At 27.8% G+C, this 52795-nt stretch overlaps 12 protein-coding genes across 12 annotated transcripts; 5 read left to right on the top strand and 7 right to left on the bottom strand.

Annotated features, from left to right (window-relative positions):
- Positions 1-3439: 3439 nt before the first annotated feature.
- OCT59_011768 (uncharacterized protein) lies at positions 3440-4892 on the top strand (the record flags this gene model as incomplete). The annotated part of the gene is made up of 3 exons (XM_066134000.1): positions 3440-3904; positions 3984-4259; positions 4488-4892. The coding sequence occupies 3 exons, from the start codon at positions 3440-3442 to the stop codon at positions 4890-4892; spliced, it is 1146 nt and encodes a 381-aa protein (XP_065989308.1).
- A 2619-nt stretch (positions 4893-7511) lies between these two features.
- On the bottom strand, positions 7512-9452 carry OCT59_011767 (uncharacterized protein; the record flags this gene model as incomplete). Its single annotated transcript, XM_025310756.2, has 2 exons — positions 7512-8813; positions 8880-9452. 2 exons carry the CDS (start codon positions 9450-9452, stop codon positions 7512-7514), a joined length of 1875 nt encoding a protein of 624 aa, XP_025179115.2.
- A 2560-nt stretch (positions 9453-12012) lies between these two features.
- On the top strand, positions 12013-14687 carry OCT59_011766 (uncharacterized protein). The gene is made up of 5 exons (XM_066133999.1): positions 12013-12308; positions 12428-12500; positions 12602-12786; positions 12868-13207; positions 13289-14687. Exons 1-5 carry the CDS (start codon positions 12069-12071, stop codon positions 14602-14604), a joined length of 2154 nt encoding a protein of 717 aa, XP_065989307.1. The 5' UTR covers positions 12013-12068; the 3' UTR covers positions 14605-14687.
- Positions 14688-15576: 889 nt separating this feature from the next.
- Positions 15577-15798, bottom strand: OCT59_011765 (uncharacterized protein; the record flags this gene model as incomplete). Its single annotated transcript, XM_066133998.1, has 1 exon — positions 15577-15798. One exon carries the CDS (start codon positions 15796-15798, stop codon positions 15577-15579), a length of 222 nt encoding a protein of 73 aa, XP_065989306.1.
- Positions 15799-17937: 2139 nt separating this feature from the next.
- Positions 17938-20025, top strand: OCT59_011764 (uncharacterized protein; the record flags this gene model as incomplete). The annotated part of the gene is made up of 2 exons (XM_066133997.1): positions 17938-18826; positions 18887-20025. 2 exons carry the CDS (start codon positions 17938-17940, stop codon positions 20023-20025), a joined length of 2028 nt encoding a protein of 675 aa, XP_065989305.1.
- A 1713-nt stretch (positions 20026-21738) lies between these two features.
- Positions 21739-22947, bottom strand: OCT59_011763 (uncharacterized protein; the record flags this gene model as incomplete). The annotated part of the gene is made up of 1 exon (XM_066133996.1): positions 21739-22947. The coding sequence occupies one exon, from the start codon at positions 22945-22947 to the stop codon at positions 21739-21741; it is 1209 nt and encodes a 402-aa protein (XP_065989304.1).
- Positions 22948-29171: 6224 nt separating this feature from the next.
- Positions 29172-30299, bottom strand: OCT59_011762 (uncharacterized protein; the record flags this gene model as incomplete). Its single annotated transcript, XM_025317056.2, has 1 exon — positions 29172-30299. The coding sequence occupies one exon, from the start codon at positions 30297-30299 to the stop codon at positions 29172-29174; it is 1128 nt and encodes a 375-aa protein (XP_025179108.2).
- Positions 30300-31149: 850 nt separating this feature from the next.
- On the bottom strand, positions 31150-33388 carry OCT59_011761 (uncharacterized protein; the record flags this gene model as incomplete). Its single annotated transcript, XM_066133995.1, has 3 exons — positions 31150-32407; positions 32473-32924; positions 33101-33388. The coding sequence occupies 3 exons, from the start codon at positions 33386-33388 to the stop codon at positions 31150-31152; spliced, it is 1998 nt and encodes a 665-aa protein (XP_065989303.1).
- Positions 33389-33480: 92 nt separating this feature from the next.
- OCT59_011760 (uncharacterized protein) lies at positions 33481-33897 on the bottom strand (the record flags this gene model as incomplete). Its single annotated transcript, XM_066133994.1, has 1 exon — positions 33481-33897. The coding sequence occupies one exon, from the start codon at positions 33895-33897 to the stop codon at positions 33481-33483; it is 417 nt and encodes a 138-aa protein (XP_065989302.1).
- Positions 33898-36630: 2733 nt separating this feature from the next.
- On the top strand, positions 36631-37473 carry OCT59_011759 (uncharacterized protein; the record flags this gene model as incomplete). The annotated part of the gene is made up of 1 exon (XM_066133992.1): positions 36631-37473. The coding sequence occupies one exon, from the start codon at positions 36631-36633 to the stop codon at positions 37471-37473; it is 843 nt and encodes a 280-aa protein (XP_065989301.1).
- Positions 37474-38089: 616 nt separating this feature from the next.
- On the top strand, positions 38090-38326 carry OCT59_011758 (uncharacterized protein; the record flags this gene model as incomplete). The annotated part of the gene is made up of 1 exon (XM_066133991.1): positions 38090-38326. The coding sequence occupies one exon, from the start codon at positions 38090-38092 to the stop codon at positions 38324-38326; it is 237 nt and encodes a 78-aa protein (XP_065989300.1).
- A 3981-nt stretch (positions 38327-42307) lies between these two features.
- On the bottom strand, positions 42308-45735 carry OCT59_011757 (uncharacterized protein; the record flags this gene model as incomplete). The annotated part of the gene is made up of 8 exons (XM_066133990.1): positions 42308-43333; positions 43410-43595; positions 43758-44153; positions 44219-44346; positions 44581-44695; positions 44780-44916; positions 45106-45256; positions 45340-45735. 8 exons carry the CDS (start codon positions 45733-45735, stop codon positions 42308-42310), a joined length of 2535 nt encoding a protein of 844 aa, XP_065989299.1.
- Between the last annotated feature and the right edge of the window lie 7060 nt (positions 45736-52795).

The following is a 52795-nucleotide window of genomic DNA, read 5'->3' as shown; positions in this document are numbered from 1 at the left end:
AGATGCTTCAGTCATGTGAATATAAGATCCAGGATTGTACAACACTGAATTATTACATTGAGCCGGCTACCGGCTACGTTTCCTTTTTTCCGAATCACGTGAGTGCGTGTGCTTATGTAAATCTCTACCGCAGTATAAGCTATGCGCAGTAAACGTCATTAGTATTATTTATTTATATCCCGAAATAAAATGAATAGATTTTTTATAATATTTGTTTATTTCTCAATTTACAATAAAAAAGTCTCAACAACATTGAATTATCATAAAATATATTATACATTATCATTATAGTTAAATAAAACTATTACTCAAAGTCAAATTTTTTCTTTAAAAATTGATCTGATCCTAATAAATTTTTTATTCGTCACTAAGATATCACTTTATTCATCAACAAATAAAGTTTTTGAAGAACGTGAGGGAAACTCAATGGGAGCATCTGAGCATGTCACGTGTAGAATGAAATCTTCTTGCTTTTGTCATTTTTTTTAGTGTCTGTAGCTGTCTCGGCTAAGTTATTTTACAAAAGGTATGTAATTTTTTGGGGGAGATATCAAATACTATTTATATGTCCGCGAGGCCACCGACCGAGCGAGTGCAATCCATACGGCCATACCTCTGAGTAGTATGAAAATGTATATTCTGGAACAAAGTACCCTTCTACGGTATCGGTAAGGTTAATAGATACTCATGATTTTTTTGAAAAATTTGTTTTTCACAAGGGGATATCACTGCAGACTGGAGGAAATTGATCCCAAAACTCCAAGATTTTGACGCGCTTTTCGTCCGATTACTCTTCTGGAATCGATTAGGAGGTGTGTCATTAAAGTCGTAACAAACCGTTTGTCAACAATTTTATCGAATCATCATGAGTTGACCAATATTGGCGTTGATTCATAATATGCCAAATTTCATAATATAAATATTTTGTGAGCGGAAGTTATTATCAGATTTATTTTATTTATTTATTTTATGTCAAGCAGGCAATAGATTTAAGTATTGCTATTATTCAATCAAAATGAAAGTTATTAGCGCTACACAAATACAATTGTCATCCAGCATAAGCCAGACCCTCGCTTCTAAATTATCAGATTGCTGAAGTGGATTTTTAATAATTTTAATATTGCACAAATCACGTGTTCTTTTCTTACTAAATTTACATTTCTTTACTTGACTACCTGAAAATACGTCACGTGATTTTTCATGACATTTTTTCAGGTTACGCTAGGAAAATCGGTTGACTTACAATTATTTTCATAATTATTTTCCTCTCCCTCAAAAATATTCCATAAATATTAATAAATTTTTTTGTTATACATGAAAATCGATTTTTGACATTTTCAAAAGAAAAAGTTTCCAATACTATTCATCACGCTTGTGACACCTTCTGCCTTTTCTGAAACAGAAAATTTTTTGTAAAATTCCAATGTCGCACACTCGCAGGTGGAATTAGGAATTAGGATGAGTACGAATCAAAAATTTTAATAAATAATGATTTTTTGACCGCCCGGCGCATAAAAATTCTTATTTAATTGGTGTCAAATAAGGATGTTCGAGTTGACAAATAGATCTTTGATCACCTCACGTTTTGTTTTTTTTTTGTGAATGAATGGATGGATATATTGCACCATATACATACTGTATATATATATAGTTAATGAAAGTATGAGGATGCAGTTTAAAGAGGTAACTTATTTCTGTTGATACAGAAATTCGCATCTAGTCAACCTGCAGAATAAATTTTATAAAGCAACCAACAAACATGAAAATTCTTGGGTTTACTGAATGAATCCTTTAGTTTACTAGAAAGAAATAACTTTTTTTATCATTGTTTTCACGAAAATTTACTGAAATTCAAAAAAGTATTTGGAAATATGGATGTTTGGCTTCAAAATCTATGAAATATTTACATTTGTGTGTGATATAAAGCGAGATGTGTAAAATTTTGTGTCCATGTTTGAAAAACACTATTAATTATAACTCACAAAGAAAAACAACAGAAATATGTAAACAACAAATATTTGTGTCTTTGTAATTAAATTGAGGCACACGTATAATTTATGGTTGGTTACGCAAGCGAAGTCCTTATTAGTCCTCAGTGTAACAAAGGACTATATATTATTACAAAAGAGTTACGTTATTGATGCATTATTAAGTAAAATATCAACTCATGTATTCATATGCGATATCTGCTTGTCCTGCATATTTTTACTAAAGTTTACGCTATACTTCAGGAATCAGGAACGGCACTTCAGACTGTATAACGGTTCCCGTTTCCTAGTATTAATTAAATTTCGCGAGATTATAATTTTTCATAGAAAAGCAACCGATCTCAAAAATTAGGACCGTTTATGGTTCTATCACTTTTATGCTATTCAAATTAGACCACTGGTTACTTTCTTCTTAATTTTGTTTTTTTTTTTGCTACCTTGGCAGCAGAAAGTTAGAGTTACACTTTTATTTTTATAAAGTTATAGATATTTTATTTAAAACATTTAAAAATAGTATTTTCTCATTTCTAGCTTAATCATCCATTACATAAGGATTGTGTATTTGTTTTAAGTGTGTAATAAATTTTAAATAGAGCTGGTCCTGTTTTTCAAAAAATTAGACAATGATTAGATTTTGTACGGTGTTGTATTTATGTTGGTTAACATCACGAGGTGGCGTTAACCAATATAAATATCACTGTACAATATTATCTTACCAATGCGATTACTTTATAGTTGGCACAAAGAATTATCAATATGCGTGATTTTAATATGACTGATATTATTATGAGACAAGGATCATGCTCGACATTATCAATATTGTACTATTGTTATCAATATTATATGCAAATAAAATCAGCATAATTCTACAGGGCTGTGCGATAAGGGTAATGTTGCGTTTAATTCTTGTAAAAATATAATTTGTACAATTTTTTATTTACATAATTTTTTACAAAGACATAATAATTCTGTCAAGCAAGACCTTACACCCGAAACCAGTCTTTAAATTTCTTCTTCGTTAGGAATTTCCCGAAAGCAATTTCCATTACTTGAGGTTATAATTCCGTAAATAACATTTACGGATGGAACGTAAAACACGGATTATCGTTTTTACAAGGGTCCCAAAGGTAAACAAAAATATTTATGGTACACATAGGCCAGAATTGATAATTACGATTGTGATTTTCGATTGATTAACCTTTTACAGAAGTCCCGATTCTGGAATTTAAAAATAATTTTGAAGGATATTTAATGGCCGCAATTTTGCTAGCCACGTCCACCGGTTCTAGGATTATAAACTAGAAATTTTTTAAGAAGTAAAAACATACCCTTTTCCCGTTGATATTAAGATATTTATACAAGATTATAACTGCGCAGACTTACCGGTAAATCCTTCAATTGAGATATAATCTCATATCATCTCATATCCATATATTATAACAATATATAGGATGGATAGCCACATATCAAAGGTCAAGGCTCTATACAAAGGACATTCTGCCTCTGAAACGTCAAATAAAGAATCGGAAAATGGAATTTGTCAAGAATGCGGCAATCTAAATGGTTTTGGTGATGATTGGAGTTCGTGGTGTACACCTTGTAATAGTAAGCACTTTATTGACGAATTTCCTTTATGGACTAGTGGTAACAACAATGTTGATGAACTTATAAGAAAAACCCAGATTAACACATCCCATTATGAGAGTACATTTGAGTGGATACCTTACGAACAATTCACTGACATCAAATTTATTAGTAAGGGTGGATTTGGGCAAGTTTTTAAGGCAACCTGGTCGAATGGACCTATTCTGTATTGGGATCGCGAGAAGAAACGGTGGTTTAGGTGGCCACGTGTACCTGTTGCATTGAAGGTGTTGTTTAATTCTCAAAACATTTCATCAGACTTTCTAAGCGAGGTAATATCGATATACATTATAATACAAATACTTTGATTGCTTACAAATTACAATTTTAACACCAATTTTATATTTGTAGATTACTTCACACTTGAAATTATACAGAAGTTCTAATACTTGCTCGGAAATTGTTCGTTGTCACGGTATTTCACAAAACCCGGAATCCAAAGAATATATAATGGTTTTAGAATACTGTGCACGTGGAGACTTGGGAAAATATCTTGCTGAAAACTTTGACGACTTGACTTGGTCTAAATGTCTTGATCATCTTTTGGATATTGCCCGTGGTCTCAATACCATTCACTCAGAAGGATTGATGCACAGAGATATTCATAGTGGGAATCTTCTCATAGATGTGAGTTATGCGGCTATTGGGGATCTGGGATTGTGCCGTCCCGCAAACTCATCAGTATCCAAAAAGGATGTTTACGGTGTTATGCCATATATGGCTCCCGAGTTGTTAAGGGGCAAACCGTTCACCCAGGCGTCTGATATTTATAGTTTTGGAATAATCATGTGGGAGTTATCCTCAGGTCATAGACCTTTTCCTAACATTCCACATAATTTCAACCTTGCGCTTAAGATCTGTGATGGGTTTCGTCCAGAAATTGTCGAAGGAACTCCTGAATGTTATAAAGAACTAATGCAAAAATGCTGGCATGAAAATCCAATTGAAAGGCCAAATATTGCAAATATTGTAAGAGAAATAGAGAAATGGTTGAATGATATTTTGGAAGGTGATGATGTGTGGAGCAAGGCTGATAGTAGTCGTAATACGATCAAAAAGCTACCAAAGATCAAAATACATTCAGAAGCCGTATACAAGAGCAGATTACTTCCTACGGTAAATAATGAATTATTTGTTAAACGAAGTATAGTAACTCATGAAGTAATTATTAAACGAAGTCGAGAGTCATGCAATGAATTAAGTTGTAACCATAGTCAAGCTTCTTGTGATGAATTTAGAATCAGTAATAATAATTATTAGGTGATCATTTTGTTGTTAGCGTCTAGTATATTTTATTATTAATTCTATTTTAGTTCATAAATTTAAAGTGATAATTAATTTATGTGTTAAAACCGTGTGACCACACCTTTATTTTATTATTGCTTGTTTCATTCGAAAATTTTCTGCACTTTGATTTTTAAATTTTTTTTATTTACATGCTTGGCTTTGTTTATTTTTTTTTTTATATTGAGCTTGCAATTTCTTTTCTTGTCTTTATTGTACTTAAGTTTTTTTTAATTTACTTCAGATTTTATCATTGTACTTAGGATATTTATTATACTTTAACTGGAATTTTTTGATTTCATTTATGCTTAGATTTTAGTCTCGTTTTTTTATTTTGCTTTTATTGTATTCAGTTTTTTGTTGTGCTTGGGTTGTGATTTTTATTTTTTGATTGATTTCTTATTTATATTTGAGCTTCGTAATTTTATTTCTTGGTGCATTCCGTCACTAATATTAATAAATTAAATAATTGGATTTATTAATATTAAACATTTTACTTCTATAAATTCTTTGGCTTTTTCGGTTATAATTATATATCTAATAAAATGGAAAAATTAGCCAATCAAAAAATTCGAGAAATCGCGTGATCACGCCTATGTGATGTAAATTTTCTCTTAATGTAAAATCTAAAAACATTCAAATTTTAGGAATCTATAAATAAATCAAGAATAAATTCTTTTGCAGAATAAGTTTTTGTATTAAATTTTATTATATCATTAATTGAGTCTAGAGTTCTATCGTATCGTTATCCGTTAAAAAAACGGATATTTGGATATCTGGCTTGACGGATACAAAATTATGTAATTAGGGTCATTTTATAATGCTGGCCCAGAATAATGTAATTACTGTTACCAGATTTATTAAAAAGGAAATTTTTAGTTCTTTAAAAAAATATTTTTTGTGGAACCGAGTAATAATTCTGGTCGGAATTATAAATTTAGCCTGAATTAATCTGCAAAAATATTTGGATATTTGGATAATTTTAGGATATCCGGATTGAACGGATCTAAACACTGATTGAATCCCATCTTTTGTATCAATGAAATTATTAAATTTACCATCAATATTATGAATTACTGAATTAGCAACTTGTTCTTCAAAATGCAATAATAAGTTTTAAAGAAAATTCTTCAAAAATATATATAGATGTTACATTGTATCTAGCTAATTTTAACCATTGATTAACTAAATCTAAAATAAGTATGTTAATGTTGTAGAGAATATTTTAAATAATAAAAGTAATTCAGATAAGTTTAAAATTATATGTTGCTGATGAAGTGATATAATCAAACGTTTGTAGGTTTTTTATTTTAATATTAAAATGAATTTTTTGAAGAGTTATAAAATAATTCATATTTAAATGAAAAATTTTAAATAGAATTGGTTATGGTTATCTCCCAACCTAAAATTACAATTTAACTTCCTAGATAATGTCATTTCAATCTTTTGTAAATCAAATGTAAAGTTTGCATTTTTATTCGTATTCAGATCTCTTTGACTATATTTTAAAATTTTATCATCCCATTCATAATCAATAAATTATTATCTCATGCTTGCGTCACTGTCAATATATTAAAATATAATATATTTTTTGAGTAGTAGTTACATTTTCAATTGGAAAAATTATAATATTATTCAAAAATTTATTTTGTAGTTTAATTAAAAAATCTAAAATTGTTCTAAGTTATTGATGCAAAAAGCATAAAATTACTTTTTAATTGATTTCCAAAATTTAAAAAGATAATTTGTTTCCTTACTGGTAAAATTTTCGAGAATTGGAAATTCTTTATTTAATCTATCAAGTCGTTTTGTATCAAAAGAAAAAACTTTGTACTTTGTTGATATAAACAAGATTTTATAGATTGGATAAATTAATAATTATTATTCTTTTTAATATAATTAATTTTTTTAATTAATGATTTAGCTAATGAATTATTTCTTGAAAATAATTATTCCATAAATTCTTTTAAAAATGCGGTTGAAGTTAATTGTTGCAGGATGAATATTTGTTGAAAAAGCAAATCATCTTGTTCAATCAAATATTTAAAGCTAGCAATTGGTTCAATTCTAACTTATTGATTATTTAACAGCAAAAGTTCTGCCATATCTGAGTCAATATTTTTAAATATTATCATTAATTTCTTCAATCTAATTGAAAGTTGTAAAGCTTTTTTTAGGATTTGAAATTAACACGAAAAATCTGTGTCCCGTTAAATTCTAAAAAATTTTTAGAAAAAACTCTATAATGGTCATTTTCACGTCTTTGTTGTATTATCAATTTTTGTTTCATGTAATAAATATATGGATTTTATTTTCTAAACACAAATACAAAGATGCTAATAAGCGGTAAATGAAATTTGGAAGAGTGTAAATCAACACTACTATTCTAACCTAGTCCTAAGCATCAAAGGTGTGGTTATATAGAATACAAATTTCCTAAATAGATTCTGTGAAATTATTAATTATACAGACGTACAGTCATTATTAATATACACTCTTATGAATCTAAACCTTAATATGAATCATTGCTATTTTCAATACTTTTTGAAATACGAACTATTAAATCGAAAAGTAAATAAATAAATACATTAAGTATTATGTGCGGCGAACCTTTTTATATGAAGAAGAACTAAGCGAAACTAAATCAATATGTTGCGTTATACCAGTTTCACTCATTTCCGATTCAAATTTTTCTTCATTATGATCATCCTCCACCTCTTGTATCTCCATGTATAATCTTTTTTTCGATAAATGAAGACTGGGTGAAATGTCATTGGTTTGTCGCGTTATGTCAGTTTCGTTTGAATCCTGCTCATATTTTTCTTGTATCGAACATAATTTTTTTTTTGGTAAATTAGGAATAAGTGAAATATCAATCTGTTGCGTCATACTAATTTCGTTTGCTTCCAGCTCAGATCTTTCTTGTATTGAGTATAATTCTTTCTTTGATGAATTATTAGTGAGTGAAATATCGATAATCTGTTGCGTTATGCCAGTTTCGTTTTCCTTCAACCCGATATTTGAATATAATCTTTTTTTTGAAGAATTCAAGGGAGTATTAATTGATTTTTCGTTGGCTTTTTCATTCAAATCAATTTGACAAGATTGCATAAGACTAATATAATGAGACATAGATCGACTTTTATAAATTGCTTGTGGATGCGTAGAATAATGTTCTTCAATTTTCTCTTTTGACATGCTACGAAATTTATATCGTTCCTCATCACATAAAAGAAATTGTTTTATATCTTCTGACCATATATTGTTTTGAGTATCCTGATACCATTTATCAAGTTTTTGAAACACTTGCATTGCAGTTGGGCGTTTTTCTGGAACAGAATCCCAGCATTGTTGCATAAGATCAATCCAACACTGGGGTGTTGCCTTTGCAATAGTAGGTCGCCGGTGCTTTATACAAACTTCTATTACCAAATTGTGATCATGTACTAGTTTGCCAAACGGTGGTTGTTGTGATGAGAATTCCCACATAATCATGGCAAAACTATATATATCTGCTGCTTGAGTATATGACTTAAGACAAAAAACTTCTGGAGCAATATATGGCATGACACCGATTACATCGTCTGATTCCAAAGTAGTAAGCCCCATATCTGCAATTAGTGGTCTTCTTGCATGATTAATAAGTACGTTTCCAGTATGAAAATCTTTATGAATAAACCCACACTCATGCATTTTGCATAGTGATCCTATGATCCATCGAGAAAGACAAATTATATATTTCCAATTAATTAACGTCTCTGGATCTTGTAAATATCGACGTAAATCACCATGGGCCGCATATTCCATCACAATCATGTATTGTCCATCATCTGGATTTTGCGTAACCCCATAACATTTTGTAATAAAATCGCCATGAAGTTTAGAGTTTACCTCAAGCTAGACATTAAAACTTTTGATTAGAATAAATTCATAGCTTTTAGTGTACAACATAAAATAAAATACCTCTTTGACCAAATTTGTTATAATATTCGAGTTTGATTTCGAAAAAGACTTGAGAACTGCACGCTTATCGCTTTCCCAATCATATCGATGTTTTGCTAAATGTTTAATTTGTTCTAAATACCTGGTTGTGCTCATTCCGATCACCTCTGGTTGTTCCCAAATATTAGAATATCGAGATATTGGCAAATCTCCTAAATAAATGGTTGAGAAACCGCCCCTTCCAATCTTTTCTAGTTGTCCAAATTTAAAAGGAAAAACTTGAAGGAAAACATTATTCGATTTTTTGGCATTAAGTTGAGATTGTCTAATAACCCTGTCAAGTTCTTGATTGCCGCTTGTCCAATTTTTAAAATCTTCTTCAATAATCATCTGAAAGCATTTTTCACAATCGTATGTCGTAGGAGTGGTCTTAAGTTTTTCAGGGTATCTATTATTACATATGAAACATTTATCGCGAGGTCGATTTACATTCCAAATGTCTTCAGGATTTTTTTTATATATATCTCTCCAGAGCCATAAACTACCTTTTAGTGGTGGCATTGATTGAGACAGTTTTCCAGTTTCTTGTGACATCATAAATTAATAATCTGTTATAATAATCTCGTTTAATAATATTTGATGATTTTCTTTGTTACTAATTAATTACAAGATTTCAGATTTCCTTATGAATGTAATGGAATAATTGAAGCGTAAAAACTATATTTAAATAAACACATAAATACGCCAAGTAATGGATAATCCGGAAATTAATATCCGTTAAATATCCATTTTGGCACATCTCATTCATCTCAACGTGAAAATCGAATAATCCCCCATAATTTTGTCCAGTTACATTATTGTATAACAAATATTACGTTACAACATATTTGTTCCACAACCCCCCTAATTTCAATTGCGTTACAACGCCGTTACATGATCATCCGGAACTTTGGAACTTTTACTTCATAAATACAAATATATAACACGTTATTTGTATATCAGATATTAAATATAAAATTTAACTATTTTTATTTGTTTTTAAAAGCTTTAGCATATATTAAAGTTTAAAAAATTGTAAAAGCTTAGCAAAATTTGGTATGATTCTATGTTTATTTATTTTATATCAATCATAATTTAAAGATTTTAAGTAATAACAAATTTTTATCATTATTTATTTTAAAGTTAGGGAAATTTTATTATTCAAAAAATCTGAGAGGATACTGAGAGTATGTTACCTTTTTAACTATCAATAATAATTTTTTATTTTAATATCATCAAAATTACCTTAGTTAAAGCTTTTATTTTGGTATCGTTTCGAATCATAAGTTACAAAAAAAAAGATTTTTTTTTTAAAAAAGTAAATAATATATTAAAAAATTAATAACTAAATTTATTTTTAAAATACTATTCTTAGATTCTACTCAAATGGAGTTTTTAATTGTAAATAATTTTGTTTAGATTAAATAATATGATGCTATTTTTTTTTTTGAAAATTTCGCGTGCGCTTAGTACGCCTTGTACAGATATTTTCACGCGATAGTATTGCATATCCAATCATTTTTCATAATAGGTTTTAAATTTTTTATCGTTTCAATGCGGATATGTTAAATAATTTAGTAAACAATCACATTTTTAAAATACTCTATCAGCAACGCTGAATATCTTTCAACTTGAAACATTAATTATATGACGATCCTTATAATTAATAATTTCTTTTCATCCCAAGTACTTTCATCGGTCATTTTCTTAAAATAATAAAGTTATAAATACTTGAGTAAAACCCGATGAGAACTTTGCTTGAATAGAAAGTATTAGTTACCAATTTACAAATTCATCGGAGAAGTATCGGAGAATATGTTTAATATACAGTATTTTAATTCTTTGTATGGAGGATTAAATCTGAAATATTATTTTAATTGATTTGATCGAATTACTCATTTTTTCATTTATATTTATTGATTATTTTCTTTAATTTATTTAACAATAAGTAAAGTTATGAATGATTATTTAAATAATTATGTATGTTTGTTTGTTAACTAATTATTTTATGGTGACGATTCCCACTAGTCTCTTTTGACGTGCACGTTTCTAGTTGTACTTACCATTTATTAATTCGATCCATTTTCACAAAATAATTTATAATTTTATTGTATATTTAATAGAAAGAATCTTATAGAATACAATTATAGTTTTTAATTTACAGTTTTATTATCTATGTCGCCATCAGTATCCGAAGGAGGTGGTGGACTGGCCAAATTTAAAAACTGCGTTAAATGATCGGCAGTTATGCAGCTTCTGCAGCTTTACGTTCTATTTATTTTTAAAACAATCCAAAGCTTCAAACCGTGGGAGTTCTTTATATCAAAAAGTTACAAAGAAATAGTTAAATTATGCGATTGTAATTTTAATAAAGACGTCGTTATTGTTAAAAATTGTTTAAAGTTCAAAATAATAGAACTTGAGGAATAAAATTTTCACAAAAGTAATTTAAAAATAATAATTTGTATCTATATTTCAAAATTTCAAATTAAATTTAGACTTAATATCTCTTAAAATTCTCATGATAATAAAAAATTTTATTCTAGCACTTTGCTTTTGTTGATTCTACTTTACAAACTTCATTCTACAATTGCTAGTAATCATGTATTAAAAGTGAACATTAAATTTTAGACCTCCAAAAAATGATTGCCAAAATTATTTATAGCCAGGAAAAAAAATTGACATTTTGAGCGAAGTAAATTATTCTCGGTATTGAAATTTGAGTATTTAATAATGTATTTTAAATCATAAACTAATAAGAAATTTGATCGTATCAAATTTCGTTAAGAGTTATTATAATACGAAAAATTCAACGTTAAGGTTTTCTTGCATTAAATAGCTTTTTGGTATATAAATAACTACTGTATCATTCAGATCATACCATCTGATCATCACGTGTTGCACCAGGAATTTTTAGGTAAAATATAGTTACTGTAAATTCCCGGTTCATCAAGATTGGTAAACTTGTTGCTCTTACTTTTTTAGAAATGGCGAGTAAGGTCAGATGATCGATTTGTTGCAATAATAGGCAAAAATGGGTCCGGAATTATTTAATGAAAACTCAAAAACCCCGATTTAAAAAAAAAAAATAATTTTTTTTTTATTTTGTTTTTTTCGAAAAAATACGTAGTCATTTTATCAAAATAAAAATCGTCATATTATTTAATCATCATGTCTGATAATTCTGATATTGATAATTCGACTAGTACTAATAATGAATGGATTGAAGAAGCTATCAAAAAAAATTATTTTAAATATTATGATTTCAAAAATTTTAATAATATACAAGAAATTGGTTCCGGTGGATTCGGAAAAGTTTTTCGGGCAAATTGGAAAAAGACAGAACAATATATGGCTTTAAAATCTTTTTTTAAACTTGATAACGTTACGGTTGAAGAGATTAAACGTGAGGTAAAATAAATAAAATGTTTTTTTTTTATAGGACAAAAACGTATATATATATACAGTATATATATTTCTTAATTCTTTATTTATATTTATTATAATTTCATTATTCTTAAATTGTTTAGTTAATGCTTCAACGTGAAGTTGATTTTCATAATAATGTTATTCGTTTCTTTGGAATTACAAAATATGAACCAGGTATTGTAAAAATAATAATAATCGTATATTTTGTAATTTATTATTTCATAATTCACAAATTTATCGAAAATTTTTTTTTTTTTTATATATTTATATATCAGATAATTCAAATGATATATTGAATAATTATTTATTGGTAATGGAATTTGCTGATAGTGGTACGCTTCAAGATTATTTGAAGAATAATATTAGTGAGCTTACTTGGATAAAAAAATTAGATATCGCTCATCAATTGGCTTGTGCCATCTTATGCTTACATGATGAAGGGATTGTACATCGGGATTTGGTAAATTTTTAATCTTTTCATTTCTTCTATTACGTTTAAAATATTAATAAGATTATCATTTTATACAAAAATTTATAATAGCATTCCAAAAATATTTTGGTTCATCAAGATACCGTCAAATTGGCTGACTTTGGATTATCAAAGAGGATTGAAGAAACATCAAATGATAAACAATATTCAAAAATATTTGGTATTATTCCTTATATTGATCCAAAGAAAATAACCGATCGAAAATATAAGTTAAATGAAATGAGCGATGTTTACAGTATTGGAGTATTGTTATGGGAGATATCCAGTGGTAAACAACCTTTTTATGGTGAAAGTGTAGCATATGATATTGGTTTGATTTGTGGCATTGCGAAAGGTTCTAGAGAAAATCCTATTCCTGGTACACCTAATGCTTATGTTAAGCTCTATACAAGTAAATATATACGGGAAATTTATATACTGTATTTTTATAATTTGTATTATTATTATTCAATCTAATACCTTTTTTTTTTAGGATGTTGGGATGGAGAACCAACTTTGCGTCCAAACATGAATGAAGTAGTTGATCAATTAAAAGAAATTATGTCTTCGATTGACGAAATTAACGAAAATGGTTTATATAATATTGTAAATGAATCACATTCAAATATTGATGAAACTTCTTCTAACGCTTCTAGTATTGGTTTAAGTAAATTAATTACAAATGAAGTAGTGGAATATTTTGAACATGAAAAGAAAGAATTAATAAATAAAGTAGTAGATAAATTAAATGAGATTATTTTTGATGAAAAGAAAGAGTTGAAAGATTCTATTATTTATGATCATTGTAAAAAAAATGATATCGATCCAAAAGAAATTCATAATTGGTTATTAGATAATCAAAATGATTCAAATCATATTTCTTTACTTGGAATCTTTAATTATTTAGGAATTGGAACTAGCGTCAATAAGAAAAAAGCTGTTGAGTTATATAAAAGAGCGGCAAACCTTGATCATAGCGTGGCTCAGTATAATCTTGCTTGTATGTATAAAGAAGGAAAAGATATTTATCGAGATAATCAAGAAATTGTTCAATTACTTAAAAAATCAGCTAAAGGGGGTTATTTAAATGGAATAAATATGTTAGGGGAATGTTATTACGTTGGAATCGGAACTAGCATTGATAAGGAAAAAGCATTTAAATTATTTGAAGAAGCAGCAAATTTAGGACATCATGAAGCTCAATATAGACTTGGTAAAATGTATAGAGTTGATGATAGTGTTGATAAAGATGATGATAAAGTATTTGAATTGGCTAAAAAGTCAGCTGAAGGAAAAAATTTAAATGGAATGAATCTGTTGGGAATATGTTATAAAATTGGAATTGGAACTAATGTTGACAAGAAGAAAGCATTTGAATTACTTAAAGAAGCATCAGATTTAGGTCATAAGGTAGCTAAACGTAATCTTGCTGCATTATATAAAAAAGGAGAAGGTACAATACAAAGTTATGATAAAGCTACTGAATTGTATAAAGAATTATATAGTGAAGGATATTCAAATATGTTAGGGGCTGTGTTAGATTGTTTTGATCTTGATAATGATGAAAAAGGTGAAATTAGAGAAAAGGCTGGAGGAAAATCTACAAGTTTAGTCAATACTTTTATTGATGGAATGAGTGAATTTGAAAAGCTTAGCTTTCATGAGTTTATAGCAGAATTTGGTGAACCTTTAATCAAGCTTAATCCTAACGAAATTGCTGAAAATTATAAAACTGGGGAAGGAATTTTTAAAAATATAAAAAATTTATTTTATAGGAGTGCAGATGAAATTAAAAAATTAAAAAATTAAAAAAAAAACAATAATAAATTATGTTTTTTTTTTGTATTATATTATTAAATAAATAAAATCTATCATACTTATTTTATTGTATTATATAACATTTAATAAATTTGATAAATTTGATAAATTTAAAACGTTTTATTTTGAATGTAAAATTGTAAATTATATTTTCAGAATTCCTTAACATAGATATTAGCGATTATCCCACCTTTAAATAACCTACCATTTCTATGCTTTTGCTTAATAAATTAATTTGTTCAGTTGTTAATACCATACATTTATAAATCAATAAATATATATTCTATAAAATATGCGAGAATGTACAGTAGGATATGGAATTGTATAAAGTCTAGCAATATTTTTCTCTTTCGTGTATCATTAGCGTTATATTAGAACAGAAATGAAAATTGACAGATTTAGTAAAAATGATTATGTGTATTCTATGTACTAATAAATAAATTTAATTGTAATCTTTTTATCAATTATAGCGCATTATACATTAGTTTAATTTATTTCGTTTGATTCAAGTATTATTTAATCTATAGAATACCAATGCGGTCTGTTGTACAAATCTAATACGCTTGGTCGTTTGGCCACTTGAACTGGTTTTACTTTACGAGGTACAGTATTTAAATTTATATGCACTAATATCCATTTAAATTTAATGGAAATTAAATTAATTTATATTTGAAGTACTATATAATTATCTGAAATTTGTTATTAAATTTTCACGTTGGCTGAGATCATCAGAGTTAAATTTTAAGATGGAAAAAATTATTTTTTTTTATTTAAATAACGTCAGTATATAATCAGAAAATCAATATACAATAATATTCTAAGGTTTGTAATCACATATTAATGGATAAGTGCAAAAAATATTGTTTAAAATAAAACCATTTTGACTGAAAAAAATATATATATAGAAATAGTAAGCTTCTGCTGTATTCAGTTATCATCCTTGCCTTTTTTTGACTCATCCATTTATGTTTTATTTTCGTTTATTGTCTTCTGTATTTCATCAATTTTCGTCTGCATTGTTGTCTGCATCTCGTCAATTTTCGTCTGCATTGTCATCTGCATTGATATCTGCATCTCATCAATTTTCGTCTGCATTGTTGTCTGCATTTCGTCAATTTCCACTTGCATTGTTTTCTGTATTTTGTGTATTTCTTCCTGCTTTTCGTGCATTTCTTCTATTGACATTTGTGCCCTCCTAAAGATGTTTTGCATGTCTCCTGTAATACGGATACTGATTAGTATACATTGAGTCATTGTTGTTGAAGTAGCCAGAAAGTCTTTTGGCACCCTATCAGTAAAGTAGGACACATTTCTTGTTAAAGATAGAATCAGTATAAACACGCATGCTTTGATGAAATAAAAATTGATTGGCCAGCTTAATGCAATCAATAATGTTTGTAGAATATTTGGAACATAAAAACTTATAATATACAATATGTAAAATGTTTTGTCCCCTCTTTCATATTTAAAATTGTGCTCAATAAATATTAAAATAAATATTGACATAAAAGAAATTAAGCATATTCCGAATAATGTAATAAATATTATAGAAGTTGAATCGATAGTACTATGACTATGCGCGATGATAATTATCCAAAATATTGGAATAACTAGAACTGGAAAAATATCAAGAAAGCAATGATAAAAAGAAATAAATCCGAACTAAAATAACCATCGTTATCAAAACCTCTTCAACTTTTTTCACTCTAACTATTGCAAGTACTGCGCAAATTACATGTAAACACATGTTTATGATTGAAAATATCTTTATGTTCATCAAGTCATCATAGGCAAAAGAAACTATCAATGGAATCATCCAAGTAATCAAATTATATAATACATCATCTAGTAATGGTAATATTATATTTTTGATAGACCCAGTTTTTCCTGAAACACTGAGAAAAATCACAAAAAGGATTGGAAAAAATGTGTTAAGAATGGCATCATACAAATCTTCTTGTGAATTATAATCTATGTTAACAAATGATGCAATTGATGCTGAAGCAAGTGGAATAAACGAAAAGAACACAATATTCCAAATGATAAAATTCGAAAAGTTTAATATCCCATAAGTTTTCCTTTTAATAATATGTTGTTTAATCCCATTCCTGAAAATAATGGATCCAAAAATGTAATCATGAAATCTTTGCCTTGTTTGATTAATCAGAAAAAATAATTCTTGATAATTGTTCATAGTGATTTTGTAAAGAGAATTTGTTTGGTAAAATGTATTGTACCTATGGTACATGCTACGCCTCGTAAGGCTTAGAGTTTAATTAAATTAATTCCGTTGATTTGGATGATCATTCAGGATAACACAAAGATAGGCGATTTTTTTTCTTTAAAAGGAAATGATTTTAGTCAATCATTTCATTTTGGCCAGATTTTCGCCCATTCCATTTTAAAAATTACCACATGCACAGTTGCCGTAGGACCCTGAACAATACTGATATAGGTAAGGTCCAGAAAAAAAAATTTACTATTAGCTGTACGCAGCACTTTTGACTATGATCAGTACGCATTTATAGCTCCTAACCCTGAAATTTTTACAAAATACGCATTTTAATCCTCTAACAGTTTTTAAAATTTTAATTGGCTCTTTTATTAGTTGTATCAAATTGTTCTCTGTCTTCGTCTGCTTTACATCCTGAACATGCTACATGTCTATTTAAATAATCTTCTTCATACCTGTAGTTTAATTTGATTCCTTTCCCACATATACATACTACTTTTTTTGCATTAATAATATGAGTAACGTATTTATGTTAGCCAATCACTCTTTACCATATTTCCAATGAAACATTATGTATGCAATACAGAAATGATTTTTTTTCGAAAAAAAAAAATTTATTTTAAGATGATCGTTAAATATTTATTTATTTATTTATTATTTTCATAAAGAGGAGTGATCAGAGATCTATACATTGATATGATCGTTAAATCATCTTCTATCTTCTATGGTGCGTCTCACCTATAAACCACAAAAATATCATGTGACTTTAAATTTTTATAAGTCAGGTATTAAGTAATAAAATACAAATTGAAACCGATAAAATAATATAATAGCATAAGCTAAACATTTCTAACGGTTTACTTTTTAAGATTTATTAGAAAAATTTAATTTTATTAAGTTCGAAAGTTCAAGAATAATTTATATGATCTATATGAAAAAAGGAAAATTTCGGACTGAGATCGGGGATATATCATCATGTGAATTTCATAGATCGGAATATATCGTTACAAGATCAGGATATATCCAACCTAATGTTACGCGAATTTCATATGAAAATTACCGATTTCAATTAATTTCTCACACATTAATCAATGACTCGTCCATCAAAGCGAAAATCCAAGGCTAAAGAGCAAGAAAGAAACAACTATGGAACGTTTACAAAAAAATCAAGGATATCTGATGAATTGGATGAATGGGGAGACGAAAATGATAGTGGGTGGGATGATGATGAAGTTAGTTTATTAAACGAAAAAAAAGCTCTTGAGTTGACTTGGTCAGATAACACACACTTGGAACAAAAAAAACGTGGACCATATCTTACCGGAAAAATAAAAAAATCAACATATTTTGACAAGTATGGACCAAGTGGTTCCTTTACAAAAGCTGCAAAAAGAACCATGAAAATTTCAACTTTCATGAATAGAAATCAGACAATTCCGGATGATTTTGTAGAAGTTTTGGATGATTTGGATGAAGAGGAACAGAATCAACTCAATATAGATGAAAGAATCAAAAATCTAAAGACTGAACTTGGAGAACAGCAAAAGATTTTAACAGTAACTGAATATAATAAAAAACGCGCAATATATGAGTATTTAAAGAGATTAGATGAAAATGGAAAGGGGAAGATGAAAGCTAGCAAAGAAGCTGCGCAGTTGATTTTTATAGATTGTGCACCAAACAGAGCAAGATCAATTCAATATTGGGCGAATTTTTGGCTTCAGAATAATCACCTTCCAATGAGTCGTCAAGGGAAACATCAAAAAACAATACGATTAATAGATGATGAGGATATAGCAGTGAAATGTCACACATGGATTCGATCTCAAGGCGGAACAACCACCCCATTGAAGTTTAAGGAATTTGTTGAGCAAAAATTGCTCATTAATTCTGGAATAACGAAAAAGAAAACTATCGCCAAAGCAACTGCAACTCGATGGTTAAATGTACTTGGCTATAGCTTTCAATCACAAAAACAAGGTAAGAATTCGTTAATACAGTATTATACAAAAAAAACAATCACACATTATTTATATTAAGGTACATACTATGATGGTCATGAACGTCCTGATGTTGTTGAATATCGAAAGTTATTTCTGGATAAAATTTATAGTTATGAAAGGTACATGGCGAAGTATGAAGGTGAAACTATGGAACGAATACCACCAATGTTAGAATCTAATAATAAAGAGATAATCCTTGTAACACATGATGAGTGTATATTTTACTCTAATGATGGGAAACGAGGTGTATGGACAAAAACAGGAGAATTGCCATTGCGTAAAAAGGGAAATGGACGTTCGATAATGGTTAGCGAATTTTTGTCAGAAGAATGTGGCCGTCTTAAATTAAATGCACAACAGCATCAAGAAAACTCTTCCATACCTCAAGAAGCGCGCACTTATCTTCAGCCAGGCAAAGATCGAGAAGGATATTGGACAAGTGAACACCTAATCGATCAAGTAAAGACAAAAGCAATCCCTATTTTCGAAACTCTTTTTCCTAATTGTATTGGATTGTTTGCATTTGATAATAGTTCGAACCACGCAGCATTTAGGCATGATGCTCTTGTAGCCAGTAAAATGAACTTAAAACCGGGCGGAAAACAGCCAAAAATGAGGAACACGGTTTTTGGATTAAACAATCAGTACCAATCAATGGTAAACGAAAATGGGGAACCCAAAGGGATGAAACAAGTTTTAATTGAACGTGGCTTATGGAAAAATGGCCTTAATGCCGACTGTCAGTTGTGTAAAGATAAGGTGGATGATATAACACGGATTGATTGTTGTGCACGCCAGATTATTTCATTGCAACCTGATTTTTTGGCACAAAAAAGTGCGTTAGAGGAAGCAATACTAGAAGCTGGGCACTTGTGCATTTTCTACCCAAAGTTCCATTGTGAACTTAACTTTATTGAAAGATATTGGGGGGCAGCGAAAAGATATGCTCGCGAAAACTGTGACTATTCGTGGTCAAGCTTGCAACGTGTTGTTCCTGTAGCTTTAGAGTCTGTCGATACGATTATGATAAGAAAATTTGCAAGGAAGGCGTGGCGTTATATGGATTTATATAGAAATGGAATAACAGGTAAATTGGCTGAATATGCAGCCAAAAAGTATAAATCCCACCGTTGTATTCCAGATTATGTTTTAGTTGAGTTAAATAAAGTTGAATAAACTGCGCGATTGCAATTTGTTTTGAAACTCGATTCGTAATCATATGACGAAGTCACATGATATCACGCTAAGTCACGTGAAATCTACGTTTTTGAAATTTCGGACTTTGTGGTTTATAGGTGAGACGCACCATATATATATTAAAAAACACTGCAATCACGTGGGCGTTATGTTTAGATTAACCATATAAATAAGTCATTTGAATTGTGTAACCCTACTCCTATTCGTCGCCAATGTTACACAAGACCAAAAAAGGAAATTTTATTTCTGGCGAAAAACTGAAATTTTGGGTTATACAGGATTCCATAAAAGGAAATTGTCGGTTACGCAAATTTCCAAAAAAGGAAATTTTGTCTTCTGTTACTTTTCAGAGAAATTAAAAAAATTGTGTTGCTCAAATTTCCAAAAAAAAGGAAATTCTTTGCAGATCTTTTAATTCTGGCCGGAATTACATATTAACTGTTGTCATAGACAACAGGTGAACACTAGTAAAATTAAAAATATTAAATTATTATTACTTATTTCCAAAAATGTACCAAAAATAAGCAAATTCAACATCTTACTATCCTAAAATCCAATCAAAATTACGCAAAATCAAATTCTAACCTTATCAAAATTTTTTGATGATTGTACGCATTCCCAAATTCTAACATATTGAGAGCTATTAAGCATCTTCAGCTCCTACCTATATTAGTATTGTTTGGGGTCCTGTTGCCGTGGATACAAAAAAAATTGCTTTTTTTGTAAAAAAGTCAAGAAATATCACATGACTTTCCAGAACAGTGAAAATTGTTCAAAATTTGAAATAAAGATAATTCCGGCAGAACTTATTTTATTGAAAGAAAAAATATATATTAAGCTTATATAACGCACATAATATAATTTTCTTATTATGATTAAAGTGTATACATGCAAATGGTACTCTTATAAAAAATTGATTCCTCGTTTGTTATTCCATGTTATTTCCGTAAATGTATCATGTTCACGGAATTTTTAGCTTCAAAACATAGAAATTATCCAAGTTGCTTAGATTTTTAGTTATTTTTCCGTAAATACATCATATTCACGGAGTTTTTACTTACAGGGAAGCGGAAATGTAGGATATGGAATTGTATAAATTCTAGCAAAAATATTTCTCTTTCATGTATCATCAACGTTAGAATAGAACGGAAATGAAAGTTAATAATTGAGTTTTCTAGTAATTAGTAGGATATAAAATGATTGCGCGTTTTTCATAATAATAAATTTTAATTAGTATAATCTATTTTAAAATTATAGTGCATTTTACATTTAATTTATTTCGTATTTAACCTATCGACAGTAGCTTCTGTTGCGCAAATCGGTTGCATGATGGTACAGTATTTACTGCTGTAATTTTATATATACGAACACCCATTTAAATTTAATGGAAATTAATTTATATTTGAAGTATATAATTATCTGAAATCTGTTTTTAAATTTTCACGTTAGCTGGGATCATCAGAGTTAAATTTTAAGATAGGAAAAAATTTTTTTTTTTATTATTTAAATAACGTATGAAAATCAGAAAATCAATATACAATAATATTCCAAGGTTTGTAATCACATATTAATGGATAAGTGCAGAAAATACTTTGTTTAAAATAAAACCATTTTGACTGAAAAAAAATATATATATAGGAATAGTAAGTAAGCTTCTGCTGTATTCAGTTATCATCCTTGCCTTTTTTTGTCTCATCCATTTATGTTTTTATTTTCGTTTATTGACTTCTGTATTTCATCAATTTTCGTCTGCATTGTTGTCTGCATCTCATCAATTTTCGTCTGCATCGTTGTCTGCATCTCGTTAATTTTTATCTGCATTGTTGTCTGCATCTCGTCAATTTCCGCTTGCATTGTTTTCTGTATTTTGTGCATTTCTTCCTGCTTTTCGTGCATTTCTTCCATTGACATTTGTATCCCCCTAAAGATGTTTTGCATTTCTCTTGCAATACTGAAACTGAGTATATATTGAGTCATTGTTGTTGAAGTAGCCAGAAAGTCTTTTGGCACCCTATCAGTAAAGTAGGACACATTTCTTGTTAAAGATAGAATCAGTATAAACACGCATGCTTTGACGAAATAAAAATTGATTGGCCAGCTTAATGCAATAAATAATGTTTGAAGAATATTTGGAACATAAAAACATATAATACATAATATGCAAATTATTTTTGTTATTTCCTTTTCAATAATATTGTTACCAAATGACAATAATAATATTAAAGTAAGTAATAACACAAAAGAAATTAAGCATATTCCGAATAACGTAAGAAATATTATAGAAGTTGAATCGATAGTATGACTAGTATGCGTGATGATATTTATCCAAAATATTGGAATAACTAGAACTGGATTAATTATCAAGACTAAAGCGATAGAACGAAAGAAATTCAAAAGATCGTTATTAACAGCCATTTCAACTCTTTTCGCTCTAATTATTGCAAGTACTGCACAAATTACATGTAAAAACATGTTTGCGATTGAAAATAACTTTATTTTCATCAAGTCATCATAGGCAAAAGAAACTATCAATGGAATCATCCAAGTAATCATATTATATAATATATCATCTAGTAATGGTAATACTATATTTTTGATAGACCCAGTATTTCCTGAAACATTGAGAAAAATCACAAAAAGGATTGGAAATAATGTGTTAAGGATTGCATCATACAAATCTTCTTGTGATTTATAATCTATGTCAACAAATGGTGCAATTGATGCTGAAGCAAGTGGAATGAACGAAAAGAACACAATATTCCAAATGATAAAATTCGAAAAGTTTGATATCCCATTAGTTTTCCTTTTAATAATATGGTGTTTAATCCTATTCCTGAAAATGATGAATTCAAAAATGGAGTCATAAAAGTTTTGCTTTTTAATTTCTCGATAATTGTTCATAACGAATTCGTGCGTTTTGCAAATTAGTATAGCAAAATATGTGGAATTAATATGAAATTTGTTTATAGCGTATTTATATACAAAGTGTACTGTCTGTACTATCATTACACACATGCATATAAATACAGTCTCACAATTAAATGCAATAGCATAGAGAGTTTCTCTTGTGACGATCATTTTGCATGTAGTACATGTTACGCCTCGTAGGCTAAATATTTCTTAATGTATCATGTACAATAAACAAAATATGTTTTTGTGTTAGGGTTTTCATTCTATGTATCGTTGCATGCATATACACATAAGTCATTTAAATGCTTAATATCATAACTAAATATAACAAAATAAAGTTTATTATAGCTTTTCATTTCCAAACTTTTATATTTTGCAAGAAATATTACATGATCACATGGCTTTCTAGCAGTAGTGAAAATTGTTCAAATGTGAAATTAAAATAATTCCGGCAGAATGTATCTCCACCTGGTCTGACGCCACAGTACCACCTTTTCTTCCCCAACAGATATACGAAGTCTCCTCAAAAATATATCATGACTAAAGACACCCTCGCTCCTAATACTGACCTGCTAAGCTGTTTTTCGTCTTGCGAAACGTATAATTTTCCTCCGCCACAGAAAACCTGCCCTTACAAAACGGGAGTGGCACGCTGTATCATACCCAAAAAGACAGATATTTCCTACTCTCTTTGTCAAAATATGATTTACCTTGACGATCTACAATAATTTTAAAGTATACACGATAGTCACCTGCATGTCCACACATACCGATCAACAAGTAACAAACCCAATATGAATTTCTTCATAGGGACATATTATCTCACTTACGTATTTTCCCTAAATCGACAATTTTCACCACAAATCGTTTCCAAATATTTTAAACGATTACGGGAGTTACTCAAAGAAAAATTTTTTGCTCTCAAACAAAGATTTTCATCAAATGCGATAAGTAATAGACGCACAAAAATATTCATCCGGTTCAGTTCCGGTCCCACGTGATTTATTTAGATTTTATTTTCGCTGCGGCATAAAATGTGAACTACCCGTCACCTTCGTCATGTCAAACGGCCGTTAAAGATGTGGAGAACATATAAATAATTCCAAAACATTAAAACTCATTGGTTCGAGTATGGCCAGTGATGCACGCTTTTATAAAGATCAAGTAACGACAAGTAACGAAACAACTCAACTCCAATATGCCGAATCAACTGAAAAACTGAATGTATCGACCACTAGACATTTACTTTATAAAGACAAGAAAAAAGACATTTACTCCAATCGCTTAGGAATTAGTTACACTGTGAACATCAAAAAATACGAGCAGACACAACATAAAGACACCAACAACCGTCACATGAACATTTTTAACCACAATGAACACGTACGAACTAGACGCGTTTACTACAAAGAATATTCCCATCTGCGTTTCAACGCCATACGTTTTACCCGATAGACCACCCGATGGAACCGTTTAACAAAAAGTATTATTAAACACGAATCTAATACCAACACCAACAAACCTTTTATTTTACATACACGTACTTCGGAAGTGCCCAACCTATAGTCATCAAACAAATGCACCATGTCCCACGCAAGCTTTTAAAACTCAGAAACTTTTACGTTCAGATTGGAGAAAGCACCTTTGCTAATGACATCAAAGAAAGACGGCGTGAAAAGAATTGGATAAGACGTAATAGAAAGAAAACGTAACAAGAAAAAGTAACTTCTTCCTCCAGTACCACGAGGTACACCTGGCGACCTACGAATCTACCATCGTGACACTTATAACATTAATCTTTTTGAATACAAGGTTAGACGACGTTTCATCCTACGATACAGTTACGGATATAGACGAGCAATCAATATGCGACGACGCTATTTACAACAACAACCGCTACTTATCATATAAGACGTTACAAAAGCAAGCGCTCACACTAAATATGTTATCTCCAAAAAAGATCAAGCGATCATCAACGCCCGGACGTATTTTTAAGACGCACACCTCCTCCGGACAACGATTCTAATACCACCATGAGTGATATATCTGATATCTCTGCCGCTGAATCGGTAGACACAGTCATCTATCCGCCGACTCTGGCGCGTGAATAATTCAAATTCCCACACTACAAAAACAATAACGGACCCTTAATAATATGTATCGTTCTGCATCTGACAGTATTTACGTGTAGTATCATTAGATAAAAGAAAAATGCGGACTATTAGTTTATGTTTGAACTCCTTTTATATAACATTTGTTCGCTTACTAACTAGTTGATTACATCTCATTTTTTCTCTCTTCCTTGGTGTCGGTTCTCTAGATTTATCATAATTGTGATATCATCAATAATAAAAATTATCGATACTCAATGGATAAGATCCAAATTCATTATTGAAAATGCAGCTATTTAGAATAAAATTTAATTTCCATATTGAAAATATACTGTACATACTTTAGCCTCAAAATCATTTATACATAAAATATGTATAAATGAATATATAAAAGCCCTACGCAAATTATCTTTTTTTGATGAGTTCAGAAATAATATGAACATTATTATACAGATAAAATAAAAATCTATCTAATTAAAATATCGTCATATTTAGATTACCCTGTATAAATAATTTGAATTGTGTAATATTGAAAGTGTGATATTCTTACGTTCGATCTATTTCGTATTTATTACTGACTACGATAACCAATCTTTAAACTAATACATTTCCGGTTAATAAAAATTTTAACTGGACTTTTCTTTATTCTGATGAATTAATACTAACAAAAAAAAAGTATAATTTTTCTTATTAATTGCATTTTATTTGTGGTCATTTCCGCTCTCTTAGTTACCACGACTAACCATTTCTATAATAATAATTTTTTTTGTTTTTCAGTAAAAACCGAAACTACCTTTTTAGTCTTTTTTTTTATTGATTTTTTTATCCCTCTTTTTATTATTATTGTTTCTTTTGGTTAACCAAAATTTTTTCTTATTCTTTTTTTGGATTTTTTTTAGGGATTTTTTTTTAATCGGAATTTATCAAAATTTTTGGAATTTTTTTTTAACCCAAAAAAATATTGTTTATTCTTTTTTTTTTTTGGTTTGGGTCAAGACTATAATCAGATCAATCAGATTAGAACTATGTCCTACGGCTTTTTCTATATTTAGAGAGATTTTTTAGTCATTGATATTGTTTCTGACTAATAAATTCGTGTGAAATTTTTTTTTTAGTGAGAATTTTTTGATTTAGTGAGAACTTTTTTTGTTTATTGAGATTGTTTTTTTTCAATATTATTTCTGACTAATAAATTTGAGTGAAATTTTTTTTTTCGATATTAACGAATTTTTTTTAGCGAGATTGTTTTTAATTATTAAACCTATAATAAATTTTTTGATAAATCTATATAACTAAAAAAACTATATAATTAAAAAAAATTTGTCTGACGTTTGGATTAGTCTCTGCATATATAATTTGAATTGTAACTTTGAAATCCCATACCATATAATTAAAACCCTCTACCTAATCTATTTATTCGATCCGTGTACATTTTAATCAACTAATACAATTTCAGTTAATGAAATTTTACCTTAATCAGAATTTTTTTTTGATTATTAATTTTAAATTTTTCGTTTTTTTTTCAAACCGAAAAAAAATTTCTCCCTTTCTTCTTTTGGTTTAGTTTTTTTCAAACCGAAAAATTTGTTTTTTTCTCATTCTTTTCCCGTTTAGGTTTAATTTTTTTTCTTATTCTTTCAATTTTTTCTTATCTGTTATTATTAAATAAAGAAATAAAATATTATATTAAATAATTATATTTACAAAATTATTTTTTTTTTAAAAAAAAAATCAATATAACATATAGGAAAATTGACCGACATTGATAGAAAGATGATGATTAAGATTTTCAATTAAATTGAGCGCTGAATAAATAGTCTGATTTTTAAATTCATATAAATCAAAAAATTGATATTTTTATAATTAATTAATTGAAGAAATTGTTGATTTAATAATAAACTATTATAACCAAATCCATATCCAAAATTCTCTAAATAATCACCAGATTTTTAAATAAAAATTTTTAATTCAAATGGTTTAGTTAAATTAATAATTTATCGAATAAAATGAGTATCAAAAGAACTGAATAATAATAAATGAAATGAACAAATTCTAATACATTTAATTGTTCAAATATTTTTCCTAAGTTGATTATAAGTTTAAAATTGACGTAATATAAAATAATTAAGAAATAATTATGTATAAAATTTATAATTAATTAATAAAAATATTTGTAATATTTCATAATATTCTAAAAAATTAATCAATTTTTATTTATAATTATTTTTTCACAATTCCCAATTAATCCGAATTTTTCATTCTACACTTAAATGTCAAATCATTAACATAATTAGCTACATTATTGTAAATATAATTTGTATCATTCTAATATAATTTAATACATTTATTTTATTATTTTTTGTTAACTAATTATTACCATATTAAATTTCTAATTATAAACAAAAAACTACTGTAACCATATTTAATTTACTTAGTATTACATTATAATACTAAATTGTTCTATTTAAACAAACTCATTGGTCCCGGTGTGAAGCAATGGGTGACTGTTAGTAATACCTAAATATTAATTAATTTATAATAACTCTATAAACATTATGCCTGGACGATTTATATTTTTGTTTTTATTTTGAGTGTTATTTGCAAAATCAATATATTGTATAAACAGTTGAAATATTGTCAAAGAGAAGTCCTTTTTGAAATCCTAAAAGGTATTAAGGCATTAAGCTTAATATGCAGTCATTCAATTCTTTTGATCTTTTTTTTAGAAATTTATAAATAAAGAAATAAAGAAATGGAAAAAAGCCGCCTACCATGGTTTTGCACAAACCTAAATGATGAATGAAAAATTTTTCAGTTTAATAAAAAATTAAACCAAAAAAGAAAACGGAAAAAAATATATTCAGGTTTGAAAATAAACCAACCCGAAAAAAGAAAAGGTTAAAAATATTGAAAAGAATGATAAAAAAAAAATATTCCGATCAAAATACATTAACCGGAATTGGGATTAGCCTATCGGAATGTGCACTCCTTTATATTGATACACTACAAATTATTTATATAGAAGGTAATTTAAACGTGACTGAATTTTTTTAATTATATATTTACTACTAATGTTACTAATGTTTTTTTAATTCAATTTTGTAGCTACAGCTTTTTACATTATCTTGAAGAAGTATTTGGTCTCATGGTTTGTATCATGTGGTATTATGGGCTTCAAGATATTCTTTGATACGAGTTCAGTTTAGTTATGCTGATATTGTTTCTAACTTGGACAATTTTGCTAAAGAATTATTGAAGGCTTTCATTAGAAAACCTGTTAATTTTACCATGACTTAATTTTTTTGTTAGTTTTGAATATATTAATAATAAATGAGAAAATTAAAAATTAATTGTCAAATTAATTAAAGACCATATTAAACACATTATTGTACAAGCTTTTTGGGATTCTTTTCTCCAAGTTTAAATGAATAAAATATTTTCCATATTTTTAACATGTTTATTTTTTTTTTGTATATATGATATTAAAAATTTTAATAAATTTGATAAAAATTTAAATAGTTGCTTTTGAATGTTTAAAATTTCTTTAAAATTAGTGATTATCCATCTTTAAATGAACTATTATTATTTTTATGCTTTTATTTAATAAATTAATTTATTATTAATATCATATTATTATAATTAATCAATAAATTTAAATTTATATCCGATAAAAAATACTTTGTGAAATATATGGAAAGAATCATGAAATTTTGGCAGATATATTTTTCGCTCTTTTATTTATTATTAACGTTATCATAGTATAGAATAGAAATGAAAATTGATAGATTGAGTAATTAGAACATAAAATGATTGCGTGTTTCCCTGGAATAAATAAATTTTTAATTATAATCATTTTTTTTAAAAAAAAATTATAATGCATTATTCTTTTATTTGATTTTTTAAAAAAATAATTTATTTATTTAAATAATTTATGAAAGTCAGAAATCAATATAATAATATAAGGTATATTTAATCAACATATTAATGGATACTAATTGTGAAAAATATTGTTTTAAATTTAAACTAATTTAACTAAAAAAAAAAAATAAATAAACTAAAAATTTTAATAAGGATAGTTTTCCGCATTATTCCTTTGGTTACATTTTATTTTGTCTCTTCCACTGATGTTTTTATTTCATTCATTATCTTCTGTATTTCATCTATTTTAGCCTGCATTGTTTTTTGCATATCATCAATTGTTGTCTGCGTTGTTTTCTGCATTGTTGTCTGCATCTTGTCAATTTCGTCAATTTTCGTCTGCATTGTTTCCTGCTTTTCGTGCATTTCTTCTATTGATATTTGTGTCACTTTTAAGATAGCTTTCTTATTTCCTTTTAGAGTAGACCTAATTCCACATTGAGTCAATGTTGTTGAAGTAGCCAGAAAGTTACCAGGTACCTTATCAGCAAAGTAGGACACATTTCTTGTTAATGATAGAATCAGTACAAATACGCATGCTTTAACAAAGTAAAAATTGATTGGCCAAAATAATGTAATCAATAATGTCTGAAGAATATTTGGAACATAAAAACATATAATAAATAATGTATATATTATTCTCCGTGTCATGTCTTTCAAGTCTTGAGTTATAAGTGTAATTATTATTAACACAAAAGAAACTAAGCATATTCCGAATAATATAAGAAATATTATTGGAATTGAATCAAAAGTATGTTTATGTGTGATGATAATTATCCAGAATATTGGAATAACTAGAACTGGAAAAATTATCAAGAATAAAATAATTGAGAGAAATAAATCATCATTATAATCATCATTATAATTAATTCTTTTCCATTTAATTATTGCAAATACTGCACAAAACACATGTAAACACATGTTTATGATTGAAAATATTTTTATGTTCATCAAGTCATCATAGGCAAAAGAAACTACAAGTGGAATCACCCAAGTGATCATATTATACAATACATCATCTAGTAATGGTAATACTATATTTTTGATGGACCCATCTTTACCTGAAGCATTTAGAAAAATCACAAAAAAGATTGGAAAAAATGTGTTGAGAATTGCATCATACAAATCTGTATGTGACACATAATTTGTGTCAACAAATGATGCAATTGATGCTGAAGCAAGTGGAAATAGTGAAAAGAACATAATATTCCAAATGATAAAATTCAAAAGGTTTGATATCCCACTAGCTTTCTTCTTAATAGTATTGTGGTTAATCCCATTCTTGAACATGATAAAATCATGAACTCTTTGCATTTTAATTCTTTGATAATTTTTCCTAGCGAATTCGTGTGGCGAATTTGTGAGATGAATATTTTAACTTATTTTGTTGTGTATTTATAGGCAATGTATACCTAAATATTGTTACATTTATGCATAAAGTCTCAATGAATTGCACATGTATTTCCGAAGCGTCTCAATAAGAAAAAATACAATCAATATTATTACGTAAAGTTAATACAACGTAGGACTTTATACTTAAATAATTTTAGGTTTAAGGGGTATGCGTACCACCATTTATTTATTTTATTTATTTTATTACTAGAAGAGTGGTACACCAAAACTATTACAAATATGCGTACCACCATAACCGAGCTTGGTTAAAAATCTGTTTATTGGTTTGATTTCACGTGATGATCAACATTAATTAACCAATTAAATTAAACATAAATTTATTGGCTAAAATCGAAATGGTTTATACACGTGATAACTTTGAGTTATTGACCAATAAATTTATTGTAATACAAAGTCTTGCGACGAAAAAAAAAATTCTGTATTGTATTAGTAACTGTATTAATATAACTATTAATATATTGATAATGTTTTTAAAACCTAAAGTATAGTATACAAATATCCAAAACATTTTATAACATCCTAGTAGATAATATCCTTTGTAAATTATATTTGGTAACAACTTATTCAATTCACTCAGCCCGATGCACAATTTTCGATAAATTCTGTTAATTTTGTAAATAATTGAGATATTTAATTATAATTGAATAAAAATGAATTAAACATACCAAGTATCCTTCTCTTTAATGCTTCATCTATTTCAGCTTGCTTTCTTATATTTAGATTTTCATCATTTTCTAACTCATTATTATCGTCATGATTCATGATTTTCACTTTCACAATCTGCCCATTTTTTAATATCTTCGTCCATTTGCAACCTTTGGTTATAAGATTGTGATAATTCATCAATTGAATCAGAAAGATATTTAAAACAATGTGGACATTTTAAGCCTAAAGTTCGAAAACATGTTTCATGATACCCATGTCCACAATTTAACACCATACCATCAATCCATGATGGATCTGTGCATTCCAAACGATCACATAATTTATTAGCTGATGGCCATTTTTTTGAATGATATCCTAATGGCAAAGCTTTTGAGGAAAATTGTGATTTAATACCAGGAAAGTAATAAAAATCTTTTTTTATTTTTTTTCCTTCCTTTTTTAATTCTGTGCGTCCAGGATTTTTCCATAAGTTATCAAAAAAATCCAAGTGAAAAATAGCCGTCAGCTTTACTAAATTATCAAGATCCTTTTTGGTATAAGGATAATCTCGTGTTGGCTCAAATGATTTTACAAATAAGTTTTCATGACGACAATGATCAAGAAATAATGCATCTCGCCTTAAAGATTTGCCTGTAGATACTTTTGCATTTGTATGACGACGTAATATGCTATGATAATTCTCTACAGGATATTCATCAAAAGTATTTAAATGCGTTTTTAAGGTATGGATTATTGGGTGATTTATTTTTTTCCAATAGTGAATATCTGACAAAAAAGCTAGCATAATTTTGTCATAATTATGCCACTGAAATCGTCGCATAATAGTCCACAACCGAAATATTGTACTAATATATTCTTCCAAATAATTGCTTCGAAATAAGTTTGAATATATGTCTAGGGTTGAGGGCACTAAATTATCTAGAAGATCAAGAAATGTAACATACGAAATATCTTTAGACATGGCAAATCTTTTTAATACACAATTTTTAATTAATAACCGGCCTTCATGAGCCAAGTATAATAGCAGATTAATGCGCCATGGCTTAGGTTTTGCTGCAAGTTTTTGTTTTTTATTGAAGACTATTTTGTACATATAATCAAAAAAAGAGTGAAATATAATCATAACCGATTCTCGTGTGTTAAGTGAAACGTGGAGGGGACCTAAAAAAGGAACTAGATGCATAATTTCCTTTGGAATGGATGATTCCAATTCGGGTTCAGGTTCAGTTCCTGCTTCCATTTTCAATCTTTTTGTAACGGCTCTTCTTATAAACAGCTGACCCGGAAAATCTGCTGGAAAAGGAATGACAAACATTTTAAGATATTCCTTGGTTTCCGGCAATCTTATGAAGCAATATATTAGTTTATTATTAAATGAACCTTCCAATAACAATATTAAATTACAAACCTTAGAAAAGTATTAGCGGCTTGTATGTAATTTTTTGTATTTTTTAAATCCAATTCAATACAATCCACTAGTTTTGTTTGATTAAATTTTCGTTGATACTTTTCAGAAATGTCAGAATCGTATGAGTGAATTGTCAACCTTTCGATAATCTCTGTCTCATCTACTACTACAAGGTCTGATGCCCAGTTCCAACTTGATTTTTCTGAATTGTAACTTTTAGCCAATGTTAGCATAAATTCTTGACAAACGTTCCTTAAAATTGAAGCATCAACACCGCAGGGATTGTGAATGGCTAAATGATAATCAGTATAATAAGGAATAGGTGGAGCTTGGGTCGTATTAAATAAAATAGTCGCCATATGAGATATTTGTGAAGTAGAATTTACCGATGGAATACAGGTTCCATGGAGATTGTGATAATCATCTATACATGCAATTAAAAGGTTGTTGGACTGAAGATTGATTTAGTATGTATTTTAAAATCAAAACAAATAAAACTTATCAAAATTTAACTTACAAAAGTTTGAATATGATCGTACACTTAAATTATGATTTCTTCTATTTTGCCAAGTTTGTTAAAGGCTGTTTGGTATATTGCACATAGTCCCATATTAGCCGCCGTATTTACACAATGGGCAGATGCTCCAGACTTCACAAAAAACAATCCAACTGCAGTTTTTGCACCGCTTACTTGTTTATTTCGTAGTCCTGCCATTTGATAGCAAAGTAGCATAATTTTTTGTTTTAAGCATTCCTGAGTCCTCTTATTTTTTCCTTTAGGATTCATTGCATTGTATAAAGTGTCAAAAAATCCTTGAAGATTTGGATCATGATTTTCAATTAATTTAACAAAATCTGCAGCATTTAGCTTTGGAAAATTTCCTTCTTGATAAAGAACTTTTGTCATTCGTGCCATTTGATCATTAAAATACTCAGAGAATTGTCTGGATTCTTTTGGTAAATATAATTAGTTAATTATAAATATATCAAACACGTTAGGCATAATAATCAAATATTAATTTGCTCAAGATCACACATGTAGTCGTTCACTTTTTCCTTTAGTTCTAATATTTCTTGTTCAAGTTGTGGTACACTTGAGGCACTATTTAATAAATTTTCATAGGTTTCTTGTGATAAACAAACCCGTTTTGCTTTATTCCCACTTTCATTATACGATAAATCAACTTCATGCATAGGTTTTCTACTTGATTTTGAAGTATTCCTATCAAATACAACCAATTTATTGTAATGTCTTCCGCAAAGCTGATCATATAACTTAAGGTTTACGTCTAAATCTTGAAATCCAGGACTTTTTAAGGCTTTTTGAAACAAACTTGGTGTTAACTGCCTGAACTTTTCGTTGTCATTTTCTTTACCACATATTACACACGGTCCTTTATTTTTACGAGGTCTACCGTTTATCATTTGTATTAATAAAAGTTTGGGATCTTAAAAAGTACTTTTGGGATCTTTAAAAAAACCTTTTTTATCCTCTATTAAACACACGCGACATTTCTTAGTAACACGTATCAAAATTTTGTAAATACACTCTTCGTACCTTATTTTATAAAGTAAAATAGCAATATAAATGCCGATCATTACATAGTCATAATTCAATTGATTTTGTGCTACTCTAAATCAACCAATAATCACGATTTTTAACCATGCTAAAATGATTTCGCGTTTTCTCCATATTAAATAAATTTTAATTATTATCTTTTTTTTATTTAATATATTTTATTTGGTTCAATTATTTAATCTACCGAATACCGATATAGCTTCGATTAATGTCTTGTGTAAATCCGGTCGTATGATCACATGACCTGGCTTTATTTTACGAGGTATTTTAATCAAACATCTACTCAAATTTAATGAAAATTAATGTTTTATAGTACTTGAAACATATAATTATTTGAAATCTAAAAAATTTACCTCTGATGAAACTAAATAATCTCGGCAGTCGGCAGGCATAAAAATTTTAATGAAAGAAAAAAAAATATTTTTTATTTAAATAACGTATGAAATCTGAGTCACCATAATATTCTAAGGTTTATAATCGCATATTAATAGATAAAGTGCGGAAAATGTTATTTATATTTAAACTAATTTGACTAAAAAATTAAAAATTTTAATAATAATAGTAAGCTATCATCCATTTATGTTTTTATTTTCGTTCATCGTCTCCTGCTGTATTTTGTCAATTTTCGTCTGCAATTCATCAATTTTTGTAATTTTTTCCTGCATTCCTTCTATTGATATTTGTGTCTCCTTAAGGATGTATTTAAAAATCATTTTTTATAATAAACCTGATTATTAAGCATTGAGTTATTGTTGTTGAAGTAGCCGGAAGTTCTCCAGGCACCTTTATATCAGAAAAGTAAGACACATTTCTTGTTAAAGGTAGAATCAGTATAAACACGCATGCTTTGACAAAGTGAAAATTGATTGGCCAAAATAATGTAATCAATAATGTTTGAAGAATATTCGGGACATAAAAACTTATAATAGTTGATGCATACGTTAGTTTATTCACTATCTTATAATCTACTATTTCATCTAAATAATGGCATTCTAAAAGTCCCGTAAACATAATTATTAAAATAGTATCTAACATTGAAAAGATCAAGCATATTCCAAATAATGTAAGAAATGTTATAGAAATTGATTTTTTTTTGTTAGTTTTGAATATTTAATAATAAATGAGAAAATTAAAAATTAATTATCAAATTAATTAAAGACCATATTAAACACATTATTGTACAAGCTTTTTGGGATTCTTTTCTCCAAGTTTAAATGAATAAAATCTTTTCCATATTTTTAACATGTTTATTTTTTTTTTGTATATATGATATTAAAAATTCAATAAATTTGATGAAAATTTAAATAGTTGCTTTTGAAAGTAAAATATTTTTAAATTAGAGATTATCCATCTTTAAATGAACTATTATTTTTATGTTTTTATTTAATAAATTAATTTATTGTTATTAATATCATACATTTATACTATTATAACATCACGAGATTTTTAGGAGAAATATGTGGAATTCCATGCATTCCCATTGGATATACGCTGAAAAAACCACGTGTTTTGTCACAGGATAGTTGGAAAATATTGGAACTTTTCAGATTTTCACATATTTCCACAATATTCGATGTGGATTTCCATGTGGTGATTATAATATTAAATAATTGCGCATTTTCTCCGTAATAAATAGTAAATTTTAGTTATAATTTTTCTATCAATTACAGTGTTTTTCCATTTAATTATTTCTTTTGATTCAAAGATCTAAACTATCATAGCTTCAATTAATGTCTGTTACACAAATCTACGCTCGATCGTATCACTCGTATGATCACATGATCCGTTTTTACTTTACAAGGTACAGTATTTAATTTTATTCACACTAACGTCCATTAATTTTAGTGGAATTAGTAATGAAAATTATGCCGTGCAAAGTCTAATTATACAATAGATAATATAATCAATAAAAAAAAATAAATAATAATTGTAAATAAGGACATTCTTTTTATGCATAAAATATATTTAGTAAAATTTACATAATAAATAACATATTATTAGTATATATCACTTTAATAATTTCTATTATTAAAGCCGATTTTTAAATTACAGTAAAAAAAAGAAAGAATTTGGTGTGGTGATTATATAGTTTTGTACATCCCGTGATGATGTAATTAAATGTCCAATAATCTTTTTTTTAATAACTATCCAATCATTTGGCATTTGGCATTTGCGGAACGAAAATCATTTGACCCTAATTCGAAATGACCAAGTCATTTCTGATATCGTCACCTGATCTGCACCTCTCTTCTCATCTTCAATTATTTTGATTCGTTCTCGTCTTTCCAATTTTGTATAATCATGTGAGGCCAGTGTATCAAAGTTTTTTACACAATTATTGTTTATTGATACGGGAATTTCCTATCATTAGAAACTTTACCTAATGCAGATCAGTGCATCGGAAAAATGTGGCCCGAAAAAAAATTTAACCTTTATTCTTTATTGGTTAGAATATTCCTTTTTTAATAACTCATTCATGTTTCAAAAAAAAATTATTTAAAAAGTTCGCTTAAAAAAAAAAAAATCAATAAAAATATATATATATATATTTTCAACAAAATAAATTTCTAAAATAACCAATGGAGACCGAACTTAGTGAACCAAATATCTCAGATAAAGATACCAATACAGTAGGAACAAAAAGTTGTTCATATTGCAACAAACCTTTTATTAAAGAATTATGGTGCGAAGACTGTATCAATTCTTTAGAAAAATTAGCAAAAAATAATGATAAAATGGCAATGTTTAATTTAGCCATATGTTATAAAGATGGAGAAGGAATAGAAAAGAATTTAGAAAAAGCCTTTCATTGGTATCAAAAAGCAGCGGAGAAAGATCATATTAAAGCAATGACTAATTTAGCCATATGTTTTAAAAATGGAGAAGGAACGGAAAAAGATTTAGAAAAATCCTTTCATTGGTGTCAAAAATCAGCAGAAAATGGTGATGAAGAAGCAATGAATAATTTATCTATATATTACAAAGATGGGAAAGGAACAGAAAAGAATTTAGAAAAAGCCTATTATTGGCATCGAAAAGCAGCAGAAAGTAATAAAGCAAGTTCTAAAAATAAAAGTGAATTATGTAATGAATGTAGACTACCATATAGTAATTACCAATGGTGCCAACAATGTAATGCTAAACGATTTCAACAAGAATTTTCAAAATGGACTAGTAATAATGAATTTATTGATAAATTTATTCAAGAAACACAACTAATTGCTAAAGATAATTATGAAATTTTAGAGTGGATACCATATAATAAACTTTCAAGTATTAATTATCATGATCAAGGTGGATTTGGTGAAATTCATAAAGCTATCTGGTTAGATGGACCTATTTATGGTTGGAACAATGGGATAGACAAATGGGAAATGAGGTCATTCTTAAAGTACTTGATAATTCAAATGATAAATTTCTAGATGAGGTATAATATTTATATTTAATTTATATTTAATAAGCAAGTTTCATTTTCTTTTATAAAAATTTAATAATTTTTTTATTATTTATTAGTGGAAATATCATTATAATTGTCAGAAAAAAACATTTTCAAAATTTATTCAATTATTTGGATTTAGCCAATATCCAAATAAAAATTATATAATGGTAATGAGTTATGCAAAAAAGGGAAATTTGAGAAAATGCTTATCTGATATAGTTGAATTTAAGTGGCAAGAAAAGTTACAATTATTGAAAAAAATTATATTAGGACTTAAAGTAATTCATGAATCAAGTTTAGTTCATGGTAATTTTCATGATGGTAATATATTAATTTCAGATAATTATAATGAGTTATTTATTAATGATTTTGGATTATGTAAACCCATAAGTGATATACAAGATTCTGATAATGATAATGAACCTTATGGAGTTTTGCCTTATATGGCGCCTGAAATATTAAGAAAAAATCCATGTACACCAGCAAGTGAAATTTATAGTTTTTCAATGATTATGTGGGAATTTACATCAGGTAATCCACCATTTAGTTATGAAGAATGTGATGCTGTAAGTATTTGTGAAGGGAAACGTCCTAAAATTATGGAAAATACTCCAAAATGTTATACAGATTTAATGAAAAAATGTTGGGATGAAGATCCTTCTAATAGGCCAACTGTAAGAATGCTTGAAAATATTATATCTCAATGGATTGATTGTGTTAATGAATACTATAGAATAAACGATGATGAAAATAATATTATTATACCCAATATTGATGATCAACAATTAAAAAATGATATGTTGGAATATGTAAAAGCAAACAAAGCTAACGGATGAGTATTTGGATTGTGAAATATAATCTTTATTAATTACTGAGAAGTCAAAAGATGGAATATAATATATCTTGGATTTTTATATAATTACTATTCACTGGTTAATAAGTTCCGAAGCTGTTTAAAGTAGGACCAAGGTGTGGATTGTTGTAGCAACAGTAATAATGGTACTGATCAAGTAGTGAAATATAAAATAAAATTTTATACAGATTAGCTTTATGAACAATAATCTTTGATCTTTTATTAACATATATATTTAAATACATTTAAAATTCTGTAACTTCTTTTTATATATAAAATAAAACTGATTTCCTTTGACATCATATAGTATTTTTACTTCATATCTCCTGATTTGAACGAATATATAATAAACAGTTATAGTATACTATGGTGTAATAAGTAAGGTATGATAAATTAATATATGAAGTATTATGTTATAATATCGTTATAACCGGCAATGTACTAACCCGACTGGTATTATGAAATGGACCACGTGACAATTAGTGCGTAAATACAGAATACCTGATTTGAACTAGGGATTGGAACCGTCAAAAAAAAGCTTAACCGGTTAATAACCGGTTAATTAGAGCGTCTAACCGGTTAATAGTCGGTTAATTAATCGGTTAATTAACCGGTTAATTTGTAATGAGGCTAACCGGTTAATAACCGGTTAATATATATATTTTATATTTTAACGTGTGTTTAGAATTAGAGGCCTATTTTTTGTATTTTAACGCGCATTTAAAGATAAATTTTTGTGTTTTTAACTAAATAGTATTATTTAAGAGTAATTTCTGGTAAATATTTGTATTAAAATGTATACATTAGTAAAAAATTACATACAGTATATTGTAATTACTTACTACCCAGTCATGCAGTGGTCACCGGTATCAGCACTAAGTTGAAAAGTTTTTTAATTATATTTTTAGTTCTATCCGAAATTCCATTCCAATTCTGATGGCCACTGTAGTATTCAAATTTTTGCATTTTTTCTTATTTAAAATACTATACCCGATCATATGCTGATTTCTGCATAAATCAAGGTTATAACTTTAGAATATTTTAACATAAATAATGTTAAATTATAAATATCATATGCAATATATTATATTAAAATATAAGATTGCAGGTTTATCATCGAATCTATTAGGGTGGGCAAAATTAAAGTTAATGCTAGTAAAGTTAAAGTTAGAAGTTGGCTAGGAATTACTAATTTAGGATGATCTGTATTTTAACCGGTTAAGTTAGCCGGTTAATTAGTCGGTTAATTTAACCGGTTAATTTAACCGGTTAACCGTTTTTTGAGAGGTCTTAACCGGTTAACCGCCTTAACCGGTTAATTAACTGGTTAACCTTAACCGGTTCCAATCTCTAATTTGAACTAACTTCATACTTATACAAATCATAAATTCGCAGTGTATATATAATTATAACTACTATTATAAAGGAAATTTTCACTAGTAATTTTTTAGGATAAATATATTGTTTTTTAAGGGTAGAATAATCTCTAATTGATTTTATTATAAAAAATGTCCATCCCTTTGATGGTACTTTATTTTATTTTTATTTTTATTTTTAAAATATAGACAATGATGAGAGTCACAAGTTTGTGGGCTGAGCCCTTACAAAAGAAAACTACCATGACCATCGTACGCGTATGTACCCAACCCCTCAAAGAAGAAATCGTCCTGCCTGTTATTTTGAAAAACAACACTAGGCATGACCAGCATTGCCTAAAGTCAAATGTAAAGAGAAAAAAGAAGAATAAAAAGTAAAAAAAAAGAAACGTTATTATCTATAAAATCTCTATAAGCATTATATTTAAGAAAAGAGGTCCATTCACCAGAATGTAAAATAATTCGATGTGATCAGAACCAACCACAAGGGAATAGGCGACTCAGAGGACTGAGCCGGTGTACCTTGCGTCTTTAAAGGGCACGATGTTTTGGCACGTTTGGGTGTTTGTGAGCGTTTCTTTTTATCCTTTTTGGAGATATTGATGGTCTTTTCCCACTGGTATCATGTGTAGTCCAAGTTCCCCGTAAAAGTAAATTTGGAGTGATGAAAGGAATTCGAACGTGATTTTTTTGGTTAATGAATAATTGTGTGTGTACAAATGCACCATGTCAATAAGACTTTGAGAACCAATTGATGAATAATCAAATAAATTTCATGTGATGAGTCTGTAACTGAATCGAACAAGGACAGTTGATTGATACTGTTTGGTAAAAATTCGATTAGACCAGGATCAGGGATATGTGCAGCCATTATGTTTCAGAGAATAGATTTGTGTGAAGTTAGTGTCCTTTGAAGATTAGGACGCAAAGGTGTACAAAAACCTAAATGATAGTTGGTATCCGGTTGTTCAGAACAGATAGGGCAAGGAACGCCAGTTGATTGGTAAAGATTCTTATAATATTTCAATAGAATTTTGCCACACGGCAAAATATGATTGAGACCCTTGATTTTGAAAGACTGGTAAGCCATCTTGCGGTCACTGCAGATATCAGAAATGTGATTGTGGTGTATCCAATCTTTGGTTAAAGGCCAATGTATAATTTGAATTGTGGAAAAAGGTTATTCAAGCGAGGAATTGTTTAAAAATTTGTCAAAAACGCGGCTTTCTGTAATATTATGCACGAATTTCCAAATATCCTGGTCTATTGCCCAATAGCATCCTACAAGGGAGTCATAAGCGAATCTGCTCTATTCATAATAATAAACCAGAAATTTAGCGATTTTAATCGGAATATGAGTTAAATATAAATGGTTTACCAACCTCAATACATTCGATTATCTTATTGTTGAATTTTTTATCAACTGACATTCAGAAATTGTCTACACTTACGAAAGATTTCTCTTTCTTTTATGAAAAAAAACGCATATTAGTATAAAGCTAGATAACATATTTTTTGAACTATTATCCAAAATTTATATGAAGTAGACTATAACATGGAATGTGTCCTGACAACCGGTTAGAACGTTTCCACCCAGTTGCGTTATAGCAATAACTATGTATATTCAAGAACGCCGAAGGAAGATGTCACTTCACTCTCACCAGCCGAGGCGTTACTAAGCTGACTATTCGGGGATTTATTAATATGTCACGTAATTGTCTCGGGACTGGAACATATTCTAGTTCTTGAGCCTACTCTAACTCTTAAGTTATAACTAATAATAAAATATACTTAACTTAAAAATTAATAAGACATTCTCGAGCATGTTGTTCAGATTCAGTTCTCTTCCAGATGAGTAATCTTTTGCTGATCATCAAAGAATTGAAATGTTTTTTTACAGAAGAAACATTCTGGAAAATCGTTGGTGCCTCCTGGTCCTTTGGATTCTCCGCTGTCTCATGTTGAAGCTTCTCACGAAAAAATGTTCCGAAATGGCTGAGCATTTATGACATTCGGCTCGAATTAGGTGTGGTGTACATTGGATTTTTCCTACTAAAAAATTTCTAAATCAAACAAGGAGGGGTAACTATGCCAACCAATGCGAGTCCCAGCATCTTTTATTTCTCAACTTCATAAAATTTTTTTAGCTAACTTGTTTAATATTAAAAAACTATTGTATCATTATAATACTTTTTATTTCTATCTTAAAAAATTTATTTCCATATTTTTGATTTTTTATTCCATGCAATTTCTGTAAATGTATGAATCATATTCACGGAATTTATAGCTTCAAAATATAGATATTATCCAAGTTTTTTAGATTCTTAGTTAATTTTTAATTTATGATACCAAATTTATTTATTTTTTCATTACAAGTGATTAAGAACAGCATTTTTATTTTTAATAAAATAACAAAAAACAATAAGACATGAGTATTATCTGTTATACTATAATTAAATAAACTTTCTTCATAATTTACCAAGATAATAAGACAAAAATTAACATTCGAATTAACGTTCAAATTCATAAAAAAACTTGATTGTGAATAATAAAATTAAAAATTATGAAATCAATTCAATTATATCCAATTATTCTAATTCCGTCACATGCTTTAGTAATAATTCTTCTACTGCAATATTGTCACTAAATTCAAATTCTATGGGGTTTTCCTTAGGTTCAGTATTTGGTTTAGTAGATTCAAAATCAGATTCATTTTCTGTTATAATACCATCCTTTAACAATTCAACTACCATATCATCACTGAATTCATAGATTTTATCATCATATTTTGGAAGCTTTTTTGTATAAGGATTAAGTAACCGAGCAGTATAAACAGCTTTAGGATGTGTAGGTCTGTTGTCCTCAAATGAAAAGTGTAATTTTCTATACTTTTCTGCTTCATTAAATTGTTTATTAATTTCATAATATTGCTGTTTTCGCATATCAAATTCTTGATTATATGAATTTTCAAATAAATAAATCGATTCCTGAATTTCATCAGCATTTGGTCTATTATTTGGATTTGAATCCCAACACTTTTTCATTAAATCAATATAACATTTTGGCGCTTCTGGCTCATTTATTTCTGGTCTAATTCCACCACATATGTTTAATACTAAATTATCTCCATGAGCACAATCAAAAAAAGGTCTTCTTCCAGTTGCTATAAAATACATAATCATACCAAAGCTGTATATATCAGCTGGCTGAGTATAAGGTTTTCCGTATAATACTTCAGGAGCTACATAAGGCATAACTCCATAAATTTTCGATTCATTTGTATTATTATCAACTTCTGAAACTTCTCCACATAAACCCATATCTGAAATATATATATCACGTTCATCTTGATACGCAAATAATATATTTCCTGTATGAAAATCATGATGAACCATTTTATTTTCATGAATCTCTTTAAGACCTTCACAAATATCAAATAATATAGATAATTTTTCATTCCAATCAAATTTTTTATAATTTCTATTTATCCAATCATTAAAATTCCCTCCACCTGCATATTCAAGAACCATAATGTAATCTTTTGTGACTGGATTTTGAGATATTCCATATACTTTAAGAATCTTACTAGAATTAGCTATCGAATATGCTTTAATCTATCAAAATATAGAATATTTATTAATAAAAAATTTTATTTAAATTTAAATTTCTAAAAAAAAAAAAGTTTGATACCTCGTTTAAAAATTGTTTACTAATATTTAATGAATTATGTAAACATTTTAAAGCAACATTTTTATCTGGATCTCTTATCCATTCCTTTCTTCTATTAATAATATCATAATATAGAGGACCATCACTCCATATTGCTGAATATATTGTAGCAAAACCACCTTTACCAATTTCTTTAATATCATTAAACTGATCATATGGAATCCATTCAAATAATAAATCATATGAATCATCAACTTTTAATTGCATTTCTTGAATTAAATCATCAATATGTTTATTTCCACTAGTCCAGTTTGCGAAATTGTTTCTTAAATCACGTATAACACATGATTTACACCATTTGTCATCTACATCTGCATATTCTTCACCACATTCTTTACAATATACATCTTGCAAAACAATAATATAATCTTTCGTATTTGGATTTTGAGATATTCCATATATTTTGATAGAATTAGTATTATTATCGTTATCATCAATATCGATATCATCATCAACATCAATATCATCATCAATATTAATATCATCATCAACATCAATATCATCATCAACACCAATGTCATCAATATCATCATCATCAGCATTGATATTATCATCATCATCGGCGTAAATATCATCATCATCATCAATATTAATATCAACATCAGCATCATCAACATTAACGCTATCGCTGATATTATCAATATTTGTTAACATTTCAACATCATTGTTATCAACAACGTCATTATTATCAAAATAAGCTTTGACCTATTAATAATAAAAATCATTATTATATATTTTAAAATAAATTCATAAAGAAATACTATCCATACCTCACTTAATAACTTATTAACATTGTTTTGCGAATTATACAAACATTTTAAAGCAATGTTTTTATCCGATTCTCTTATCCATTTCTTTTCATTTTTATTATAATGTAATGGACCATCCTTCCATATTGCTTTATGTATTGTAATGAGATCACTCCTGCATATTTCTCTAATATTGTTAAATTGATCGTATGGTATCCATTCACATATTATATCAGACTGGTTACTAATTTTTAATTGTATATTTTGAATAAAATTATCAATATTTTCATTTCCACTCGTCCAATTTATGAAGTCTCTTTTAAAATAATTTATTTGACATGATTTGCACCATTTATCAATATATTGTTCGCCACATTCTTTACAATATCCATCTTGTAAGACCATAATATAATCTTTTGTTTCTGGATTATGAGATATTCCATATATATTTAAAATATTATCATCGTCACCATAAACATTTGTTGAATATGTTTTGACCTATTATATAATAGAAAAAAAAAAATTATTATCACTTAAGTATACATATATAAATTCATAATACTTTATCAAGAAATTTCATACTTCATTTAAAAATTCATCAATTATGTTTTGTGAATTATATAAACATTTTAAAACAACATTTTTTTCTGATTCTCTTATCCATTCCTTTTTATCATAATCATAACGTAATGGACCATCCTTCCATATTGCTGAATATACTATGGTGAAATTTTTATTGCTAATTTCCTTAATATTATAAAATTGATCACATGGTATCCATTCAATTACTATATCAGGTGAATAATTGATTTTTAATTGCATTTTTTGAATGAAAGTATCGATTTTTTCATTTCCACTGGTCCAATTTGTAAAATTATTTTTCAAATAATTTCTTCGACATGATTTACACCATTCATTATTTGCATCTGTATATTTTTCACCACAATTCCAACAATACTCATTTTCAAAAATCATTAAATAATCCTTTGTATCCGGATTTTGAGATATTCCATATATTTTACTTTCAACCTCATAGATATTTGTTGAATACGATTTAACCTATCAAGAATAAGTGAAAAAAAAAGAAAAATTACTATTTGAATTAAAAAAAATTATTTAAATCAATTTATAAAATTTCTTACCTCATTTAAAAATCCATTAATATTGTTTTGGGAATTACATATACATTTTAAAGTAATCTTCTTATTTGGTTCTCTTATCCATTTCCTCTCATCACGATTATAACTTAATGGACCATTATTCCATGTTGACAATTTTAATATAATAACATTATCTTTCTTTATTTCTTTAATATTATCAAATTGATTATATGGTATCCATTCAAATACTATATCATTACAATTAATATTTAATTGTACTTCTTGAATGAAATCATCAATTCTTTTATTTTCACTCGTCCAATTTGTAAAATTTTCTTTAAAAAAATTTATTCGACATGATTTACACCATTCTTTTGTGGCTTGTTCATCACATTTTTCACATCTTTCATTTATTTTGTTCCCGTTTTGAAATGACATGTTATTTGCTTTTAAGGTTTTTTAGTTGAAAAACATGACGCTAAAATGCACGCCGATCAGAGTTATAGGGCGGTTTGGTAATTGGTACCACTACGGGACGTGACACACGAGGTATGACTAATTTGATTAGCTTAGCATTACATACTGTAGTACAATAAATACTTATATTTTTGTCATTTTGTGGAAAATCTTTGACTGTCGATCACGGACACTTCTCATTTTGGGCGTCCCATTCATTGTGATACTTACTCCTAGCAGTAGAAATTTTAAACATTTTCGCTAAATTTTTTAAAAAAATTCTTAAAATATTCATAATGTCGGACAATAATTATGAAACAGAGGATGTAGAAATGATGGAAGAAGACTTTGACTTTGATAATGATGACTTTAATAATCTTGACCTTGACCTTGACCTTGACTTAGATGAATCTGAAGATCACTCTGTCACTTCAAGTCACACATCCTCAGAAAAAAAAAATTCAAGTCGATGTGAAATATGTAACGAAGAATATACAAATACAAAGTATCAATGGTGTAAATCATGTCAAATAAATAATTTAAAACAAAATTTTATAAACTGGACAAGTGGAAATGAAATAATTGATAAATTTGTTCAAGAAATACAATTAAAAATTAATGATTATGATGAAATAATATTTGAATGGATATCATATGATCAGTTTAATGAAATTAAAAAAATAGGTAATGATAATAATAATATTACGAATTATTCAACAATATGGAATGATGGTCCATTAATGTATAAAAGAACTACAAAAAAATATGAAAGAGATTCAAATAAATTATTTACTTTAAAATATTTACATAATTCAAAAAATTTCATTAACGAATTTCTAAATGAGGTTTGTAATTTGTAAAAGTTTTTTTTGAAGAAAATTTTAATATACAATTTTTTTTTTTGATAATAACAAATAATAATAATTTTTTGTCTCCTTATTTTAATAGGTTAAAACATATTTAAATTATGAAAATAATAATATACTTGATGTATATGGAATATCTCAAAATCCAAACACAAATGATTATATTATTGTTCTTCAAAATGGAGATTGTGGTAAATGTATTGAAAGATATGTTCATCAAATGCGTAAGTGGTGTAAATTATGTAAAATGGATTTTCTTAAAAATAATTTTATAATTCAAACCAGTGGAAATAAAATAATTGATAATTTTATTCAAAAAAGACAACTAAAAATTAATTATTATGATGATATATTCGAATGGATACCATACAATCAGTTTAATAACATCAAAGAAATAGGAAAAAATGATTCTAGTATATTATATAAGGCAACGTGGGTGGATGGTCCGTTAGAGTATAATGATGATACAAACAAATATGAAAGGAAATCATGTGAAAATGTTGCCTTAAAATGTTTATATAATTCATCACAAGATATCATTAATGAACTTCTTAACCAGGTATGAGAATTTTATGAATTTGGCTTAAATATAATACTTTTCTAGCCCAATAATGTGTTTTTTTAATTATCTTAAAGGTTAAAGCGAGTGAAAATATACTTTATATGTATGGATTGTCTCAAAATCCAGATACAAATGATTATATTATTGTCTTGGAAGATTTATATTGTGAAAAATGTGGTGAGAAATACGTAACTTACAATACAATTGAAATTCCTCATTGGCGTGATACTTTCGAATGGTGTGGACAATGTATAATAAATTATTTAAAAGAAAATTTCACAAACTGGACTAGTGGAAATAAAATTATTGATGATTTTATTCAAGAAATGCAATTGAAATTTGTACCGGACGATCCAGTTTTTGAATGGATACCAAATGATCATTTTACCGATGTCAAAGAGATTGTCAAGAGTGATTCCACCACAATGTATTCAGCAATATGGAAAAGTGGACCACTAAATTATGATTACGATAAAAGAGAATTGACTAGAAAATCAGATAAAAGAGTTGCTTTAAAGTGTTTACATAACTCTCAAGTTGTTGTTAGTGAATTCTTAAATAAAGTATGAACTTTTCCATTAATTTATTATGTATATTTCTTAATAATATTATAACTTCTCTAATAATTTTTTCTCGCATTTAATAGATCAAAACATATCTAACGAGTGAATCAGATTCTGATAGTTTATCTGATAATGACCCTAAAATATACGGAATATCACAAAATCCAGATACGAATGATTATATCGTAATATTTAGTGATGGATATTGTGAAAAATGTGGTGAAGAATATACGAGTATATTATATAAATGGTGTGAACCATGTCAATTAAATTACTTAAAAAATACTTTTAAAAACTGGACTAGTGGCAATGAAAAAATTGATAATTTTATTCAAAATAAGCAATCAGAGATTGATAATTATGATGATATGGTATTTGAATGGATACCATATAGTCAATTAAATGATATTAGAGAAATAGGCAAAGATGATTCTTTTACGATATGTTCAGCAATATGGAAGGATGGTTTATTTGAATTTAATAAAAACAGTTATGAATATAAAAGAAATTCAGATCAAAAAGTTGCTTTAAAAATTTTAAATAATTCATCAAATATTGTTGATGAATTTTTGAACAAGGTACTGTATATCTATTAATAATTTAATACATTTTATTATTAATATGATAATAAAAATTTTTTTATGCTTTAATAGGTTGAGGAGTCTTATGATATTGTATATGGAATTTCTCAAAATCCAAATACAAAAGATTATATTATGGTAATTAGGGATAAATATTGTGAGAAATGTGGCGTAAAATATGCAAATATTGATTTTAAGTGGTGTAAATTATGTCATTTAAATGAAAATTTTAATAATTGGACCAGTGGAAGTGAAAGAATTGATAAATTTATAAAATATATGCAATCAAAAATTGATGATTATTATGGGTTAGTATTTGAATGGATACCGTATGATCAGTTTAGTGATATTAAGGAAATAGGAAAAGGTGGTTTTTCTACAGTATACTCAGCAATATGGAAGGATGGTCCATTTGAATATGATAAAGACGAGAATAGACATAAAAGGACCGCAAATAAAAAAATTGCTCTAAAATGTTTAAATAATTCACAGAATATTAGCAATAAATTTCTAAATGAGGTATAATAAAATTTTTTATCTTTAAATTTAATTAAATAACTTTTAATCTAATGTAATAATAATGATTTTCTATTTTAAATAGATTAAAGCATATTCATTAGAAGGAACAGATTGGAGTATTCTTGCAACGTATGGAATGTCTCAAGTTCCAGATACAAAGGATTATGTTATGGTTCTTCAATATGTAGAAGGTGGAACTTTGAAGGATTGTATAAATATGAATTTTGAAACTTTACCCTGGGAAGAAAAATTGGAAATGTTGGCCATTATTGCTGGTGGTCTTGAAGAAATTCATCAAAACCAATTAGTTCACCGTGATTTTCATGTGTGTAATATTTTATATGAAGCTAATATAATGGGTTTTAATATATATATATCAGATATGGGATTATGTGGGGAAGTTGACAATGAAGATGAAACAAAAATTTATGGAGTGTTACCTTATGTAGCTCCTGAAGTGTTAAATGAAAAACCTTATACTCGAGCAGCAGATATATACAGCTTTGGCATGGTTATGTATTTTGTAGCAACTGGAAGACAACCCTTTGCTGACTGTGATCATGATAAAAATTTGGCATTTAGTATATGTAATGGAACTAGACCTGTAATATATGAGTCAGAAGCATCAAAATGCTACATAGACCTAATGAAAAAATGCTGGGATTCAAATCCAGACAATAGACCAAGTGCTAATGAAATACGTGAACTGATTGAGTTATATCAACATTCATATACTATGGATGCACTTACATTTAAACGAATCAGGTCGATCAAAAAAGAACAACAACATTATGAAATTAGAAGTCAATTCAAAGAAGCAGAAGAATACAGAAAAAAAAATCTTTTAACATTTGAAAGCAGAAAATCAATTAATAATGTAAAAGCTGATTATACATCTCAGTTACTTAATCCTCTAGTTCCAGATAATAATAATGAATTTAGTGATAATAATGCAGTGGGAGATTTATTCTTGAAACATGTAGAACATCCAAAAAATAATAATAACGAATTTAGTGATGATATTGCAGTAGGAGAAATGTTATTGCAACATATGATGCAAACAGATAGTTAGATATTTAAGCTTTTAGATAATCGTTTCATAGTGTTAAAATATGGGAGAGAGAAATCATTATTTTACTCTATTTAAAAAAAAAATATTTTTATTATTGAACAATAATAACGTTTTATTTATTATCTTATGTTTTTTTTTTCTTCAATATTTTTGATTAGTTAGATACATAGTTTTTTTTTTGGTTCTAAACTGATTGTAAAGTATATATAAATTTTCTTTAAAATAAAGATCAGTCCATAGGTGATAATTAAATAGCGGAAATTGATTACACTAATGATATTTTTTTTTTGTGTGTTCAACGCAACGAAGTGTTAATAATTTAATAAATTTGCAAATCATTAATCTTTAGTCTACACATTTAGTCCAAATTACTGTATTTTCGGTGACTTTTATCAGGAGTTCAGGTTCAATCCCCAGAATTGATAAGCTTCGTATTATAAATATTAGAATTTTTGAACAGATAATATTTTTTCTTTTTTTTGATTTTTTAATAAGGCTTAATTTTTTATACATTTGAATTATGTCTATGTTTCTATATAACGCGGTGTTAAATTTTAAAATTGTATACTGTTTAATAAAAGTCCATTGATAATTCTTTGTCTACATTTCACTAATTTCTTATTAATATCGTTGGGTTACTTCTAATAGTCTTAGTTAGGCCATTGGTATTTAATGTAATACGCCTAACCCCAGAAACTATATGTATAAATTAATATTCGTCAAATAAAATATAATATATATAATGACAGGACAGTTTAAAATAAAGCGTTAAGTCTACCTGGTTTTCTATATTTAACAAGATAAATTAAAAACGGCGTTAAATTTTTCGCTTTAATTGTGAGTACTTTTTACTCAAATTATAACATTTTAAGAAAAATTTATATAGGCGAGGCGTTGCTTGATCAATGAACACAGGTTCAGAAATTGCGATTGTATTTTATTTTTAAAAAAGAGCTAATCAAAATAATTTGAAAATTACTTTTTTTTGAGTTGGTTGCGTCGTTTTAACTTTACTATTTTTTATGTGAATCTTTTAAAAATCTACATTAACGGATATCCAATTGATATGTGATTAATTATCGGAAAAAAATGCACATAAAAATTTAGTTGATTTTCGAATAGTACCCATAAACAACATTTTTTCTTTTTAAGACAAATATTAATAAACAAAAATTAGTGACTTGTACCAAAATCGAGAAATACGAGTATAAAAGAACGAACAAGAACGAATTAGTAGAAAGTAACGTTTCAATTTATTATATACAGTACATCTATTAATTTTTTTTTTGTTTACGCATAAAAAATTTTTCGTAAAATAATTATTCTTCAAAAAAAAATTCTTTATTGTAAATTTTATTTCCCTGTTGCTCAATTTTAACTCACGTGATTAAGAACTCATATGGATCGACTGTTTACGTAATTTTGTGAAACTAATTAATCATCTTACCACCCTCGGCTATATGTTTATGGTAACACAGGTGACATATTATGCAGGTGACAAATAGAGATCAGACCACAAAAAAATTCTCTGTCGCGAACGCGGCAGTCACGTGAACGGCGACGGTTAGGCATCACACCTTTCCTAGGTGGTGTAGTAAGAGTATTCCTAATGGATTTCCTAATTAATCTTCCGTTAGTTCCGTACGACTCAAAAATTTCAGCCAAATGATTTTCATTATTTTATTTACATATTTATTATTTTATGCAACACGTAGACGGCAGACCACAAAATAAAATTCCTCTTTTGGATGTAAAAAGTTTTTTCATTATATACAATTCTTTAGATAGAAAATATTACGTTTCAATTTATTATATACACTTATTAATGTTTTTTTTTGTTTATTCATATTATTTTCCTTTTACTCAATTTTAATTCACGTGATTAAGAATTCAGACTGCCTGAATTTAATAGTCTTTTATTTCCGTTCATCCTTTAATGTTTAAAATTGTATTTTAAATTTTATCACAGTATTATGGCTACTATTCGACAAGAAGTAGTTAAAGCTGTAATCAATAGAGCATATGCATTAGTAGACCCTAATATTCAAAATAATTTGGAAAAACAACATGTATTTAAAATACAAACAGTTATTGCTGACAAATCTCTTCCAAAGGATGAAAAATCATATGCTATGTAATTCATGAGGCTAACTTTGACTTTTAAAGTTTGCTCAACACCTTATTTAATTGCACGATTTAAAATGGTAACTATAATCAATTTATGATGTGTTTGTAAAGTAAGATTCTGATGTGAACAATCGCAATTTGTTGCTGGGAATGTTAATTTTCTCATGCTTAAACTGTTTTTAATTGAATAAGCGTGCGTAGAATTTATTTATTATAAAGAGTAATAAAGAGATTTATACTAGTACGTTGAAGTTCTTTTTCTTGAAACAGTTTAACCTTAAGCTTAAATTGAAGCTGTTTAATTCCTACTTTTATGTTATAGAAAAAGAATTTTGATGCACCAAATAATTTACAATAAAAATTTTTTATCATACAAATACATAAACCCAAACCAAAAAAATTTCACACTAGCCATTTTTACGTCCAGTTTAACAATTTTAACCAAGCATTAGCGCCAATGCCAAACTCCATCAAACTCCCACACATAGATACTTTATTAATACCTTACACATTTCACACTTAACAAAAAAAACAAAAAAAAAACAAAAACATACCCTTCAATCAATCAATCATGTCCCTACTTAACCAAACTATATACGTCATACGTCTGTAACAAAACTAACTAACATTATTTCTAAACCAAACTAAACCATCTTCCCAACACTTTACCCTAAACCCAACTAGTTCCTCTCGAAGCGTGCATGCCTGTTTACGAGCCATGACTATTACACTCCCTATCCCGAAACTAGCTG

This window comes from Rhizophagus irregularis, chromosome 2, assembly GCF_026210795.1.
Source record: "Rhizophagus irregularis chromosome 2, complete sequence".
Taxonomy (NCBI): domain Eukaryota; kingdom Fungi; phylum Glomeromycota; class Glomeromycetes; order Glomerales; family Glomeraceae; genus Rhizophagus; species Rhizophagus irregularis.
This window is presented reverse-complemented; position numbering and strand designations above follow the sequence as displayed.

Excerpts from the sequence above, each read along its gene's own strand:
- OCT59_011766 (XM_066133999.1), top strand. The coding sequence starts at position 12,069 with ATGTCTGATAATTCTGATATTGATAATTCGACTAGTACTAATAATGAA. Across the intron at positions 12,501-12,601 it reads AATTACAAAATATGAACCAG|ATAATTCAAATGATATATTG; the intron begins GTATTGTAAAAA and ends TTTATATATCAG. Across the intron at positions 13,208-13,288 it reads TTATGTTAAGCTCTATACAA|GATGTTGGGATGGAGAACCA; the intron begins GTAAATATATAC and ends TTTTTTTTTTAG.